The following is a 72,089-nucleotide window of genomic DNA, read 5'->3' on the forward strand; positions in this document are numbered from 1 at the left end:
AGGTCAAGATAGGCTGCGTGAACCACCTTACCCTCGACTACAGCTTTGGTGACTGCCTCAAATAGGTCAGTCAGGTTCAGAAGGCATGATATGCCTTTCACAAACCCGAAATGGGTGGGGTCATGAGTTTGGAGGTTACCAATGTCTTTGTTTATGAGTTCCGTGATGATAAGTTCCATGGCCTTACAGATCAGGCTCATCAGGCTAATAGTGTGATAATTCCCAGGATCAGTGGTGGCTCCCCCTTTGTGTACTGGGATAACTGTTGCTGTGCACCATTCAGTGGGCACAAAGCCTAATGTGAGGCTATGATTGAACATGGTGCTTAGGTGGGGAGCCAGTTCATTCTGAAGTTTGTGTAAAACGCAGCCTGGGTTGTTAACCAGTCCCATGGATGCTTGTTTTTGGCTTTAGATAGTGCAGCTTTTACCTGCATAGTTGTGATTACAGCTACTCTGCATTCTTCTTGTATAGATATGGGCCCTTTAGGGGGTGAGAGGGGGGATAAAGTTACCACAGAACCTATCTGCCAGGATGTTGGCAATATTAGTTGGTTCTGTAATTTTCATGCCATTGTGCTGTAACTCAGAGCAGATCTGGCTGTTCATAGGTTCATAGTTTCATAGGTAGGTACTAGGCTATCTGCCCGAGGGCATTTATAAGCCTAGCCAGAGTGTGTCGGCTTTCGCCGCCCCATTGATTAATTAACTGATCCTCTGTCAAGCAGAGCCAATGAAGTGACCCCAGGGGTGTATTTTCTGTTACCCATCCACTTGTCAAGGTTTCTCTTGAAGAGTGTTAGTGAGCAGCTCTGCCTGATGTAATTTGGAATTTTGTTCCAAAGCATGGAGAGTCTCTGTGACAGGAATCTATCCCTCCAGCATGTTCTATTTATTGTTGTGGCGAGGTTTAGCTCACTAGACCGCGTGGCTCGCAGTGACTTGGATTTCTTTAGGTGGAGCATGTCCATCAATTCTGAGTTGGACATGGCTTTGTAAGTCAGGCAGAGATCATCTCTGTGTAAGCGATATGCCAGTGAGTACAGCCAGAGTTTTTTCAGTTGGGCTACATAGGACATATGTTTGAGACCAGTAATCCTCTTGGTGAGGTACTTTTGTGGTCTTTCCAGCTGTTGGAAGTGTCTTGTGAGGTACATCCCAAATGGGGCATTGTACTCTATGATGGGTCTAATGAGTAATGAGTAGAGGGGCACTATAACCTCTTTATTTCTAGATGCAAACCCTTTAGTAATTAGATGGGCCACATAGAAGGATTTCCTAACTACTTTGGCAATATGATTGTCAAAGGAGAGATTACTATCTACCTGGGTCCTCAGATCTCTTATTACCTCTTCTGTATTAAGGGGGCTGCCACCTATGTGGTAATTTGTGGGTGCTTTGTTTTTCCCAAATGGGATGACTATGCATTTTTTGGCATTTAGCTTGATGCCATGACTTTGACACCAGGTGTCCATCTCAGTAAGGCCCTTTTGGAGGATGTCCGTGTCAGCCGGAGAGTCAATTATGGCTCCCAGTTTGCAGTCATCGGTGAACTTGGTTAGCCATAGTCCTCCTGTGTTTGCCTGTACTTCTGAGAAGTATATGCCGAACAGTAGGGGTCCCAGGACTGAGTCTTAGGGACACCACTTGTGACTGGTTTAGAGTCGGACCTGGAGCCCGCTATTCATACCGTGTGAGTTCTGTCTGTAAGCCAGTTGGCAACCCATCTCATGACGTAGGGGTTTATGTTCAGGCTGGTGAGTTTTTCTGTAATACCTGAGTGGGAAATGGTGTCAAAAGCCTTGGCGAGGTCAATAGGCTGTGTGAACCACTTTTCCCTCGTCTATGGCCTTGGTGACTGTCTCAAAGAAGTCCACCAGGTTTAGTAGACATAATCTGCCCTTAAAAAAGCTGAACTGGGTTGGGTTAAGTGTTTGGAGGTTCCCAATGTATTTGTTAATGAGGTCCATGATGATGCGCTTCATAGCCTTGCAGACCAGGCTAGTCAGGCTTATGGGGCGATAGTTACCAGGGTCAGTTGTGGCCCCTCCTTTGTGGAGAGGAATAACCGTTGCTGTGTACCAGTCTATGGCCACGTAGCCTGTGGAGAGGCTGATGTTGAACAGCGTGTGTAGGAGGGGGGGTTAGCTCGTTCTGTAGTTCATGCAAGACTCAGCCTGGGACACCATCTGGTCCCATTGACGCTGTGTTTTTGGATTTTGAAAGGGCTGTTTTCACCTGTGCATCTGTGATTTTTGGGACACTGCACTTTTCTGGTATTGTTGTGGACCTTTTTGGAGGTGAGAGGGGGGCGAAGTTTGTACTGAATCTATCTACCAGGATATTGGCAATATCGGTAGGTTCAGTATATTTTGTGCTATTTTGCAATAGTTCAGTGCATATCTGCAAGTTACCACTTAGATTCTTAACATAGCTAAAGAAGGCTTTGTGGTTATCTTTTGAATCCTTGGCTATTTTTCTTTCGAAGTTAGCCTTGGATGATTTTATGAGGGACCTCAGTTTCTTACTAATACTGATCAGGGATGTCTTTCCTTCTTGAGATTTGCTTTTTTTCTGAACTAGTTTCCTCCTTCTATAGTATAGCTTGTTTATTGCAGGGGTCCACCAAACTGGTTTCCTTCTCTTAGAGGAGTGAGCCTTGGTTTTGCTAGGGATGGCATGATCCATGCATCCTTGTAGGTGCTCACAGAGTGCTTTTGTAAAGGTTTCTGCATCTTGGGCAGCATTATCCTTTAGCGCGGGGGCTGTGAAACTTACCACCTCTGTCTTAAGTAAGGTGAAGTTTACTTTGGAAAAGTTTTTTACTGTGGTTTCCTTAGTTGGGGGTGGTGGTGGGGTGTGGACATCCAGAGTGATTAATTTATGGGCTGATCTAACCAGTGATGGGTTGACCTCCGGTGCGGAACACCTGTCGCCCATGTTGGTGATGACCAGGTCCAATATGTTTCACCTCTGGTAGGGGAGTTTACCAGCTGATCCAGGGCATTTGAGTTGATGAATTCCAGGAAGTGCTGGGCCTGGGAGTTTGTACTCGAGAAGTTTTCCCAGTGAATGGTAGGGTAATTGAAATCACCCAATATCAGGGTGTTTGGTAGGACCTTCATGTTTTCCAGTGTCTCCAGAAAGGTGGAGTGGTGGTCCTGGGTCATGGAGGGTGATCTGTAGCAGGCCACAATTTGCATTTCAGATTTACCCGATGTTAGTTGCACATGGATGATCTCAGAGATATCATGCTGCGCCACTAATCTGGAGGTGTAGGTATCCTCGATGAATATGGATACACCCCCTCCTTTTGTGTTTCGGTCCGTGTTCTGTGGCTGAAACGTGTGGAATGAGTTGTAGCCCGGTAGTGCTGGGGTGCTCTCTGGAGCCTGGAACCAGGTTTCTATTACTGCACAGATGTTGACATTCTCCATACTGAGGAGTGCTTCGAGCGTGTGCATTTTGAGATTTAATCTCCTGGCTTTGAGTAGCATAACCCTCAGTTTTTTGTTAATTGTGCTGTTTACGGAGGTGGGTTTAACTTTTGAGCCTTGCCTAAAAAAGGCACTATGGGGGCAGCAAGAGCCTTGGCCAGTATTCAAAAGCCTAGGGGTGACAGGTGCAAGCCATCTCTTGTGAAGCAACGCGGCTTGTTGAGCATGTCATCCCAGGCTGACAAGACACTGGATCCCCTTTGAATGACACCAGAAGCTTAGCCAATTGTTGAAATTGATAATTTTTTCTTTATACTGAGGTATCATTCTTGGTGAGGGCAGGATGCTACTCAGGGTCAGGGTCATACCAGCCTGGGCTACATGATCAGAGTCCTCTTCCATGTCTCTTTTCATGTAGTTCAGGGAGGTACATCTCAGGTCATTCACACCAACATGAACAATGACAGAGTCATATTTGTACTTGTTCTGGAGTGACCTGAGTGCTTGTGTTATGTGGCGGATTCTAGCTCCCGACAGGCAGCTAACAATAACCTTCTGCTTGTCCAGCCTAGTGAGTGGGACGTCAGTGTGTCTGACTATAGAGTCACCTATTACTAGTGTGTTAGGTATGTTATTTCGCCTTAAGGACTGTGATTGTGTGGCACACTGATTTTGTGTTTTATGTGTTGTCTGGTTTGTGACAGGAAGTGCAGGTTGTTTGGGTGTCTGCTTTGGAGGTCTCTGATGCTTTTGCAGGTTTTTATTTAGAGCCTCTGATTATGATTTTGTGTATTTATGTGTATTTTTTGTCAGTGCTGTTTTAGTAGGTCTGTGTGTGGCTGGAGTTGTGGTGCAAGTGTTAACCTTCTCATCTTGACTGTCTGTTCCAGTCTTGGGTGGAGACAGCTTAGCTTCCAGTTTGGCTGTATAATTGCATCTCTCGCATATGTTAGTGTTTTGTGGTAGGAGGAGAAGGTTGTCTGTGTACATGAGGCAGTTGTAACATTGCCTCAGGATACTCAGATTCACCAGCTAGACTGGAGAGTGCACCTGAAGTTGCCCTTTGGTCTTGCCTGAATAGTAGGGTGAGCTGCTTAGTCACTTGGTTGGTGAGGGGTGAATAAAGAGCCTTGCCCTGCTGGGCAATCAGTGTCAGGGTATATGTGTGCTTCCTATTAGGTCTGAGCAAGTGCTGGGCTGTAAGATGCTTTTTGAGTGCTTAGGCTGAGAGTTAGACTAGTTTCAAGGGAAACACTGAAGAGGAGACTTAGTGAAGCCGGGAATAATTTAACTGTAGCTAACCGGCACTGCCCGGTGCGCAAAACTGTGCAAAAATTGGCGTTGCCATTGAGATTCTTGACATACTATAGAATGGATTGTGGTTGTCCCTAGAATTAGTGGTGATTTTGTTTTCATAGCTAGCTTTAGAGGATCTTATAAGGGATCTCAGATTTTTACTGCGGCTGACCAGGGAACTCCTCCACTCATGGGATTTTACTCTCTTTTGCAACAGTTTCTTCCTTCTGTTGTAGAGTTTGGTTATGGTAGGGGACCACCATTTTGGCTTCCTTTTTTTGGAGGACAGCATCTAGGTTCTGTTTGGGATAGCACGATCCATGCACTCGTGTAAGTTCTTATAGAGTGCATTATGTAGGATTCAGCAGTCGTAACTGTATTGTCCATCTGCATGGGTGTCATGAAGTTCGACACTTTTGTCTTAAGAAGCATGAAGTTGGCGTTGGAGAATTTTTTTACTGTGGTTTCCTTAATGGGGAAGTGGATATCTGGGATGATTAGCTTATGGTTGGATCTGACCAACGAGGAGTTGACTTCAGGTGTGGGACACCGGTCACTCATGTTGGTAATGAGTAGGTCTAGGATATTGTTGCCTCTGGTGGGGGTGTGGATAAGTTGATCCAGGGCATTGGAACTTATGAATTCCAGAAAGCGTTGAGCAAAGGAGTTGGTACATGAGTAGGTTTCCAAGTTAATGGTGGGGTAGTTGAAATCGCCCATTATTAGGGTGTTTGCTTGAACCCTAACATTTTCCAGTATATCAAGAAAAGAGGAGTTGGAATCCAGGGGCATGGTGGGGGATCTGTAGTAAGATACAATTTGGATTGCAGTTTTGCCCAGAGTTAGTTGCACTTGGATAACCTCGGATGCATTATGCTGAACTACTAGCCTGGAGGTGTGGATATCCTTAATGAACATGGACACACCTCTGCCTGTGGTGTTCCAGTCCAGGTTAAGTGGCCAAAAAGTGTGGTATGAGTTATAGCCTGATAATGCAGGGTTGCTTTCTGGAGCCTTGAGCCAGGTCTCAGTCACTGCACAGATATCAATGTTCTCCATTTTAAGGAGTGCCTCGAGGGAGCGCATTTTGAGATTTAGACTTCTCGCATTGAGTAGCTTTACCCTCAGTTTTTGCTTGCCTGTTCCTGTTACTGTGGGGAATTTGTCATTTGAACCTTGCCTAAAAAAGGCACTATAGGGACAGCAAGAGTCTTAGCCATTATCCAGAATCCCAGGGGTGACAGGTGCAGGCCATCTCTGGCAAAGCATCATGGTCTGTTGACTATGTCATTCTAGGCAGACAGATACTTGATCCCCTTAGAATGACGCCAGAAACTTAGCCAATTGTTGAAGTCAATCATTTTGTCCTTGTACTGTGGTATCATTCTGGGCGATGGCAGGTTGATACTCAGGGCTGGGGTCATAAATGCCTGGGCTACAAGATTAGAGAGCTCAGCTATGTCTCTTTTCATATAGTCCAGGGAGGTACGTCTCAGGTCATTCACATCAACATGGACAATGACAGAGTCATATCTGTACTTGTTTGGAGTGACCTGAGTGCATGGGTTATGTGGTGCATCCCGGCACTCAACAGGCAGTTGACAGTAACTTTCTCCTTGTTTAGCCTGGTGAGTGGGACATCAGTGTGCCTGACTATAGAGTCACCTGTGACTAGTGTGTTGGGTATGTTGTTTTGCCTTATGGGCTATGGTTGAGTGGCACACTGAGTCTGTCGGCTATGTGTCATTTGGGTTGTGTTCGGGGGTGGAGGCTGCTTGCATTTCTGCTTTGGAGGTCTCTGTTGCTTGAGCAGATTATTATTGAGAGCCTCCGCAAATGTTTTTGTGTTTCTATGTCTGGATTTCTGTGGTGTAGGTTTAGTGGGACTATATGATGAGTGTGGTGTGGTGCAAGTGTCTACCATCTTCTCTTGACTGCCAAGTTCAGTCTTGGCTGTAGAGAGCTTTACCTCCAGTTTGGCTAGATAAGTGCATCTCTCACAGGTTGTAGTGTTGGGTGGTAGGAGGAGAGGGTTGTCTGTGTACATGAGGCAATTGCTACATTGCCCCAAGATGCCCAGATTTGTCAGATAGACAGAAGAGAATACTGGGAGCTGACCCTTGGACATGCCTGAATAAAAAAATATTTTCCTCTAGACAAGTGAGGAAAGTGAGTACAAGAGCTGTTTTTCCTCTAAGCAAGTGAGGAAAGTAAGTACAAAAACTGTTTTCTTCTAGGTAATGAGGAAGGTTGAGTGCTGTAGTAATTTGTAGCTTATTTAGTGCTTACAACAAGTTCTGAACAAGTGCTGAACATGAATAAGCAAATCCAAGTGCTAAAACTAAGAATCTGTATCTGAACTAGACTAGTTACAGGAAAGAAACAAGTACAAAAATGCAGGCTTTTAAATCAGAAAGTTGAAAGACATGGAAAAATTGCTCAAATGGCCAATAACTACAATTTCTGGGCCAGAAATCACTCCTTAAGTGGTAGATAGGTTACCTAGTGCTTACCACTCCCACTGATAAGCTAACAGGCTTCCCTCCAACACAGAAAGGCTTGGGGGCCTCAGGAGCTTACAAACAGTCCTGGATACAGCAAATCTGTATCTGGACTAGACTAGTTACAGGAAAGGGGGGAAACAAATGTAAATGCGGGCTTTTAAATCAGAAAGTTGAGTGAGATGGAAAAACTGCCCAAATGGCCAATAACTATAATTTCTTGACCAGAACCATTACTTATGTGGTAGATAGGTAACCTAGTGCACCACTCCCACTGATTAGCTAGAAGGCTTCCCTCCAACACATGTAGGTTTGGGGGGGCTCAAGAGCTTACAAACAGTCTGGATACAGCAAATCTGTATCTGGACTAGACTAGTTACAGGAAAGCATGAAACAAGTGTATTTTTTGTTGTTACAGTTAAGCAGAACACAGGGAGATTCTAGAAAAGTTTTTTTTGTAAAGGAAAGGGAGAGAGGAGAAGCAGAAGATAACTCAAGGTTAGGAAACTAAGTGGGTTGGCCTTCTCAAATGTGCTTTGTATTAGGTAGAATGAGCTAATGACACTAGACTGAGAGGAACCAGGAGACTCTACAGAATGCTTTTAACTGCAACCAATCAGTTATATGATACACTCCTTGGCAGGGAATCACAACAAACAAATATATGCTTAACAAGTACAGAAAATTTCCTGTTAATACCTTTCACACAGTGAAACTAGCTAAAAACTTTACAAACTATGTGACAGTAAAAACCTTATTTGTCAGGCGCTGTAAGGCAGACAATTTTAGTTTAATTATGCAGATTAGTTAATAGTAATACAATACAGTAAAAAGTATGCAGCAGGCAATAAAATGTGCTATATATAAATTGCTAGAAGCAATAACTAGTAAACCTAAGCAAAAAACAGGATACTTATTGTTATATATCTCAGATCAGAGATGTAGTCAATTCCCCTCCTCCACTTGGCTCAGTTTGTATAGACAGAAATCCTCTCAAAGTTAGGGCTTAAATACCAGTTCAAATTTCTGTAAAAGTTTTTTGACATGGCAAACTTTTGCCGTCTGAAAGTATATGTTTGAATATATCATAACTACAGAGTGAAGCAGTACAGCTGATTATATGTCATCCGCAGGTACTTTACCTGGCTTTTAGTATACTGTTCCTCAGGAGGTGCAATCTAGTGTGGTCAGAATGTATGTGCTTGTGTGTGTGTGTGTGTGTGTGGGGGGGTATGTTGGGTATACACACAAATAAATGTTTTTATGCATGTAAACAAATAGATAGCTAGACAAATAGACAAACATACAGACATACATATAGTCAGACAGTGTATAAATATGTGGACACTGACTGTAATCAAATGAATACACATTTAAGTACTTTTGCAGTAGTGCTTCTGAACCATATATAATTTTACTGTTGTTGTTATTGCTCTAAATTCATGATATACGATAGAATATATAACTCTCTAAACATATCTATGATATTTTTCCACTAAACCCTCTTTTGTATTTGAATAGCTGACTTTCAATGAAGGAGAGATTAGATACAATGCTGTACTTTATTTAAATAGGCTGCATGCATTGTTGCTGCTTTTACCGCAATGTAAGTGGTTTCTGCTGTACCTCCCTGCTGTTTAGGAAGTTTTTATATCTGCTGTGACTTCCTTATCCATGCATACTTTGCAGCCATTTTACTAATGAACCTGTGTGACACCATTTTATCTCCATTACATGTTTTGTGGCTACTATGTTCCATTTACCACATGTAATGCATTCATATATGTTTGTTATTGATTTGTGTATGCCTTATGTTAGTAATTGTGCTACTGTATTTATTAGGGTGAGAAATTAAAAACCGCTGTAATACAAAGTTAAAACAAAAGGCATATGGCTAACAGCTTCTATCAGTTTCCAAATGCTATAGATCAAAAATAAGTAATCATTAGGTATGAGAGATTGTATTTGAGTGATACACCAGCATCTGAAAAAACAATAGATTAAAGCAGCAACTGAATAACAGCCTAAAATAACATTTATGTGATGCACAGATTGAAAAGTTTTCAGAAACTTCTGGTTTATGCAAGACACTGCATCCTTCATGCCCTAGATCCCACATTCCTTATTTGTGTATTATAGAGTTGCAGTATTACAAAAACATAAATGTTAAGAGGAAAACCTGAATATGATAAGAAACGAAACACTAAGAGGAAAACTTAAATATTATAAGAAAACATCATCTCCTTACTGTAGCATGACTCTGGCAGCACTCGGAAATTCTTGGGCACAAATGTGTGATTATCAGTGGAATGGCTAAGCTAGTTAGTTACTTCCGTGAGTGTTTGTGTTTAAATCCATGTTAGCATGTGTGACACACACATGGAAATCCATGTTTTGGGTCCTCCTTAAAGAAAAACTAAATGTTTCATTAATTAATACCACACTTCACAACCAGACAAAGCTGTTATTTCTTCAATCATATTTTCATTGAATTGAAACCTCTATATCAGTGGCACAAATGGCCTGCTGCAAACTGTAATCTGTATAATTGGAACATACATAAGAGCAATATATGCATAGTTCAAGGATTACTTGCTGCAGTCTTTTGTATAACTGAGCATCTGTTAGGAGGTGTATACTTAAATGTAAAAGTTAAGATAATAGAGTTAAATACTTGTATTAATGCATTCTAGGTCACATATGAAGGTACTATTTTTATTTCTTTTTTTCCTCTCACCCCAATCCTTATCTATCTTTTTTTATTTTATTTTATGTTGTGTATTAAAATATTTTTTGTTTATTTTTTCTTTTGTTTTCTTTTATGAATACTTTTTTATGTTATGTCATCATAAAAAATAATTTTTACTTTATTTTATTTATTTTTTATTTTCGTGTTTAATTTTTATTATGTATCATCAAAATGTCTTCATCTCATCCATATGTACGCATCACTAAATAGTCCACAGCAGAGCAGGTTAGGCCAGTCCCAATGGATTCACCCTGTTGCCCTACACCAGCTCCAGCACCGATTTCCAGCATGTCTGGGAGCCAGCCTGGCTGCACTGCCTTTGCTGCCTTGCACTGCCTGCACCCACAGGTAGTCCTGCCCTAGAGGCTGATCCAGTAGTACCTTCCAGGAGCAGTGGCAAAGGTAGTGATTTCATCACCTGCAGCAAGTTGCCAGAGATGGTGCATAGGATTGTTTGCCTCACCGTTGTTGCACCCCTATGCTAGTTGGAGTGACTGCTTTCCCTCATTTTGCATAGTACTAGGAGGAGGAGAAGATGCCAAGCACTCCAGCCACCAGAAGAGTGAGGTGACAGTGATGACAGTTCAGGGGGTGAGGGCTCAATTCTCACCATCTCCCAGCTTGAAGACAATGGTCATTGGATGTCCCCACTCTCACTCCAATCATGGTGTCCCCCCAAAGTTTTGGGTCCATCACTGTCCCTGTCTCTTGTCTTGTCTGTATGCAACTGCTTCCTCACCTACCTAACTTATGTGACCCAGACATACCTACACCCTTTCACCAACATTCCTCTCTCTCTAATAAAAAAATAAATAAATGGGCACCTGTCCCACAAAAAAAAATTGTCCCATACATAGCTCTCCATTTCTCACACTTGTCTTCTTGAAACATTTGATTCAGTCCAATTAGCTATACAGCATGATTGTGTTGTGGTCAACCCTCTCTCTGGTGGTGAAAGGCCAAATTCAGTTAATATTTTACATATATGTTCAATTGACAGTGTTAAAGGAATGGATAGCTATGGCTCTTCCCTACCAACCCCTGCACATTCCTCTCCTGCTTTCCTTTTGTCCATCCCCCTGCTTGCTCCCCATTGTACCACTTTCCTACCTATCCTATTTCACCACTTTGATCTGATCAAAAAGTAGAATCACACTCAACACACACACATAAGTTGCTGCAAAAGCAATGGATCCCTTCACTTTGTGGGCTGCATGTTTGTGTAGAGGTGTGCATCACACCCCAACAGTGAGCGGTGTTAACTCATTACAGCCAAGTGACGTCCCCAGGTGTTTCTGCAGTTACCTCCTACTGTGCATCTAGGCATCAAATATTGCCTGTTCATATTTGCATTAATAATTCCAAAACCATGCTACATATTAGGTATCAGAATATTTTATATTGAAGCATACACTGTATTGATATATGACCTCTGTCAGTTAGTATTGGTTAGAACTGTATGGTGGTAACTTCATTTTTTAAAGGCTAAAGCCACACCCACTAGGAGTTAAAGGTGCACACTCAAAAGAGCTCTACTGGAGGGGATGAGTTAAAATGCTATGGTTACCTCCAAGCAATGCCATTTAACACCTCTCCACTATGTCAACACACAGCAACCCATATACTATAAACAATTCATGTCATTGCAATATCACTCTCTAATTAAAAGTATTTAAAAGTATTAGATACACCTCAGTTCGAACCAGTACCATCTGGACTCAATAAGGAATGCTTCAATGCATTAACATATGCTGCCATAGAGTCAGTTAAGCATCAGGTGTGTTTCATAGACTCAGTGATAACTGTCAGGCTTTAATACTATGACTCATGTTTGTGCACTGCTTAGCTATGTGCAAATGTGTATCTTGCATGCATATACACTTTGCTCATGCAAACCTGATACCCACTGTGCTATGGAAAACTAAATATTATTATGTATTACTGCTAACTGTCCATTTCTTGTCTATGGCATTGTATTTCATGTGGAAATATTACATACTGAAGGATCTATCATACACTATGTCACATATTTACAATACAGCAATGTGTTTCCATCCCCTCAAGCACTGCAACCCTGTTGTCTCAGTACTTTTGCCACAGATATACCAACCACACTACAAAACGTAATATCAAATATGTGATATGCAATGCACATCAATCTGGTAGCATTCAGGACTACAACTATTGACCCATATGCCTAAAAAGCCTTATCTGCAAGACTAGGGAAGGAATCAGCATGGACCATATCCACATTGACATAAGTGACCTTCAACACGCTTGACCCAATCTATTTTGTTATTGTCAAGGGTAGATCTTGCTTATTGAACCTTGTGGACTTCTTTGACACTGACTCCAAAGACCTTGATGAGGGATAACAGGGCATACCACATATGTTGAGTTATCCAAGTCCTTTGACACTATTCCCCCATTCATGTCTCATAGTGAAGATCTCCCATGTGGGAATTAAGGCATACATTAGTAGCTGGATAGCCAACTGGCTCACCAACAGAATACACACTCTCAGAATTGAGGTCTGTCCCTCCACCACTTGCCACTTACCATTAGAATACCACAAGGATTTCTGTGGGGTCCTCAATTGTTTGTAAACTACTTCTCTGAAGTGCAGGCAACAGTAGATGATCTGTGGTTTACCAAGATTGCTAATGACTGGTAACTGGACACACATACAGAATATCTCAATGATGGTAACATATTACAGAAGGGTCTGATACACTCAATTGATTGGTGCCAAACTGACAGACTGACACTTAAAGCATACAATACCTCACTGTCCCCTTTGGCCAATGAAGTACCCCTGCAAATTATGCAAATAATGATATACATAGCACCCCTCTAAGCTCAAACAGTGTTATGACTTGGGATCACATGCTAATAGCAATCTACACTTTCATCACTGTGCCTATAGTGGGGACATGCACATTCTGCATTGCACACAGAATACATATGGACTTCACATGCAAGAACAGGGTGATCATACATCTGCTGTATTCTACTCTTATCAGACCACTAATAGAGTACAATGCACTCTTCTAGCTGTACCTCACAAGACACCTGCAGCAATTGAAGAAAACACAGATTTGTGCTGGGGAGAATCTAGGGCCATCCTACAGAAAATAGCCACTTAAATTTGATGATGTGATGCTTGTGTAAAGTACTAGGTTCTGTAGTATGTGTACTTAGGTAGGGGTTCTATTGTCACTGCATCAACTGTGTGTTTGCATGTGAATGTGCATGTGTGTGTGTGTGTGTGTGTGTGTGTGTGTGTGTGTGTGTGTGTGTGTGTGTGTGTGTGTGTGTGTGTGTGTGTGTGTGTGTGTGTGTGTGTGTGTGTGTGTGTGTGTGTGTGTGAGCTGTTGCTTTATATTACAGAGAGCATTTTGCACTATCATGTGTGACACTGTTATATTCTCTGCAACAGGCACTGCTGATGTTATCATCTATAAAGTGTTGTCTGACACTCTTCAAGAAGTCAGTCTTGAACTGTGGTGCTTGCATAAAGTACTTTGTTCTGTAGTATGTGTACTTAGATGGGTAGGGGTTTTATTCTCACTACAGTCAACTGCATGTGTGTGAGTTGCTGCTTGACATTACAGAGAGCATTTTGTACCACCATGTGTGACAATGTTATAGTCTCTTCAACAGACACTGCTGATGTCATCAGCTATAAAGTGTTGTTTGAGACACTCCAAGTCAGACTCGAGCTCATGCACTTGCTTTAAATATTGAGGTTTGTAGTCTGTGTAGTTAGATAGGTAAGGAGTCTGTTCTCACTGCATTCAACAGGGAGTATGTGTATATGAGCTCTTGACCTTACAGAGACCCTCTTACACCAGCATGTTGGACAGTTATTAACATATTCTCCTCAAAAGACATTGCTGATGTCATCAGCTATATCAAAGTTTTGAATATGCAGTACTCCCACCACAGCAGGGTTAGATACTGGCCTGGAGGCCAGGCACACGTCACCTAATCCTATACCAGACAGATTATAGTGATGTGACTTTAACTCTATCCACAAACATCATGGCATGGTTTGTAGACTCTGTGTTATCCTGCTGAGAAAACCCTGTGGTTTGTCCAACTGCTGCATGTGTCTGGTGAGGTACACGCAAAAATAAACATTATATTCTATTACTGTTCTGATGAGGTTTGAGTACAGTGCTGTCATATAATCCTAAGATCTGCATATAATGGTGTCACATATGATGTGCACAACATAGGCTTTCAATACCAGTGTGGACACTTTGAAGTTGAACTGCTATCTGCATGTATTCCCAATCCTGGTATCGCCAGGTGTCAGCATTGCAGGTCTGTTGTCAATGCTGTGATTAACAAGAAATTCCACTTTTAAGATGGACAACATAAAAAAGACACATTTATGCAATTAGTAGTAGATTGTGTGCCTTTGACCATTCATTTCTCTGTGATAGCTCTCCTGTTCTATGTTACCATCATTGGTGCACTCATTGATTGCAACAATATGCAAGAATCAGCAAACCTGGTAAGCCAAAGGCCATATACTTTAGCCTAAACTGTTAAGAAATAGAGTCCAAACATTGAAAGGCCAAGCACAGATCCCTGGGATTTGCCAGTGGTGACAGATCTACTAGTACAGGTTGATGCACCAACTTTCACAGTATGTGTTCTGTCGGTGAGCAAATTGGTCATCCATCTACTGACAAAAGGGCTGATCCCCAGCTGGGAGGGTTTCTTAATGATACCTGCATGGGGAATTGTGTCTAAACCCTAAGCAAGATCATGATAGGCAGTATGCACCATCTTAACATCATCCGGGCCTATTATATGGAAGCAATGGCTGTGACAACATTACAGATCACCTATGGCATGACCCAGCACATACACCTTCCTGATATGGTTGACTATACACTTCAACACACCCTCCATATGGGCTCTATTCCCAAACAAGGGTGTATATCAACATATATCCATTTGAGTAGAGGGACAGCAACTGATGCATGCATGTACAGAAATATTTTGGCTCTTCTCAACTATGAGGTAGACCAATATGTGATCATGAAACTCTTCTACATGTACACTAGTCATATTCCATCTATGTGCAATAGACCTGTGTGAGATGTTAATGGTACATCATGTCTGTTACATCTGATAGATGTCCTCAAAGAGGTCATCAAGAGCATGCATGATCACAATAGTACCATCTTGTGGAACATGACCAAGTCAAGGCATTTGACACAAATCCACACTGAGGTATTAAATCAACACTGTCATATGTGGCCATAAAGAGCTCTATCACCAAATGAGTAGACCAGTGTATCGCATGCATGGCATCTCACTATGTTGAAATATATGACTTTACCTATATCTCAGGTCTAGCGATCAGGTCCAAACATCAGGGCTGTCTGCTAGGCCCTTTACTGTCCATTAGTTTAGTGATGGACATCACAGATAACATACACATTATGTATCTGCACAGCTACCTAAGGACTACAGAATGAGGGCAATCATTGACTCCAACTGTGATAGTAGTATAAAACAGACAGTAGCAAGACATAAACACTGCTGCCACAGACATGACAACTCCTGGATTGACAAGACACAAGGGAGAATTTGTTAATTCAGGCAACAAACACACCACCCAAGTATAATGTGGACATCACACCCTATAATCACACCAGTAGGTATGTGACCCATGTACTGGGTTACATGGTAAGTGGTACATCCACCAGTATGTGGTCACAGTGCTGAATACTACCTTTAACATAACACAAGTACTGGGTACGTGATGGACATCCAGATCAGAGGCCATAGTACCTTCATTGTTCCCAGCCTTCATCACACCGGTAACTGTGTACAATACACCCTTCTCCATGTACCTACTGACACATCTTCCAGTGATGTGTAATGGAAGTATACCACCTTTGTCACAGTGCTCTGTCACACAGCTTATTGGCCATACCTAGGTGGTCTTTCTGTGGAATATACTGTACATGACTTTCTGATGGTACATAACACTAATCAAGTTATTATACCAGATATATGTTATATGTGTGCTACCTTTTCTGCTTATGCAAACTCTACATAGATAGGTATTTAACAACATTAATGGCATGTATATCATTCATGATTGTACTCTCATCCTCTCTCACTATATATATATATATATATATATATATATATATATATATATATATATATATATATATATATATATATATATATATATATATATATATATATATATATATATCTATATATATATATATATAGATATATATATATATATATATATATATATTTATATAGATATAGTTATATATGTATATATATGGATCTAGGACATTTGATCGAAAGATCAAAAGTCCGAATCCGTTATTACCGAACATACTTTACCAAAAGCGCTTTACCGAAAAAGCACTTGCGGTAAAGTATGTTTAAAAAAAAAACACAACATTAAACCTACTTCTATGCAGGGGGGCAAGCCCCATTGCACTCCCCATGTGGGGGGCTGTACCCCCACACCTCCCTACTTTAATATTCTCATTCCGAGGTTGCACTACAGGGGGGAAAATGGAATTTTCCCATATCCGCACCGTAGTACGACCGGCACAACGAGCATACTTATCCGAAAGTGCTGCTTCGGTGAACACCACTTTCAGTTAAGTATGCTCGGTGATTTCTGCTTCGGTGGAAAGTGCATTCAGGGCTCTGTATGGATCCTATATATATATATATATATATATATATATATATATATATATATATATATATATGGATCTACTTCCGTAGATCGAACTTTTACAAATTCGAAGCACAAATGGCTGAGACCATATGTTTGAACCTGTAAATTTTTAAACACTGAAGAAGAAAGTAAAACAACAGAAATCAAAACTAAGCATTTGTAGCTTCGACCCCAATCCCCCCACACCCCCCTTACTTAAATATACCAACTCCGAGATCGCACTACATTGCGGAAAAGGGAAATCTTCCCATTCTGCACTGTATGGAGATCTCCATTCAGTCCGATCAAACTTTTACAAGTTCAAACATATGGTGTCGGCCATATCTGGTTCGAACTTGTAAAAGTTCAATCTACCGAAGGGGACCCATATATATATATATGTGTGTGTGCGTGTGTGTGTGTGTGTGTGTGTGTGTGTGTGTGTGTGTGTATGTGTGCATGTGTGTATTGTTAATAAGGAGAAATTAATCGTAGGCACTAAACAGTCTAAAATTGCAAAGTACCTAGTAAAGGTAAGGGAAAACAGTTCATGTACTTTACAAAAAAGCACCTAAACAGGCATGTCCAAGGGTCAGCTTCCGGTGATTTCTCCTGTCCACCTGGTAAGTCTGGGCATACTGGGACAATGCAGCAGCTGCCTCATGTACACAGACAAGCCTGTCCTCCTACCACCCTACCCTACAACCTGCGAGAGATGCACTTACATAGCCAAAGTGAAAGCAATGCTCTCTCCAGCCAAGATTGAGCTAGACAGTCAAGAGTAGAAGGTTAATACCTGCACTACACCTCAAGCAACACATAGCTCTTCAAAACCCACAACATTAACACCCACACATAGCAACACTAAACCCACATATGTGGAGGCCCTTAACATTAACCTGCCCAAGCAACAAGGACCTCTGAAGCTGAAACGCAAACAAACGCGTCACAACCAAAGTGACACATAGCTCACAACACCAGTGTGCCACCCAGCAACAGCCCCTAAGGTAAGACAACATATCCAACACTTTAGTCATAGGTGACTCTATAGTCAGGCACACTGATGTCCCACTCACCAGGCTGAACAAGGAGAAAATTACAGTCAGCTGCCTGTCAGGTGCAAGGATCCGCCACAAAATGCATGCGCTCAAGTCACTCCACAACAAGTATAAATACGACTTTGTCATTGTCCATGCTGGAGTGAATGACTTGAGACGTACCTCCTTGGACTACATGAAAAGAGACATGGAAGAGCTCTCAGATCATGTGGCCCAGGCAGGTATGACCCTAGCCCTGAGTAGCATCCTACCTTAGCCCAGAATGATACCACAGTATAAGGACAAAATGACTGACTTCAACAATTGGCTAAGCTTCTGGTGTCATTCAAAGGGGATCCAGTACCTGTCTGCCTGGGACGACATGATCAACAAACCACGATGCTTTGCCAGAGATGGCCTGCACCTGTCACCCCTGGGATTCAGGTTACTATCTAAAGCTCTTGCCACCCTTATAGTGCCTTTTGTAGGCAAGGTTCAAAGGACAAAACCACCACCATAACAGATACAAGTATGCAAAATCTGAAGGTAATGCTACTCAATGCTAGATGTCTAAACCTCAAAATGCACTCTCTCAAGGCACTCCTAAAAATGGAAAACATTGATATCTGTGCAGTAACTGAGACCTAGTTCAAGGCACCAGAGAGCACGCCTGCAATACCAGGCTACAACTCTTACCACACTTTTCGGCCACGAAACCAAGACCAAAACACTAATAGTGGAGGAGTATCCATATTTGCCAAGGATATTCACACCTCCAGGCTAGTTGCCCAACAAAATGGGTCTGAAATTCTCCAGGTGCAACTAACACTAGGTAAGACTGCAATCCAAATTGTAGCTTGCTACAGATCCCCCACCATGCCCCAAGATTCTCACTACACCTTTCTAAACATACTGGAAAATATTAAGATACAACCAAGCACCCTAATACTGGGTGATTTCAACAACCCTGCCATTAACTGGGAAAACTACTCAGGTACCAACAACATTTCCCAACGGTTCTTGGAATTCATAAATTCCAGTGCCCTGGATCAACTAATCCATTGTCCCACCAGGGGCACCAATATCCTAGACCTGGTCATTACTAACATGGGAGATAGATGCGCCACACCAGTGGTCACCCCCTCATTGACCATAAGCAAATCACCCTTGACATCCACATCCCACCTCCACCCCCCAGGAAGGAAACCTCTGTAAAAAACTTCTCCAAAGCCAACTTTATGCTACTCAAGTCTTAAGTGACAAACTTCATGACACCCATGCAGATGGGAGCTGAATGTTCAACTGCTGAATCCTACACTAAGGCACTGTACAAGCACATACACTCATGCATGAATTGTGCCATCCCAAATAGAACCAAGATGCTCTCCTCTAAAAAAAGGAAGCCAATCTGGTGCTCCCCTGTCATAAACAAACTATACAACAGAAGAAAGAAACTCTTGCAGAAAAGAGGAAAATCCCAGGATGCAAAAAACTTCTAACCAGCCTCAGTAAGAAGCTGAGATCCCTCATAAAATCCTCCAAATCTAGTTACGAAAATAAAATTGCCAAAGATTCCAAAGACAACCACAAGGCATTCTATAGTTATGTCAAGAATATAAATAGCAATGCTCAGATATGCTCTGAGCTACAACAGAATGGCATTAAATATACTGATCCCAAGAATATTGCCAATTTCCTGGCAGATTGATTTAGTGACAACTTCACCCGCCTTTCACCCCCTAAAGGGCCCATCTCAATACCAAAAGATTTCCAAATTCCGGTAATCATGGCCACACAGGTAGAAACCACACTCTCCAAAGCTAAGAACACAGCATCCATGGGACCAGATGACTTCCTGGGCTGTGTACTACATGAACTACAAAATGAACTGGCACCTCACCTAAGTGTCATGTTTAATCATAGCCTCAACTCAGGCTTCGTGCCCACTGAGTGGTGCACAACTACAATTATCCCACTCCACAAGGTGGGATCCACCTTGGATCTTGGGAACTACTGTCCCATCATTTTGATGAGCCTGATCTGCAAGGGCATGGAACGCATTATCATGGAACTTATAAACAAAGACATTGGCTGTCAACCTTCAAACACTGGACCCCACCCTGTTTAGGTTCGTGAAGGGCCAATCTTGTCTCCTGAACCTGATAGACTTCTTCAAATTAGTCTCCAGAGCTGTGGACGAGGGGAAGACAGTCCATACAGCTTATATGGACCTCGCCAAGGCCTTTGACACCATCCCCCACTCTGGAATCATAGATAAACTTACTAAGCTGGGCATAAATCCCTACGTCACTCGATGGGTTGCCAACTGGCTTACTGACAGAACCCAGACTGTAAAAGAAGCAGACTCCAAATCCAGCTCCATACAAGTGACAAGTGGAGTACCTCAGGGTTCAGCCCTGAGACTGCTCTTGTTTGGCATCTACTTCTCTGAAGTACAGGCCAACACTAAGGGACTCTGGCTAACAAAGTTCGCAGATGACTGCAAACTGGGAGCCATAATTGAATCCCCAAATGATGTGACTATTCTATAAAAGGGCCTTACAGAAACAGATGCTTGGTGCAAGAGCCATGTCCTCAAGCTTAATACAAAGAAATGTATAGTTATCCCCTTTGGGAAAAAACATGTACCCATGAATTACCACATAGGTGGCAGTACACTAAACACCGAAAGTGTGATGAGAGACTTAGGGACACAGGTGGACAGTGGTCTCACCTTCAATAACCACATCACTACAGCAGTCAGTAAATCCTTCTATATGGCACACCTCATCACTAAGGACTAAAAAAGGAGGTCATTGTCCCACTGTACTCATCCCTCATTAAACCCATTATAGAGTACTACGCCCAATTTGGTATGTACCTTATAAGACATTTGCAATAACTGGAACAGCTGCAGAAGTACCTCACTAAAAGAATCACAGGCGTAAAGCAGATGTATGCTGACTGTCTAAAAAACTCCAGATATACTCTGTGGCATATCATCTACTCAGAGGCGATCCCTGCTTAACATACAAGGCCATGTCAAACCCTGAGCTGTTGGACATGCTCCATTTAAAGAAATCCCAATCCCTCAGAGCCACACGCTCCAGGGATCTAAACTTTGTCATCACAATGAACAAAATATGCTGGAGGGATAGGTTCCTGAGCAAGAGACTCCCCATACTCTGGAATAGACTGCCCATACATGTCAAGCCGAGTGCCTCCTTTGCCCTCTTCAAAAGGAACCTTGACGATTAGATGGGAGATAGGAATTTCACCCCGGGGATCACGTCAGTCACCCTGCTAGACAGGGGTCCAGGGAAGTAAATATTGTGGGAAGAAATAGCCAGGGAATTGTTATGGCTAGGCTTGTATAGACCCTAGGGCCGATAGCCTAGTATCAACCTATGAATCTGTGAACCTTTATATATGTATGTATGTATATATATATATATATATATATATATATATATATATATATATATATATATATATATATATATATATATATATATATATGTATATGTATATATCTATATATATATATATATATATAAATATATATGCCATGCACACAAGGCAACTAGCCTGTATTGCCCATATTGTCGCAAACAGTTATAACAGTGTCACCCCCCAGTAGATGTTACAGTGGTGCCAGGACAGTGTCAAGTCTCCTGTTTTGTGCAGAATGTCCATTTTTTGTCTCGTATTTTTGTAAACACCTTTATTGAATTATCAGTTATGACATAGGCACATTTACGTTGATATAAAAGTAATAAAACTGTAGTAACAAGTTAAAATTAACAAACGTTATGCTTCACATATATTGCTATATATCATATAACCTAAGCAACATTACATAAATTATTCAATTCCTGCCCCTTTGTTAAAACAAGAAACATCTTTTTTAAACTATCACTTACGACTTAAGCAGTCATATATTTATATAAATGAAAACAACCCACACTGACACAGTCCTAGTTGCAAGCATTTTACATCACAAAGCATACAAACACACTCCCAGTGGCAAACATTATACATCACTTATAAGTTACCCAATCATTTTCAGTCAAGCATTACATAGCTCATTTAAGTTCTACCTTCTTTTAAGCCTCATTCCTCTCCTGTATATATTGTTCCCTTATTCCCATTGTTTTCTATGTAGTTTGCTTCTACCTTTTTGTAAAGATCTCATTTCCAGTTGTTTTATCTCTGTTACTATGTTCACTACTTCTAATATAGTTGGTTTAGATTTTGATTTCCATTTTCTAGTAATTGCTTTTTTTTTTTGGTAGCCACCATAATCAGAGACAGCAAGGCCTTACTATGTCTGGGCAATTCTGATTCTGTATCATACCTCAGAAAAATCATATCCATCATCACACCAATTTGACCACCCAGCATCTTCTACAGTGCATCCTTAAAGTCCACCCACTCACTGCACTCCCAGAAAATATATTCCCAATTATCTCTTTCTTCCCCATCTTTTCCTCATAACATTTTGTTTTTCTGGCAAATCTTTGGCATGTCATTGCAGACTGAAGTCACTAACTGATGACAGATATTTGAGTTTCAAACTTCATGCTCATCAAGAATTTCATGGTACTGTACAACCTATTATTCCTCCAACCTTCTAAGTTTGGAAGACCAGTATTAAGACTCTGTCTCTAGTTTTGGGCTTTTACCCTCCCCCCCATTATTTATGGCTTTGACCAGATTTCTTGCTTTAAGAGGTTGAGAAAATTTCATCCTAACACATTTCTGTGTGGCATCTATGTCAAATTTGTCCATACTTTTGTTTATTTTTCCCCTCATGATGCTGGCTTCTTTGCAGATGTGTTGCACTAACAAACTGACAGCTATCTGTGAAGCCATGGTGATCACTGTGGTATATAGTACCTTCTTAAATAGACTCAACAAACTTCCTGATTATCAGAACTAGTAGCTTCCATAAATATTTAGAGAAACCATCAAGGACAGCACCCTGCTTAAATTTAAGCTGACTTAATATATGATTATATGTATCCATTGTCATAGTTTTGATCAGATCTTGTTGTTGGATCTCTATGAATTTAGGAAGCTTATTTAATATCATTTCATTTAATAATTTAATTTAATTTAATGTTCTTTGTGTAAACCTTTTAATTTTAATTGAAGAAAAATGAATAAAAAATTAGATTTGCATACTAGTAGATTTATCATATACCACATCCCCGGCAAATATAATTCTTGCTATATATATATATATATATATATATATATATATATATATATATATATATATATTTATATATATATATATAGGACAAATCTGTTGTTTATGCCTGTTTGCCTCAACTGTTTTTTATTATTGATATTATTATTTTTTAACCAGGTTGGTGGACTTGTTTAAGGACAAAGGAAAATAACCTTAACCTCACTAACTGTATTTAATGTAGTGACAGGGGATATGTTCCTCTAAAGTGTCATAGAAAGTTTGCTCCAAATTTTGCATTACTATTTTATTTCTGAGTTTTGCAGCAAGATGGTTTCAGTTAGTAGAGAAATCTTTGGATTTTTTTTCTCATGACCAATAAGAATTGTGGTCTTTTAGGGTTATAGATGCCATCAGAGTTTGAGCATGGGCTACAAGATAGTCTTGGTTGATAGTTTATGGGCTAGGGGATTGACAACAGTTGCTAAATAGTATCTTAAAAGAAATAGATCTTAAGAGAAATGAAGCACACTGAGGGAAAGTTGGCCAGTTAGCCTTGGGTAGAGATTGACAATTATTTTTATCATGCGGTGTAAGGAATGTGCATGTACAAATGTTATCAACTGTTATTTGGATCACTTATGCACTATGATGTGAATTTATGGCTATTTGGGAGAATTTGCATTTATACTGGAAAATAAGGAAGTTAGCAATGATCTTTTTGATGGTTTGAAACAGAATAGAATGCTGTTTAAGTTTTGCAGTTATTCTTTCCATTATGTTTATTACAATTAAATAAGGACACATCTTGCATCCTATGTACTGTACCTCTGTTTGTGGACTTTTTCATTATGGTATTGTTGTGGTCAGTACTGGCAATCATATCTAAGTAACTCAGTTTTGGAAGTTCAAAATGGCCGCTGCTCTGTGAGCACTGCTATCACCTAGGTCTCGATATACCCTGGATTAAAACAAACCCAGAAGGCAACGCAGAATTAATAATACAGAAATAACTGTAGATATTTACTGCTAATATAATCCAGCAAACAAAAGAGGAAGAAAAAGTGACAGATTCAGCTCAGAAACAGCAGGATTAACTAAGATTTCTGAATAACAGCTTAAGCAATGTGCTACTAAGGCCCTGCATCTGACTGCAAGATTGGTAAAAGACTATACAGCAAGATGTCAAAAGAGGAAAATAACATGGAAACAACAACAACTAAGACCAAATTCTCAGTACTAGCCTCACCTAAAAAAGACACAACTTCAAAAAGACAAAAGACAACTAAACAAACTGATGACTCTAAAAATACAAATAAATCCAAGACAGACCATCCAGCTAATCTGGAAGACATAAAATCTGCCTTATTACCTATCCAGCAAGCATTAAAGGACTTATCATTACAATTTCAAACCTTTGGTGACTCATTCAGCCAAATAATATCCAGAATGGAAAAATCTGAGTCCAAAATAATAGAAAATGAAATAAAAATAGAATCTATTTCTCAAAAAACTGATGCCCATGACAAAGAAATACAAAACTTACAAGCAAAATTAACAGACCTGGAAGCAAGATCTCGAAGGAACAATATCATCATCAGAGGAATACCTGAAACTGTAATTCATAACATTCTAATACCAACAATCAAGCAAATAATAAATTCCCTCCTAGAGGAATCTGAAGAAATGCAGCAAATAACAATAGAGAGAGCCCACAGAGCCCTGAGGGAAATGCAAACATCACTGAAACCAAGACCTGTCTATATTAAAATATTAAACTACCAAGATGTAAATAAAATCATACTGGCAGCAAAGAAAAAAGGCACACTCACCTGGAATAATAATAAAATCTCCTTTGCTCAAGACCTCCTAATACAAATAAGACAAGCAAGACAACTACTATCTCCATACTGCAGGTTCCTATTAGAAAAAAAATCAAATTCCAGATGAAATATCCAAATCAGTTAATCTTTTACATCAAAGAGGTTAAATACATGGTTGCTAACCCCAAAGAGGCAAAAGAGACATTCCTGGCTGTTTTCAAGAAAATTCCACCTTCAGAAGTGAAATAAATCCACAAAAAAAGATAAAGGACCCTTGGATGAAAAAACTACCCCATTCATGAGCACTCTAGCTGGGATCCAACTCTGAAATCTTCCCCTTGCTGTCTAGGCCCTTAAATCATTGATGTGAGCCATGAGGAACACAGGAAAAGGAAGTACAGCCTGGGTAGGAACCAAAAATGAACTGCTGTTTCCGATGCACGAATATAGGAAGGAAGTTCCCATCTCGGATATTGGCTTGCAAATTCAGTTCCCCTAGGCTTTTGAGCGATTCATTAAGAACAGTCAGACAAAATGGATTTCAGCAAGCTCCAAAGGATTTTACTGCTTGAAAAATGAAAATTGATCTGCACGAGCTAAAAGAAGAAAGCTGCGCCATAGATGTCAACCAACCTGCAAGCAAAACCTTGAAGAAATAAGGTACTGTTGAACTGAACCATTCACTAAAACAGTACACCCAGTACTGTGTAGGTGAATGAAACTCCAGCCTTAAATAATAGGCAAGAAATAAACTGTCAGAATTATGCTAGCTCATAGATTAATATTGGGAAAAAAAGGGAAAAAATTGTTAAATGTTTTATGTAAATACTAGAAATGTGTTAAAAGATCCTGGAGAGAAGTAATCTCAGGAAATTAATAAAATAACCTAACAATCCTGGGATAATGTAAATATAGCCTTAATATGTCAACTATAGCAGAAGGACTGTTTGGCTAAGCTGTTTTTTTTTTTTTTTTTTTTTTTTTTTTTGTCTCTCTGTACTTCCTACTTCTGTTAAATAGGTGCCAAGTATATATTTTCTAACCCACAGAGATTGATGTGGAAAAACATCACTATAGGCACCAAAGAAGGCCGAAACCTGAATAAGTAAAGGGGAGGAAAAATAAGTCAAATGAGAGAAAAATGTAAAAATGACAAGATTGATTGTTTAACAATATTACTATGGTACACAGATTGCTATAATTTACTGAGGAATGTATATTAATATGCTGTTTTAAAAATACTATTAGAAAGAATTAGTCACAAGACAAAAACAATACATGCTGTACCTTAAATGCAATACCGTCACTGTATAAACATATATGTTGGAAGAGGCTAGGGATATTAAGTAGCAGTGTTTGTTGAGGGAACTAGTTTGTTCAGCTTTGTCCACATTGTTTATAGTAACACAGAGGGGATACTATGGAGTAAATCTATATCTAAAAAGAAAACACATTCCAAGATTAGACGTAAAGGTAAACCATATAATGAACCTTCATCCTCCCCCCCTGATTATTCCTGGTCGAGGGATATTGTGGTTAGGCACAGTAAAGGGACGGGGATAAATAGATGCTTTCCTAAACCATCAGACAGTAACACATACAAAACTAACAAAACAAAACTAATATACATGGCATATCTAAGGAATACACCTAATAAATAAATGTGGGAAATAGAATCATGGAATGTTAAAGGGCTCCAAAACAAGAAGAAAAGAAAACTTTTCTTACACCTTACATTAAAAACCACAGCCAACCTCATACTAATACAAGAATCGCACTTGACTGCAGATCAATGGGCAGAAATTAGCAGAAAGAAATGGATAAGTCAAATCATAGCTTCAGAGGGGAAAACAAACAGTCCTGGGGCTGCCATAATAATTAAAAACCAATTTAAGGAAAAAATACTTAAAACCAAGGAGGGAAGATGGTGCTATGTAACATTTAATAGTCCTACAATACCAAAACCTATAATGGTACTTAATGTTTACACACCCTGTAATAACCAACAACACTTTTTTTATGTCATTATACCCAACCTTAAACCAATTTAAAGATCACTACCTCGTGATTGGAGGTGACTGGAATACATATCAAAACCCAGAAAAGGATAAATCTAATCTGACCAAATCACATAATAAACAAGCCACATTAGCCCTTAATGAACTCAAACAAGATTTCAAACTATATGACCCTTTTAAACATGGGAACAGTGCAGATAAAACAGGGAAATTCACATTCTATTCGCAATGCCACAAAATGTGGTCAAGGATAGACTTCTTCTTAATCTCTGACATATTCATTAACATGGACCCAACAATAACTATACATACCAGGTTCTTTTCAGATCACTCCAAAATCACACTGAACATTAATTGGGACAAAAAGATACATTTATAGAATAGGGGTCATAATTGGTCATTAAACCCTAATTTACTTTCCAAAATGGATGTAATAAAAGAAACAGAAGCAATACTAAAAATAGCTCTTACAAATATCACTAACTCCCAAGTACCAACTGACATAGTTTGGCTGCAACCAAAGCACAAATCAGAGGATTGTTTATCAAAAAAGCAGCATACTATAAAAAAATACAACTGAAAGAGGAGCATATACTGAAAGAGAAAATAGAGCATCTTGAAAAAGGACTAATAAATAACCCTAAGAACCAAACAGAAGCAGAACTTTTAAAACTGCAAAGGGATCTATATATGTTAGAAACCAGGAACCTATCTTTCTATGAAGCCAGAATGTTAGCCACTTATGCAGAAGAAGCTCAAATGCCATCTAGAGCTCTGGCCAGAATTATCTGCCAGCACAAAAATGCCTCCAATATATCAGAAATAAACTACAGAGGCAAAAACTACACAAAAAATGAAGACATTATTAAAACATTTGAACAAATATACTCTCAAATATATGGAGCACAAATACTACAAACCTCAAAGGAAGATAGAACTCTTTTTCTTCAAAAACTGAAATTCCCTAAACTCAGTTTAGACCAACAAAAAAAACTAACTATCCATCAGTGAAATTATTGCAACAATCAAACACTTAAAAGTGCATAAGCCTCCGGGTCCGGATGTACTCACATCAGAATTTTATAAAGCATTTTCCCCCTTGATAGCCAAATTACTATACCATACACTGAATTACATAATAAACTATAAAATAAATGATATCCACTTTAATGCCTCTAAAACTATATTTACATTAAAAGAACACACAGACCCCAAAAACCCCGACAGCTACAGACCCATCTCCCTCTTAAATATATATACTAAAATATTTACCTCTATACTTGCAAACAGAATGAAAAATCTGATAGAAAAAATCCTCTCCCCAGAACAATCCGGTTTTACACCACATAGACAGACTAGTGACAATACATTAACATTAGATGCACTAATATCCTATGCTAACCGATACAATATCAACATCTACACAATGGTCGTGGATGCCCACAAGGCATTTGATAGGGTTAATCTAGAATTCTTACTCCAAACACTACCCTACTTTAATATACCCAATAACTTCATTCAGATCATCCAAACTCTCTATAGCAGCCCATACACATCTCTGTATATAAATAAAACTTGGTCAAATAGGATCCTAATAAAAAAATGGAACAAGACAAGAATGCCCACTATCACCCTTCCTGTTTAACCTATACCTAGAACCACTCTTTCTATACACTAAACAAAATACATATCACAATCCTCCATCAATACACAACTTCAAAATATACCTCACTGCATTTGTAGATGATCTGAACATATACTGCATTACACCAAATTCATATATGAACAAAATAATAGCTGCAATTGAACATTTCTTGACTATGTCTAACTACAAACTAAACCTTAATAAAACTAATATTTTCCCCCTAAAAACACCCAAACTCATCTCACTAATACCATTGTTAAACACAATAAAAATAAAAAAAGAAACTAAATACCTGGGAATCACCTTTTTCCAGAGTAACAAAGACTTCTACCAACACAATGTAAACCTTAAATGGCAAAATATAATGCAAGACTGCAAAAGATGGAACAACCTAAAACTGCCATTCTTGGCCAAAGTATCAATAATCAAAATGAACATTTTACCTAGACTAATGTATATATTCATGACATCACAGACAACAATACATAATAAATTCTTCAAACAAATTCATACCTTCCTAGCAAAATTTATATGGGAACCCAAAAAAAAAGAATCTCCTATCCAAAATTAATACTCCCCAAAAGCAAAGGAGGACTAAATCTCCCGGATTTTAAAATGTACTACATTAACACTAACAGAATATTGAGAATAGCTGAACATAACCCATCAATGGAAAATTGGTCTCCTCTCTGGGTGACAATATATTATAGATATATTAAAGCTCTAGGTTTCAATCCCAAAGCACTTCCATTCCTGAAGCAGAAAGAAATACAAACTTATAACATTATAGAGCCCTTAAAACATTCTATCAACCTAGCACAAAAACTCTTTCAATTCTTGAACCTTAGACATGCCATGACAATACTGCAACCCCTTCATAAAAACCCAAATTTAAAAATAAACAATAAGATGCTGGACTTAGTCCCTTTTCCCAGACTGAAAGATAAAACAATCAAATATATCTATCCCTACCTTAACTGTTCAATACAAGAAATGAGGACCAACTTAAACCTCCCTAATCACACATAATAATCCTAAGACAAATCAAAGAATTGTGTTCCAGTTATCTCCAAAATATTACTATGACCAGTAGTGACATAGAAACTTGTAGCAGGCTTTGGAAAACTATTATCACAACAAAGAAAACTATTACCAATTCATATAAAATGATAAATGAAATCAAATACCAGAAGGACCTCCTCTTCTCTAACTACTGGAGAAAAATTAAACCATCCATAGATGATCAGCAAATAAGCCAGGCAATCAATCTAACACTGAAGATTCTACCCCTCAAAAAGTTAGCATACACTCAGCTCATGATCAACAATAATGCTTATTTTACACCTGCAATCCTACACAAATTTAACACATCAAAATCACCTTTCTGCCCATACTGTAAGGACCAGATAGCTGACTTAATCCATGTATTTTGGAGCTGTAAATGTGTCTATAAACTCTGGAACTCTCTCAAGGTACAATTACAAAAAACGGGTTATTAAACATCAACATTAACTTGGGAATTCACTCTGTTACACATTCTCCCACCAAACATCCCAAGAAAACAAGCAAATACACTTTTAACAATTTTCCTACTAATGAAACTGTATATAGCTTTTAAATGGCTAGATACGATAAATATCTCTTGGGAGGGTTTTAAACAAGTAGCTATACAACACCTTTTAGCTCATAAAATAGTAATAGATAAAAGAAACAAAAGCATGAAATCCAGAGAAATTTGGGAACAAACCTTTAATATCATATTAGCATAATTCATCACACAGCAACTTAGAAATACACTATAATGGAACCAAAGAACACATACAAGTTCAGATATTAAATAATAACTTGGATATTATGAATGTATATACTGTCTATATAACTGTGGAATTAACAATGAAAGCATCTATGTACATAGTGTAAATAGATATGTTTTACGACCTATATCCTGTGGTATTTGACATCAATGTATAACATATGTATATGTGTGTATGTGTATGTATGTATATATGTGTATGTATATGTATATATATATATATATATATATATATATATATATATATATATGTATGTGTATGTATGTATGTGTATATGTATGTATATATGCACACAGTCATGTTGTAAGATGGTTTTTATTTGTGACATTTATTAATGTAAAAATAAAAATAAAAATTATTGAAAAAAAAAAAAAGAAACTCAGTTTTGTTTTATTAGTTCTAAACAGCATATAGGATGTTTTAAGGAGCTGTTTGAGATACCATTTGCACGTCTACTATCAGTGATTTGAAATCTGCTACTGTTTGTTTTTGTGGTTTGTTTGATAATATAATATGAGTAGCAGGTTGCCAGTTGTATATAGGATTAAAGCAGAAGCTGGGGTTCTTATTATAACATTATTAATAAGCACTGAGAACAGTTTTGTAATCAGAACTGATTCTGAGGTACTCCTAATGTACCAGTATGTAAGACTATAGCTTTTCCAAGTTGTATCTTGAAATTTGTTTTTGTTTACTAATTTTCAGTTAAGTACAATAGGTTTTCCTTGAATAATAAGATACTTAGTTTTTGAATCAACAGGGTGTAGTCAGCATACTCAGATGTCCTTTTGAGTTCCAGAATGCTGCTTTCTGAAAACCATCCCTTTTATATTGCTCTACAGACTCCGTCTATAGCAGAGAATGTAGCAGTAATTCTTATGTTGTTAATTAGACTTGTCATAGTTCATGACTGATTTGTAACTGTTCCACTAATCCCTAGAGGGCATGCACAAGTACTGTCCAAGTCAATGCATTTCTGTTCAAAAATTTTAAGGTTGCACTTTGGGTTAATCTGTTGATTGTACAATGGATTATCCATATAAATACACCTTCCATAGGTTCAAAGGTTCATACTAGGCTATCTGCCCTAGGGCATTTATAAGCCTAGCCAGAGTATGTTTGGCTTTCGCCACCCATTTTAAATTAATTTTGCTATGCCCTTTTTCGAGCTTAGTATACTGTGCCTCTGTCTAACAGTGACACAGAAGTGATACCCGGGGTAAACCTACGATCTCCCATCCACTCATCAAGATTCCTCTTGAAGAAAGTCAATGAGGGACTCTGCCTAACCTGGACTGGGATTTTATTCCAGAGTGAAGGGAGCCTCTGGGTTATGAATCTGTCCCTCCAGCATGTCCTATTTATTTCAGTGCTGAGGTTCAAGTCTCGAGCGTGTAGCTCGATGGGATTTGGATTTTTTGAGGTGCAGCATGCCCCTTAATTCCAGGTTGGACATGGCTTTATACATCAGGCACAGGTCGCCTCTAAGCAGGCGGTATGCCACTGAGTAGAGCTGGAGTTTCTTTAACCGGGCAGCATATGGCATCTGTTTGAGCCCTTTGATCCTCTTTGTGAGGTACTTTTGGGGTCTTTCCAGTTGCTGCAGGTGTTTGGTAAGGTACATCCCAAAAGGGGCATTGTACTCGATTATGGGCCTGATGAGGGATGAGTAAAGAGGCACGATGACCTCCCCTAATCTAGATGTGAAATGACTGGGTGGGCTATATAAAATGTTTTTCTAACCACTTTGGCCACGTGGTTGTCAAATGAGAGATTGCTATCAACTTGGGTCCCCAGGTCTCTAATTACTTCTTCTGTACTTAATGGATTACCACCTATGTGGTAATTTGTGGGCACTTTGTTTTTGCCAAAGGGGATGACTATACACTTTTTGGCGTTTAGCTTGAGGCCATGGCTCTGGCACCAGTTGTCTGTTTCTATGAGGCCCTTTTGGAGGATGCTTGTGTTGGCTGGAGAGTTGATTATGGTGCCCAGTTTGCAGTCATCTGCAAACTTGGTCAGCCACAGTCCTTCTGTGTTGGCCTGTACCTCTGGGAAATATATACCGAACAAGAGAGGTCCCAGGACTGAGCCTTGTGGGACGCCACTTGTAACTGGTTTGGAGTCTGACATGGCTCCAGCAATTCTAACCATGTGGGTTCTGTCCTTGAGCCTGTTTGCAACCCATCTAGTGACATAGGGGGTTATATTTAAGCTGGTGAGCTTATCTATAATGCCCAAGTGGGGTATTGTATCGAAGGCTTTTGCGAGGTCCAGGTAGGCTGTGTGGACCACCTTCCCTTCGTCAATGGCCTTGGTGACTGTTTCAAAGAAGTTGACCAAGTTTAAGAAGGAGGATCTGCCCTTAACAAAGCCGAACTGGGTAGGATCCAGTGTCTGTAGGTCCCCAATATCTTTATTTATGAGGTCCATGATGATCCTTTCCATAGCTTTGCAGAACAAGCTAGTCAGGCTTATGGGGCAATAGTTTCCAGGGTCCGTTGAGGCACCACCTTTGTGGAGAGGGACCACTGTTGCTGTATGCCACTCTTTGGGTACATATCCTGTAGTAAGGCTGAGATTGAACAGTAGTTTTATGTTTGGGTTTAGCTCTTCTTGGAGTTCATGTAGGACACAGCCCGGGACACCGTCTGGTCCCATTGATGCTGTGTTTTTTGCTTTGGAGAGGGCGGCTCTTTCTTGAGCATCTGAGATGTCAGGGGGGTAGCACTCTGCTGGGATAGATATTTGCCCTTTTGGTGGGGGGGGGGTTGCGCTGAACCTGTCAGCTAGGATGTTGGCAATGTCTGTGGGTTCGGCGTATTTTTTGTCATTTTGGACTAATTCTGAGCATATCTGGGAGTTCCCACCCAGGTTCCTAACATAACTAAAGAAAGCCTTGTGATTTTCCTTAGTGTCCTGTGCAATTTTTCTCTCGAATCTGGCCTTAGACGATTTTATGAGTGCCTTTAGTTATTTGCTAATACTGATCAGAGATGCCTTCCGTTTTTGGGATTTTGCTCTATCATGTAGTAGCTTCCTCCTTCTATTGTATAATTTGTTTATGGCTGGGGTCCACCAGACAGGACGTCTGCCTTTGGAGGATTGGGTCTTGGTTTTATTTGGGATTGCATGATCCATGCATTCCTGAAGGTGTTCATAGAATGCATTTATAAAGGATTCTGCGGTCTGGGCCATATTTTCCACAGGCCCGGGGGCTTTGAAGGATTTCACCTCGGTTTTGAGGAGTGTGAAATTTGCTTTAGAGAAGTTTTTCACTGTGGTTTTCTGGGCAGGGGGTGGGGTCAGGATGTGAATATCCAGTGAGATCATAATATATTATCTCAGGTGTTTTTATGACTGAGTTGGCCAATCAGCACATTTGTATATTTACCATTAACGTTTCAATAATGTATTCTCTTATGTGCACTTTATTGTTAAATCTATGATTATTCACTATGTTTGTTTTCCTTTCATATTCTGCTATAAGGCTAGAAATCAGTCTATGATAAGACTTAGAAAAGTGATGAATAAAAAGAATTATGGCCATCTGAAAAGTAATTAACCATGGTAGGCAGTATTGGGTTTTCAACAAACCAAAGTACCAAGTAAAGGCACATTTGCAAAGAGGTGAAAGCGAGATTATTGACTGGATGATTCATTTTCAGGAAATAAGCAAACACTTATTTTAACTAATTGGTTGCTGTTAAAAACTGGCATAATCAGTACAATAGTTTGTTAACTTTCTATAAAACAAATGCAATGATACTTGCTTGCATAATGAGATGGTTGGCTTGTAAAGAAACTTATTTTTAAGGGAAAATCTAGAGTTGTACCTATGCGTTGTTTAAAGTCCAAAATGCAATTGCAGATTTTTTCTTCTTTTTAACAATGCTGTGACACTGAAAATTGATAGTAAGATGTTTGCTGCACCTTTGTTGTATTATGATTAACAGTGAATTCCAAATTAGTTAGCAGAACATTGAACTCATGACTAGGAAATGTAAAACGAGATCAACAGCAGATTACATAGAAAGCCTTTTATGAACTGACATCAATGTAGCTGTTGTGATTACATTTTTCACTTTTTATATTAATGAAGTTCAATAGCTGGTGTTTTAATTAAATGTGGACTAATTATCATAATTATCTGCTTAATTAAACTAGAATCAGAGTGTTTCGACTTTCTGTACTATGATGGAGAATATGTACGAGTATTTCTAATGGCCTACTGTATGTCTTAAAATACTATAGCAATAACCCAAGGCTGGGTGTGGGTAATGCTGGATTTACCCTCAGATGGCATGGTTTGTTCACGAGGGCGAAGCCCGAGTGACTAGACAAAGCCAACCGTGGGTAAATCCAGCATTACCCACACCCAGCCGTGGGTTATTGCTATTATACAATGGTGTTAGTTTTCTGTTGTCTTATGTTTGTGCTGTTGTTATTTAGGTTTTTGTTTGCTTTACTTTGTATTCTTCCACTTTTAGTGAGATAAAATAGTCCACAGTTTCACTTCATGTTTATTGTTTATTTGTCTTTTAATTTAGATACACATTATTAATTTTTCAAGAGATGTTAGGAAATAATTATATAAGTAAATATAGTTTGAAAGCTTTTGGTATGTCTTTGTGTTGTACTTTCTTTAATACTTTTATATTGCTTCTCACTTGATGGTTGTCTATGTTCAGATGTTGGCTTGAGTTCTTGCTAGTGTAGTACCTGTAATGAGAGATTGTGTTTATAGTTAGTTTTATGTTTGCATGTTTTCTGTTTGTTACTAAGGTGTTTTTATATGGTTTGCTTGATTTGAAGTTGCTGGTGCATGATACTTTAGGGGCTGTAGTCGTTGTTTATGTTACCTTGCATTTACAGGGCACTCTGCTTGGATTGGGAATCAGCGTGCACGGTTATGAGTTTGTATTGTATACATTTCTAGTCCTCATCTCTTCCTGAAATCCAAAACATGCTGTCTTCAGTTCAGCACTTGAATTGTGTCTTTCTTGAGATGTCATTGTATAATATGTTATATTCATAGGTTCATAGGTAGATACTAGGCTATCTGCCCTAGGGCATTTATAAGCCTAGCAAGAGTGTATTTGGCTCCTGCCTCCCTATTAGATTAGCCTACTGTGCCTCTGTAAAGTAGGTCACAGAAGGTACCCTTTTAAGATTGGTTTACTGCGCCTCTGTCTAGCAGGGACACAGAAGAGATCCCAGGGGTGAATTTGCGATTTCCCATCCACGGGTCCAGATTTCGCTTGAAGAGGGTCAGCGAGGGGCTATGTCTAACATGAATTGGGATTCTATTCCAGACTGAGGGGAGCCTCTGGGAAATGAATCTGTCCCTCCAGCATGTCCTATTTATTTTTGTGCTGAGGTTTAGGTCCCTGGAGCGTGTAGCTCTAAGGGACTTAGATTTTTTGAGGTGGAGCATGTCCATTAATTCTGGGTTTGACATGGCTTTGTATGTCAGGCATAGATTGCCTCTGAGTAGGCGGTAAGCAACTGAGTAGAGCTGGAATTTCTTTAGTCGAGCTGCATAGGACATCTGTTTGTAGCCCATGATCCTCTTGGTGAGGTACTTTTGTTGTCTCTCCAGTTGCTGCAGGTGTCGGGTAAGGTACATCCCAAAAGGGGCATTGTATTCAATTATGGGCCTGATGAGTGATGAGTAGAGGGGCACAATGACCTCTCTTGATCTAGATGCGAACCTTTTCATGATAAGGTGGGCTATATAGAAGGTCTTTCTAACCATTTTGGCAACGTGATTATCAAAGGAGAGATTACTATCTACGTTGGTCCCCAAATCTCTAATTACTTCTTCTGTACTTAATGGATTACCACCTATGTGGTAATTTGTAGGCACCTTGTTTTTCCCAAAGGGGATGACTATGCACTTTTTAGCATTTAGCTTGAGGCCGTGGCTCTGGCATCAAGCATCCATCTCTGTGAGACCCTTTTGGAGGATGCTTGTGTCAGCTGGAGATTCAATTATGGCCCCCAGTTTGCAGTCATCTGCGAACTTTGTCAGCCATAATCCCCCTGTGTTAGCCTGAACCTCAGAGAAGTATATACTGAACAAGAGAGGTCCCAGAACTGAGCCCTGTGGGATGCCACTTGTAACTGGTTTGGATACGGACATGGCACCTGCGATTCTGACCATATGGGTTCTATCTCTGAGCCAGTTTGCAACCCATCTTGTGATATAGGGGTTGATATTTAAGCTGGCAAGCTTATTTATGATGCCCAAGTGGGGTATTGTGTTGAAGGCTTTTGCGAGGTCCAGGTAGGCTGTGTGGACTACGTTGCCCTCATCTATGGCTTTGGTAACTGTTTCAAAGAAATCAACTAGGTTTAAGAGGCAAGATCTGCCCTTAACAAAGCTGAATTGGGTAAGGTCCAGTGTCTGGAGGCTCCCAATGTCTTTGTTTATGAGTTCCATGGTAATGCGCTCCATAGCTTTACAGACCAGACTAGTCAGGCTTATGGGGCGATAGTTCCCAGGGTCCGTTGTGGCACCACCTTTGTGGAGTGGGACCACTGTAGCTGTACGCCATTCTTTGGGTACATATCCTGTAGTAAGGCTAAGTTTGAACAGCGACTTAATGTGAGGGTTCAGTTCTTCTTGGAGCTCATGTAAGACACAGCCTGGGACACTGTCCGGTTCCATAGATGCTGTGTTTTTTGCTTTGGAGAAGGCAGCTTTCACCTATGCATCTGTGATGTCAGGGAGGTTACATTCAGTTGGGATAGGAATTTGCTCCTTTAGTGGGGAAGGGGGGGAGAAGTTTGTGCTGAATCTGTCTGCCAGGATGTTGGCTATGTCTGTAGGTTCGGTATATATTGTACCATTATGCAACAATTCAGAGCATATCTGGGAGTTTCCACCCATGTTCCTGACATAACTAAAGAAGGCCTTGTTATTATCTTTAGTGTGTAGTGCAATTTTTCTTTCGAAACTGGCCTTTGATGATTTTATGATGGATCGAAGTTTCTTGCTAATACTGATCAGAGATGCCTTCCCTTTTAGGGATTTTGCTCTGTCATATAGTAGCTTCCTCCTTCTGTTGTATAGCTTATTTATGGCTGGGGTCCACCAGACTGGTCTCCTGTTTTTGGAGGAGTGAGTCTTGGTTTTATTTGGGATAGCATGATCCATGCATTCCTGCAGGTGCTCATAGAATGCATTTGTAAAGGATTCTGCAGATTGGGCTGTATTATCCTCTGGCCTGGGGGCTTTGAAGGATTCCACCTCAGTCTTGAGAAGTGCAAAGTTGGCTTTTGAGAAATTCTTTACAGTGATTTCCTTGGCTGGGGGTGGGGACGGGATATGGATATCCAGGGAAATTTGTTTATGGTCTGATCTTACCAATGAGGGGTTTACCTCTGGTGTGGAACATAGAGTCCCCATGTTGGTGATGACCAGGTCCAATATGTTGTTTCCTCTTGTGGGAGTGGTGACCAGTTGTTCCATTGCATTAGAGTTTATAAATTCAAGGAACCGTTGGGTGAGGGTGTTTGGGCTTGAGTAGTTTTCCCAGTCAGTGTTTGGGTAGTTGAAGTCATCCAATAACATAATGTTTGGAGAGACCTTCATATTCTCCAGTGTTCTCAGGAATGCCAAGTGGGGTTCCTGTAATAGGGAGGGTGTTCTGTAGCAGGCTACAAACTGAAAGGCAGTTTTGCCCGCTGTTAGTTGCACATGGATGGTTTCCGATGCTTCGTGCAGTGCCACCAACCTGGAGGTGTAGGTATCTTTGATGAATATAGATACTCCCCCTCCTTTTGTGCTTCGGTCCGAGTTTTGGGGCGAAGCGTATGGTATGAGTTATAACCTGGTAGTGCTGGGGTGCTCTCAGGAGCCTTGAACCAGGTTTTTGTTACTGCACAGACATCGATTTTCTCCATACTGAGGAGAGCCTCGAGTGCGTGCATCTTGAGGTTTAGACTTCTGGCACTGAGTAGCATTACCTTTAGTTTTTTTATCCTTGGGTTGTCTATGGAGGTGGGTTTGTCCTTTGAGCCTTGCCTAAAAAGGCACTATGGGGGGTGGCAAGAGCCTTGGCCAGTATACGAAAGCCTAAGGGTGACAGGTGCAAGCCGTCCCTAGCGAAGCAACGTGGCTTGTCGAGCATGTCATCCCAGGCTGACAGACATTGGATCCCCTTTGAATGACACCAATACTTTAGCCAATTGTTGAAACTGATCATTTTGTCTTTATACTGTGGCATCATTCTTGGTGAGGGCAAGATGCTACTCAAGGTCAGGGTTATACCAGCCTGGGCTACATGGTCAGAGAGCTCCTCTATGTCTCTTTTCATGTAGTCCAGGGAGGTACATCTCATGTCATTCACACCAGCATGGACAATGACGGAGTCATACTTGTACTTGCTTTGGAGTGACCTGAGTGCTTGCGTTATGTAGTGGATCCTGGCACCCGACAGGCAGCTTACAGTGACCTTCGCCTTGTTCAGTCTGGTGAGTGGGACATCAGTGTGCCGGACAATAGAGTCCCTTATAACAAGTGTATTTGGTGTATTGTTTGGCCTTAAGGGCTGTGACTGTGAGGCACACTGATTTTGTGAGATATGTGATTCATGGGTATTGTTGAGGGGTGGCTGTTGCTTGGATATCTGCTTAGGAGGTCTTTGCTGTTTAGGCAGATTTTTATTTAGACCATCCGAGTATGTTTTTGTATGTTTATGTGTTGGGTATGCAGATGCAATAGGTCTATGTGAGACTGGAATTGTGGTGTGGGTGGTTACCTTTTCCTCCTGACTGACTGTGCCAGTCTTGGGTTGAGAGAGCTCTGCCTCCAGTTTGGCTGTGTAACTGCATCTCTCACATGTATTAGAGTTTGTTGGAAAGAGGAGAGGGTTGTCTGTGTACATAAGGCAATTGTAACATTGCCTCAAAATTCCCAGATTCACCAGCTGGACTGGAGAGTAACCTTGAAACTGACCCTTGCACATACCAGATTAGTATAGGGAACTGTTTTTTTACTGATCAGATTAGGGAAGGGAACTGATTTTTTACTTGATCAGGAAGGACCAATCGGGAGCCTAATACTTATGAGAAGTCAAGGAGGGTGTAGTGCTTTAGTTAGTTAGTGTTTCCTTATAAGAGCTGAGCAAGTGCAGGGCTTTAGAAAGAGAATAGATTGATTACTTTGAGAGTTGCTTATATTGAACATAGACCATGAATCAGCTTCAGTTGTAAAAACCTTAAGACCCTAATGAATATTATCTGCTGTTATACAGTCAGGCATGTGTATATTCATGTTTACATTAAGTTTCATACTTCATGCTTTACTGAAATAAGCTGACATCTGTGTCACTGTCTGTTTCTATGCTCTAACACAGTATAATTTGGTGTCTCAGAATTGCTTCTTGGGTTAAATACAATTACCATAGCAAGCAGGCCAAAACTGAATACAAAACCCTACTGTTACAATGGCACAGTATGGGAGGTCCTATCTCTTCTCTGCCATGGCATGGAGACTGAAGAGGGACATCAGGACATGGCAGATGGAGTTTAGCAAAGCACCCACAACAGAAGTGATGGGGGAGAACAATGGAATAAAAATAAAGCTTTAAGTAATATAAAAGAAGTATTATTTGATACATAAGTAGTTGCTAAATGTTATTTCTCTGTCCTCGTGTGTGTGTGTGTGTGTATGTGTGTGTGTGTGTGTGTGTGTGTGTGTGTGTGTGTGTGTGTGTGTGTGTGTGTGTGTGTGTGTGTGTGTGTGTGTGTGTGTGAGTGCATGCATGCGTGTGTGTGTGTGTGTGTGTGTGTCAGTGTGCGCCCGTGCGTGGGTGCGTTTGTCTTTGCTTACATTTTGCTCATAGAGAACACATATGCATACGATACCCAAAAGTAGGCTAAAGTCTTTTGCATTATAGAAGGAAATGCATGTTTTCTATTTCATCAGTACAGTAGTACTTTGAAGAGCAATTCCCTAACATCTATTGTTGTGAATACTACAATACCTAGCAGTGTTTCATCAGAAGGCTTTCAACTTTACAGAGTCCCTCCTTTGTTATGTGTGAACTGAAATGTTTTTACTGAAACATAATATTTCATAGGATAAACTGCACGTGTAGCCATTAACAATGATATGGTTTCACTTTATTATTAAACAAAGAATCACTGTTTTGAAATTTTTGTTTCTATTATTTTATGTCATATCTACATATTAGTTTTAAAAGTTTCTGAATGTTTTTTTTTTTATTTGTTTTAAGAAACATGCAAACATGTTTTCATAATAAAATACCTAAACAGTTGATTTATTTTCATATTTTCTTTGCCATTGAACATTACCTAAGTCAGGATTGTGTGCTGACAACAGGAAAATATGGCACCATACCAAATAGTGTTTGTTGAAAAGCATAATTTACACGTCATGTCACACCTATGCATTTTAATTAACTGCGATCCTATTGTTTTCCAGACTTGTCTTTCATTGAGATGCAGCAGTCTTAAAGATGGTTATAATAGGTTGGTGTGTGCATGTTTTCATAAAGCACTGTATTTTTTTTCTGTTTCTAATGAAATGGCTTCTTGCTAAAAAAACTGCTGGTACAAATAATTCGTACAAATAGCTATTTCAAGAAACTGACTCAAGATCATTCCTTTCTTGTTATATGACACTTCAAGTTTGTCACTGATTGTTACGTAATCTTAAACTGTCAATCATAAAACAGAATTTTGCAATGGAAGGGAATTCCTGCAATTAAAATGTATCTTTTTCACTTAATTTACACTTCCTGAGAAGCACTTGAAAGACTGCATGCTTTGAGGATTATGCCTACAGAGGTATTAATATGCATTTCTGCTTTTTTTCAATGTATCTTTGAATTATAACTGATGTTATATCAAGATTATGATATCAATGTTGCAAGTGATTTTAAAAAAAGTGAAAACTATAGTGTGCTAGTTGATGTTTTAGTTTTACTGCCTGAAGGTAATGCTACTCAATGCTAGAAGTCTAAACCTCAAAATGCGCTCTCTTGAGGCACTCCTAAAAATGGAGAACATCGATATCTGTGCAGTTGAACTGAGACCTGGTTCAAGGCTCCAGAGAGCATCCCTACAATACCAGGCTACAACTCTTACCACACTTTTCGGCCACCAAACCAGGACCGAAACACTAAAGGTGGAAGAGTGTCCATATTCATTAGGGATATTCACACCTCCAGGCTAGTTGCCCAACACAATGCATCAGAAATTCTCCAGGTGCAACTAACACTAGGTAAGACTGCAATCCAAATTGTAGCTTGCTACACATCCCCCACCATGCCCCAAAATTCTCAGTACACCTTTCTAAACATACTGGAAAATATTAAGATACAACCAGACACCCTAATAAGGGGTTGATTTCAACTACCCTGCCATTAACTCGGAAAACTACTCATGTACCAACACCTTTGACCAACGGTTCTTGGAATTCATAAATTCCAATGCCCTGGATCAACTAATCCAAAGTCCCACCAGGGGCTCCAATATTCTGGACCTGGTCATTACCAACATGGGAAAATGATGCTCCACAGCAGTGGTCAACCCCTCGTTGGTTTCGTCTGACCATAAGCTAATCACCCTTGACATCCACCCCCCACCCCCAACCCAGTAAGGAAACATCCGTAAAAAACTTGCTACTCAAGTCAGAAGTGACAAACTTCATGACACTCATGCAGACGGGAACTGAAGGTTCGACTGCCAAATCCTACACTAAAGCACTGTGCGAGCAAATCCACTCGTGCATGAATCATGCCATCCCAAATAAAATTAAGACTCTCTCCTCCAAAAGAAGGAAGCCAATCTGGTGGTCCCCTGTCATAAACAAATTATACAACAGAAGGAAGAAACTGTTGCAGAAAAGAAGAAAATCCCAGGATGCAAAAAACTCCCTTACAAGCCTAAGTAAGAAGCTGAGATCCCTCATAAAATCCTCCAAAGCTAGTTACGAAATTAAAATTGCCAAAGATTCCAAAGACAACCACAAGGCATTCTATAGCTATGCAAGAATCTAAATGGCAATGCTCAGATCTGCTCTGAGCTACAACAGACTGGCATTAAATATACTGACCCCAAGGACATTGCCAATATCCTGGCAGATCGATTCAGTGCCAGCTGCACCCCACTCTCACCCCCTAAAGGGCCCATCTCAATACCGAAAGATTGCCAAATTCCAGTAATCACGGCCACACAGGTAAAAACTGCACTCTCCAAAGCTAAGAATACAGCATCTATGGGACCAGATGACATCCTGGGCTGTGTACTACATGAACTACAAAATGAACTGGCACATCACCTAAGTGTCATGTTTAATCATAGCCTCACCTCAGGCTTCATGTCCACTGAGTGGCATACAGCTACAGTTATCCCACCCTACAAGAGGGGATCCACCTTGGATCCTGGGAACTACAGTCACATCATTCTGATGAGCCTGATCTGCAAGGCCATGGAACATAATATCATGGAACTTGTAAACCAAGACATTGGCAACCTTTAAACACTGGACTCCACCCAGTTTGGGTTTGTGTAGGGGCCGATCAAATCTTCTGAACCTGATTGACTTCTTTGAATCAGTCTCCAGAGCTGTGGATGAGGGTAAGGCAGTCCACACAACCTACCTGGACCTTGCCAAGGCCTTTGACACCACCCCCCACCCTGGAATCAAAGATAAACTTAATAAGCTGGGCATAAATCTGCACGTCACTTGATGGGTTGCCAGCTGGCTTACTGACAGAACCAACACTGTAAAAGTAGCCGACTCCAAATCCAGCTCCCGACAAGTGACAAGTGGAGTACCTCAGGGTTCAGTCCTGGGACCGCTCTTATTTGGCATCTACTTCTCTGAAGTACAGGCCAAAACTAAGGGACTCTGGCTAACAAAGTTCACAGATGACTGCAAACTGGGAGCCATTACTGAATCCCCAAATGATGTGGATATTCTACAAAAGGGTCTTACAGAAACAGATGCTTGGTGCCAGAGCCATGGGTTCAAGCTCAATGCCAGGAAGTGTATAGTTGTCCCCTTTGGGAAAAACCACATACCCATGAATTATCACATAGGTGGCAGTACATTAAACACCAAAAGTGTGATAAGAGACTTAGGAACACAGGTGGTCAGTGGTCTCACCTTCAATAACCACATCACCACAACAGTCAGGAAATCCTTCTATGTGGCACACCTCATCACTAAGGGCTTTTCATCCAGAAAAAAAAGAGGTCATTGTCCCACTGTACTCATCCTTCATTAGACCCATCATAGAGTATAACGCCCTGTTTAGTATGTACCTCACAAGACATCTGCAACAACTGGAAAGGCCACAGAAACACCTCACTAAAAGAATCACAGGCCTAAAGCAGATGCCCTGTGTTGACTGAATAAAAAAAATCCAGCTATACTCTGTCGCATATTGTCTACTCAGAGGCAATCTCTGCTTACCATACAAGGCCATGTCAAACCCAGAGCTGTTGGACATGCTACACTTAAAGAAATCCCAATCTATCAGAGCTACACACTCCAGGGACGTAAGCCTTGTCATCACAATGAACAAAACATGCTGGAGGGATAGGTTCCTGACCCAAAGACTCCCCATACTCTGGAATAGACTGCCCATACATGTCAAGCAGAGTGCCTCCTTGGCCCTCTTCAAAAGAAACCTTGACAACTGGATGGGAGATAGGAAATTTAGCCCAAATATCACATCTGTCTCCCTGCTAGACAGGGGTCCAGGGAAGTAAATATTGTGGGAAGAAATAGCCAGGGAATCGTTATGGCTAGGATTGTGTAGGCCCTAGGGCTGATAGCCTAGTACCAACCTATGACCCTATGAACCTATATGGCCGTACCCACAAAATGATATCATGATTAAGTATAAAGTATTGAGTTAAATATAGCAAATCTTTAGCTCTTATTTATTGATTGATTGATTTATGTGTTTAATTCTTTTAATCGCAGTAGAACAGTAATTGCCATGAACTGTTTACAGGTTTAGCTCAGGACCTTAAAAAAATACACAATTCAAGAAGAATAAAATAGAAAGTACATATAATACAAAATACACACAGAGAGGCCATGTGAGAGCTAGTCAAACTGTGTCACCCACAAGCAGAATTAAGGTAGATGCACTGAATGTTCATCCTACTGGACACAGAGACATGTGTTGCATTAACCCTCTATGCTTTACCAACAAGGGATGTGGTATGCATATTGAAGGTTTCAGCCTTTGTATTCTATATAAGTTCCTTAACATCATTCTGCAATGTGAGAACATATTTAGTCCCCCAGAACTGCAGAGTTGGGAAAACCATTGCATGGGTATTTTACAGCATAATCTCTTTCTCTGAGACAATGGAAACCATAAGTTGCACACACATTGCCATCATGGTCCTAACTTTATCCACAGGGATGGAGATACATAAATAGGAAGAGTTTTTACTCCATCAGTTACCAGCTGGTGTGTAATTTTATATATATATATATATATATATATATATATATATATATATATATATATATATATATATATATATATATATATATATATATATATATATATATATATATATATATATATATATATATATATATATATATATATATATATAGTGTGCCCTTGCACTACCCTGGCAAGCTCCTATGATTCACACACATGGCACTTATCTGATGCATATCACTGGACTGTGTGTGTGTTTGTGTGTGTGTGTGTGTGTGTGTGTGTGTGTGTGTGTGTGTGTGTGTGTGTGTGTGTGTGTGTGTGTGTGTGTGTGTGTGTGTGTGCGCGTGTAGTTAATATGTGAACAGATTGATTGGTAACCAAAGCAGTATCTACACAAATCATAGAAGTAGGGAGCAGGGACCAGGCCATATATAAAATGTGTGACTATTGCATGTTGCAGGTAATGCTGAATATCCTTTAGGGCTGTGGATGATGACCTCAGTACCAGACCATGGCAGAGATGGTGTATAACACTGCCATTACAGAGTAATGTTGCTAAGTATGTGTTTGGACCACTAAAGGGATGCTTTCAGTGCTTGGCCGCATTGGGTATGGTGATGCAATATATACCATATACTCATAGCCAGTTTTTTTTTGTGGTATGTCCTGTGTTGCAAAATATAGCACTCAATAAACAGCTACAACAGCATGTACTCATTCCAGCACCCATGACCTGGCCAATGACCAAAAATAAACATGGCAGTCCATGTGCTTCAATAAGTATAGAAAAATTAGAACTATGGGAGTATTTCTGAGAAGCCTGATAAAGGTCATAGGTGTTCAGCACATGTGGTTTTGGGACTGCTGATGACACTGGGGTCAGGCTGTCTGACCATGGCTGATGGTGAAGCTGTCTCAGGAGTGATTTCTGTAGTCTGAGTAGCATTGGTACAAGCCTAGCTATCTTGCACCTAGAATGCACAATCTGCAGAGACAGACAAGTGGGCACTTACCATATGTCTCATTGAAGCTCCCCTGTAGACGACATCTGCACAATGGTGCTGTTAGCAGCTATGTCTGCCTGGATCACTGAGCTGTGAATCTATTGATTTATTTTGAGTATATTGTATCCAGATCAGAGATTTAGCTTCAGTCATGACAGCACAGTAAACTCAGCACCATAGCTGACTCATCTAGTACCAGATGCCAGTCCCTGAAGTGGTGTCCTACACTCTCAGGACTTCAAGTTAAAAGAAAAAATAGGATTGTGGGTTTTGTTCCAATCAGCTTCCTAAAAATCCACCCCACCCCCACTAATTATCTCTCTGTGAGTCATTTGTATGGTGGCAGCCCACCATCTATGGTGGATATGTCCCTGGCAATGTCCCATGCTTTGTCCTTTGGCCAGAGTATCATATCAGTTACCCTACACCTTCTCTGTAGCACAGAACTATTAAGGCTGCCCGTGACATTCACATCCTGCACTACTCCCAATGTCACTTGGTCCTGACAAATCTTGTCTACAGTACCTTTGCCCATGATGTACATGCCATGCATATGGAAGGCCTGCAGTGACACCTCATTCTTGATGAATTTCAAGCCCATAGCAAGCTATGTACATCTATGGACAGTGAATGGTAGTGTTGGGCAGTTTATGTAAATCATCCATATATGTCACTGGCTTCCTTCCGATTCTTCAGCAGTGCATCAAGGCCCTATACTGCTGTGCTCAACCTCTTCCCCACCATGGACACTGCTACTGTGTGCATGGGTTACCCACACCCCATTCTACATATGTTTATTTCCCCCCATAGTCGTGTATGTACTCGGTTACCTCCCTCCTCTTTGCTATGCCTACCCCCAAGTTGATGGTTTTCATATCCTGTGTGTCTTTTTTTAAACAAGAAGCATCCTTATTAAATTTTCACTTTTGACACAGGCAATCATACATTTATATAAATAAAAACAAACCATCAAACCATTACTGACATATTTTTAGTTGCAAATATTATACATCACTTATAATCTGTCTAGTCATTATCAGTCAGACATTACATAGCTCATTCAAATCATGCCTTCTTTTAAACTTCTTTCTTCCTCCAAAACATTATTCAGCCTGTATTGTTCCCACAATTCCCATTTCTTGGGCGCCACCATAATTAGACTCAGCAAGGCCTTACTGTATTTAGGCAATTTGCATTCTGTATCATAGCTTGAAAAATCAGTTGCTTAGTTATACCAATTCCCCAAAAATATGTTCCCAATTACCTCTATCTTCCCCATCACACCTCCAAGATTTGCTATCTACCTGAGGAAAAAAAATCTTTGGAGTCTACTTGGGGTATAAAAATACCTATGTAAACATTTCTAAGCAAAGATTCTAAATCTTCTAGAATTCATTGCATGTTTCGGAGTCATACATACATATTTCTCCCATTGTTTCTTTGTGAATTTCTTATCCAACCTCTCTTCCCAATCATTCCTAACCACTTCTGATTGATTCTTTTAGTTATCATGCAATATTTTATATGCTCTACTAATTGTACCTTTTTAACCATGGCTTCTTTTCTAGATTCTATTAAAAACTTTACCAGTGCTGGTCTTTCAGTTGGGATCCCCTCATTTCTTTCTCTTTGCCTGTAGTCTGATATCAATCCAATCTCTGGGCTGCAGTCCAAATAAATTATTGGCCTCTTCACATTCTATTACCATTTGCTCTCTATTCGCTTCCAATACCTTGGATCCTTTGCCAGTTTTCTCCAGTAAATTCTAACCTCCTATTGCCTATTGTCTGTAAGCCTAATTGCAGTCATCCTTATAGGCAGAATCTCCTTTTCCATTCCCATGTTGGCTTAGGTCTTTAGGATACTTTCTGCTACTTTATGGATATAATATTCTGTACAATTATTGTTATTCTCCTTAAATGCCTGCATCCACAATCCCAGGCTCTCCTTGTTTTTTGAGCTTCCCCCTGCTTCATCATCATCCCTTTCCACTTTGATTTATAGGTTTCTCTTGTGCTATGTATAGGAGCCTTACCTGTGTAGCTCTAAAATACTCCTTCAAATCAGGCAATCCTAAACCACCTTGTTCTATTGGAAGGATCAGCTTATGTCACTTAACTCTTGCCATCTTCCCCTCCCAGACAAAATCCTTCAACTCTTTATTAATTGCTATCCACAACTTCTCTAGTTGAAAATATGCCTGACCTGTGTATAAAACTAAAGGGACTAAAACATTTTGACTGCTTGTATTCTGCTATCCATATCCATAAAATAGAGCTTCCAACTTCTCAGTTTTTGTATTATCTAGTTTTACTCCCTTCCCACGTATCCTTAGCTGCCATCACAGAATTCTTTTTAATCCATACTCTTAAGTACTTCATTTTATGACATCCCCATAAATATGGGTATTGCTGAACCAATTCGTGTGTGGGTACACAGTTTACAGCTATTGTTTTGTTTTATCGTCATTAATTTTGTATCCCAAAACAATACAAACTGTCTCGAAATGTTCCACAGCACTGACATGTCCTTTCCTGGTTTTATCAGGTATAAAATAATATCATTTGCAAATAAAGCCAGCTATTCCTGGCTACCATACCAATTATATCCTTGAATTTCTGAATCCCTTATTTATTTTCTTACTAATGGTTCTAAGTATAACACAAATAACAAAGGGGAAAGTGGGCACTACTGTTGGTTCCTTTGCTTAAACAGAACTTATCAGAGAGGAAACCACCCACTTTAATTTTCACCTTCAATCCCTAATATATCCTCCTAATCAACCTAATAATTTTATCAGGGAATGCAAATGTTTCCATTGCCCTGCTCATAAAATCCCAGCTTCCTCTGCTGAATGCTTTCTCTGCATCAAGACCCACCAATAACAGTAATATTTTTTACATTCTGCTTCCCCCTGGATCATCACTGTTCTGTTAATGTTGTGAAATGTTTGGCTCCCCTCCACAAAACCACATTGATCCGTATCTATCAATTGAGGCACCACCTTTGAAATTCTTTTCTCTTTTTAAGCCATTATACAAATAAACATTTTATAGTCATGCTTTAGAATTGCAATGGGCCTATATGAATCTGGATCTGCTGGGTCTTTACTAACCTTAAGTGTTACCACCTCTTTCTTCCAGGATGTTGATGCTTCTCCTTTTGAAATACTGTTGAATAAAACCTCCCAGATCTTTATCAGTTTCTTTCCTCCTAGCTTCCAAACTTCCACATGAATACCAGCTATTCCTGGGGACGTTCCTGTAGATTGGTTATACATCACCATTTTATATTATCTCCTCCTACTCTATTAGTAAACTGTGGTAACTGTTACATTAATAAGGTAAGTCTTCAACCTGGAGTGTCTTGTGTAATAATATGAATGAGTGGCATATTCTTGTATTTCATTAGTTGGCACTGTAAGTAAGTTAAAGGTGGTTGATTTGTACAGAGATTACCTTAACATGTAACAGCAGAGACTTATTTGACTTTTATGTGTCCATTATTAAGTCGGAGGCCTCAGGGATCAAAGATACACACAGTCATATCTCTCAAAAGTACTGATGATCAATGCATGCCTTCAGTTTAGCACCATATATTTGTACTGGAAAACCATTAAAGAGAGAAGTTAGAAATCAATGATACACATTGCATTTACTAACTTCAAAACCCTCACACGATCATTCACAATAAAGTTTGTAAATTTTGATGCTATCAACTGACTAACTTTCCAAGTATAAGTCAAAGGTACAATTACCAGTTCAACACCACAAATGCAGAGCTACTAAGCACTAAGTCAGCTATGCAACCTGAACATCAGACACAAAGCTCATGTATCCCTGCATGCAAAAGATAGAAAACAGGGATATGGCACAGTTATCATCATGTGCACAGTGTGTTGTGTGGGGGACAGAAAGCTTAGGCTGACACAAAAAGTTGATGACTGTGTATGAGTAAGAAAGAGAAGCAGACAAAACATCTGGATAAACTAACAAATGGCCAGTGAGACAAAATAAGTTTTAAGCTGCACATCTGAACCATGTAACTGGTGTGCAAGTGTGTGTGTGTGTGTGTGTGTGTGTGTGTGTGTGTGTGTGTGTGTGTGTGTGTGTGTGTGTGTGTGTGTTTAGGGGTCCCCCAGGTGAAATTGGAGTATGAGTGTCTGCCTGAACACAGCCAAGCTCTGTGCTACCTCTCCATCTTGCTACCTTTACATCTTAGTGTATTGCACAGGTCTGAGCCATGCATGGTAGTTCATCGCTGTCAGCCCCGACCACAAGAACTGGATCTATCAGTTGTTGCACTGGCACATCCCTGCCCACATTTAGATAAACTGTTGCTATCTGAATGTGACTGATGTATGCTGGATGAACTGTCTTCACAGGGATGCCCAGGAACATGACCCCCATGGCCTGCCATGACTGGGTGTGGACAGCTTACCCACTGATGGAGCAGTGGAAGTACTGCCACTATGGGAGCATGATCGGGAATGGACATGTTGGCTAACAGTAGATGATGTTGCTGACCTACTCCCATGAGGATGCCATTCCCCTCCCAGTAGATGTTCCATCACAGACAATGCTCATTCCATGACAGACACCCCTCGCTCCATTACAGACACCCCTTTTTCCAACTTGTCATTCGTTTGATCCATTGAATCAACAACACAATGGAGGCAGTCATGCAAGTTAGCCTGTACTACACCTACAAACCCGAGCATTTGTCTGGAGCACCTATGGGAACGTGCCTGTGTCTGCATGATGGCCCCAAACATACTTTGAGTGGTACAGGAAGAGACACCTGGATCAAGTGGAGGAAGGACATCAGGCCTCTGAGCACCCCTAACAACCCTCCTGCATGTCAAATCACCCACACTGTGGCTACGGCCAGAGTCAAAAGGCACTGAAACCAGACAGAAGGATTAGAATATTTGAGGGAATACCTGACTTCATATTCTGATGTTGAGAAACACAAGGTTAGCAACATTTGTGATCTAATGGAGTTAGTCCTAGAGAATAATTTCTTCAGATTTGGTAAACATATTTATCAACAGATTTCAGGAGTAGCAATGGGAGCGAGGGTGGCACCAGCTTTTGCCAATTTGGTTATGGCAAATTGGGAGCTTAAATTTTTGGTTAAACATCATCTTTTCAATACGGCACTTGCATATTTTAGATTTATTGATGATTTACTTTTTTTGTGGGATGGCACTTTTGAAGAATTTTCTGACTTCGTGACAGATTTGAATCATAGTACTGACTTCCTGGTCTTCAAATTGAGTGGTTTTGGGGATAACATTCCCTTTCTTGATGTCCTTCTTAGTATAGATACAGTTAATAACACATTGAAAAGTCAAATATACAGGAAAGATGTTTTTGTGAACCAGTATTTACACAAGGACAGTTTACATCCTACACATATGAAAAAAGGAGTAGTGAAGGGCCAAATAATTCGTTTGAGTAGGTTCACCACTGATGATGATGTATTTCAAAGTGAAGTAGGATTTTTAAGGTCTCTGTTCATGTATAGAGGTTACGCATTAGACTGGATTCAAAAAATAGAGAAAGAGGTCATTTCTTTAAGGAAGGGGGTTGCTAAACCAAATCTTCTTTCTAGTCAGATAGGTTTAAGTTCTGGTTCCAAAGTTTTAGAGAATACCAGTAGTTACCACCTAGTGTTCCCTTTACCGATTGTTGACGAAATGTGGTTCATCAGGGACATCATCGTTAACAATTGGAAAATGATATTAGGAAATAAAGATTTGATTGGTACTTTAGGGATGAAACCCACTTTCACTTACAAAAGAGTTAAAAATTTAAAATCTATGCTGGAGATAGATCATTATAGGTATCAGAACATGACAAGAGCAGCCAGTATTAAGAGGGGTACTTATGCATGCAATAACTGTAGGCAGTGTAGATTTATCAGTAACAGTACTAGTGTATTCATAAAATCTCTTAATTACACCATTTGGTCTAAGATTTATTACAATTGTAATTCCGATTATGTTGTTTACATCACCAATTGTATTTCATGTGAACATTATTACATAGGAAAAACTAAAAGGCTTCTAAAAAGAAGAATCTATGAGCACAATTTGGCTATAAAAAACAAAGATCAGTTTAATTCTTTGGCCAGACATTCTTTAACATGTAGAGATTTTAAGAAATTTCAGTTTTCAGTTTTGGAAAAAATCAACACTAGTGAATTTGGAGGAGATTTAAACAATGTCTTAGAATGCAAGGAGACATTGTGGCAACTTTTGTTGGGGGCTGATAGGTTGCCTGGCCTCAATGATTATATTAATTTAAAATGTTTTGTGAAATATAGATAGGTGTTTGAGACCATATGCATGTGATCCATGTGTGTTTTGTGTGAGTTGTACATGTGTGCACACATACATGTTCATATCACTCTGATTCCCTTCAGAGACATGATATGATTTACATTATTCATATATATACATATTTTTTTGTTTCATACATATATTACATTTTATATATATTATATTATACACATTTCGGTGTGTGTACTTGTGTGTACATATCATTATTATTTTTATATTGTCATATATTTTTTATGATATTTACATATACATATATTTTTTACATGTGTATTTTATATTTTCATAGTGACTGTTTAGTTCTATGTTTGTGTGTGTGTGTGTGTGTGTGTGTGTATGTGTGTGTGTGTGTGCGTGTGCGCGTGTGTGTGTGGGGGGGTACATGTCTATATGTCCATATGTGTGTGTATTGATGTGTGTGTGTGTGTGTGTGTGTGTGTGTATTGGTGTGTGTGTGTGTATTGGTGTGTGCATGCATGTGATTGTTGTGTCTCCGTGGGAGAGGTCTTTGGATATGCATTGCATATGTTCAAGTTGATTATTATGCTATTCACACAGCATGAATTTACATTGCATTTTATGACTGTATTTTTGCATTTATACATATGTATGTGTTTATACATTCATTTGTATGTATATATATATATATATATATATATATATATATATATATATATATATATATATATATATATATATATATATATATATATATATATATATATATATATATATATATATATATATATATATATATATATATATATATATTTATTTGTTATCATTATGATAATACTTTATTTTTGTAGAAAATCACATTTGTTATTTTTTCAGTTTGATGGTCATGATGTCATTTCCTGTTTAGTAAGTTATTTAAGGAACTGGAAATCACTTGAAAATGTTTCTGAGGAAGTTCACGTATTAAACAGTGGATGAAAGCGCTAAATTTTTGGCTTCTGGTTTACTTGATTTTTTTTTGCCAGCAGTTCTGCAGTTCATTTTTTCAAAGGTACAATTACCAGTTCAACACCACAAATGCAGAGATACTAAGCACTAAGTCAGCTATGCAACCTGAACATCAGACTCAAAGCTCATGTATCCCTGCATGCAAAAGATAGAAAACAGGGATATGGCACAGTTATCATCATGTGCACAGTGTGTTGTGTGGGGGACAGAAAGCTTAGGCTGACACAAAAAGTTGATGAGTGTGTATGAGTAAGAAAGAGAAGCAGACAAAACATCTGGATAAACTAACAAATGGCCAGTGAGACAAAATAAGTTTTAAGCTGCACATCTGAACCATGTAACTGGTGTGTGTGTGTGTGTGTGTGTGTGTGTGTGTGTGTGTGTGTGTGTGTGTGTGTGTGTGTGTGTGTGTGTGTGTGTGTGTGTGTGTGTGTGTGTGTGTGTTTGTGTATGTGTTTAGGGGTCCCCCAGGTGAAATTGGAGTGTGAGTGTCTGCATGAACACAGCCAAGCTCTGTGCTACCTCTCCATCTTGCTACCTTTACATCTTAGTGTATTGCACAGGTCTGAGCCATGCGTGGTAGTTCATCGCTGTCAGCCCCGACCACAAGAACTGAATCTATCAGTTGTTGCACTAGCACATCCCTGCCCACATTTAAATAAACTGTTGCTATCTGAATGTGACTGATGCATGCTGGATGAACTCTCTTCACAGGGATGCCCGGGAACATGACCCCCATGGCCTGCCATGACTGGGTGTGGACAGCTTACCCACTGAAGGAGCAGTGGAAGTACTGCCACTATGGGAGCATGATCGGGAATGGACACGTTGGCTAACAGTAGATGATGTTGCTGACCTACTCCCATGAGGATGCCATTCCCCTCCCAGTAGATGTTCCATCACAGACAATGCTCATTCCATGACAGACACCCCTCGCTCCATTACAGACACCCCTTTTTCCAACTTGTCATTCGTTCGATCCATTGAATCAACAACACAATGGAGGCAGTCATGCAAGTTAGCCTGTACTACACCTACAAACCCGAGCATTTGTCTGGAGCACCTATGGGAACATGCCTGTGTCTGCATGATGGCCCCAAACATACTTTGAGTGGTACAGGAAGAGACACCTGGATTAAGTGGGGGAAGGACATCAGGCTTCTGAGCACCCCTAACAAACCTCCTGCATGTCAAATCACCCACACTGTGGCTAAGGCCAGAGTCAAAAGGCACTGAAACCAGTGTAGCCACACTTCCATAATCAATGGCCTCACTCTCCAGCTGTCCAATATTTGTTTGCTCACTAGAATGGCTAGGCGTAGACATACTGGCTCTGTCTGACTGAACTGAAGAGGATAGCTGTATGTCAATCTCAATGTCAGATTCAACCTCAGCACCCCCCCCCCGACTGTCACTCTGTTTGGCCACCATCCTCATCAGAGTCTGCTGTTACACTGACATTAGGTGGCAGGGGTCCCACACTTCTACTGTCGTGATCACCTCTGATGAGAAGCAAGAAACACAGGAAAAAATTAATACCTACATTACTATAGTCTAATACATGCTAGCAAACTAACAGTAGTGCCACTATTACAGACAGCACAGCAATATGCACAAGCTTGACATCAACATCACACAATAAAATATTTAAATTGCTCAGCAGTACTGACATAAAATGATTGGCTTACCATCTGCCAATGATAGTCTACTCTGCAAGTCAGATGGCCCTTTAAGATGTTAAGCAAAAAGTAAGGGCAACATCAACACATTTAACAGTAACACAGGGGGTTAATACTTTTACCCCTTTATATGTCCATTAACTAGACTTCAACAAGAACTTATCTGACAACTCCAACCCTAGGCTGAACAATCAGAATGTGTTGTTAGCTGTAGCAACCTTCAGTCCCTCCACCAAAAAATATCTGACACAGAAGTAGCACATTGATTTCAATTGTTTTGCTATACAACAGTATTCAACTGCTGAGATACCAAAGCCTACCTGGAAGCTCCTCCTGGGATATGCTTGCAGTCCCTGACACTGTTGCACCGACATCCATTACATGCTGTCTGGATCCCCGATGGTGGCAAGGAACTCTTCATTTGGTGTTAGCGGTAGTTCCATAACAGGCCCGCTGCTGCTAAATATCTGGTCATGGCTCACTGCAACTGCTCTCACCTGCTCATATGTTTTGCTGTGGCCACCCATAGCTTTCAAATCATCCACAATTTCGCACCATATTTGCATTCTGCATGCCATATCTCACTGTCCCCTTTCAAGAAGGAAAGCTCCATGTTGCCTAAAGGCATCCATTATCACCTGATTTTCAGCATCAGTAAAGGGTGGTCTCAAAGGATTGATATGCCTGAGTGGCATACTCCTATGTGTTCTAAAAGACAATAAAAGGTTAATACACATAAGTATCATATAACTACAAAATAACTGTTCCCAGATAAAACACAAAAGGTAGCCTCTCAGTATTACCCACTAGAGAACCACAAAACAGTCTAGAGATGTGAAACACAAACAACAGGCTGGAAGTAAAAAAAGGAGAATAAAATAGCAACATATCCTGAGTTTGTAACTCAGCTGTCCTCCCCCACCACTATCTTTGAAATGCTAAAAGTGCTATCAAAGAAACTGTTCCTAAAACATTTGTACATATTTATCACAGAGCATTCCATTTTAAGGTATTGGCAGTTGTGTATATCTGTGAAATCCCTCAACAAACATGCCCATGGCATCAAAACACTTTTACTAATAATACAGACAAAAGTGTAAAAGCCTTTGCTTCAGATTTCTCTTAATTGCATTCCAGCATGTGCAGTATGTAGCTGACAAAATGCAAGCATAACTTCTGAAGTTCATTAATCCTCTGTGTAAATATATCCCAAAGAAATAGTGTATTGTCAGTCTTCTCCACATAAACAAATCTCCTCACTAGAAGTTTGCCTAGCTATATAGTTGCCTTTTTATATGGTGTAGATTCAGGGCTGTTATCATGGTGAAGATGCAAATGATGTGTGAACTGATTAGAATTGCTGAATCACAAATACTTGAATTCATGTGGGAGATGTGAACATGTTGCAGGCACTCCCTCTGTGTTTGTTTTTAATGCATTGCAACTGTGAATGATTAGTGGTTAGGAGAAGGAAAATGCAACAGCACTACAGACTGCCTCACATACAGTGGCTGTGCCAAGTTAGATCTACAGTGTTAGATATAAGGTTGAAATGCAAGTAAGCAGCACACGATTCACAGGTTGTGTTCATTAACATCCAATCTGCCCTTTATTTGTTGACAACTGCATATGATATCATTTACAGTTAATATCTTCACACATTTTAAGGCCGGTGATATAGAATGGCTTATAAACTGCATGTCTCAGATTGCAGGTCAGATAACTGAAATATGAACACGAGACACAGAGAGATAAGACAGAGATGTACATTGCAAGCAATTATCATAACAGGTTGTGTGATCACTAAGTGTACTACATCCAAAAATAATAAATGTACAAATAACAGTCATACAGTTTCATATTAGTGTTGATGAAGTTGTAGTTGGTAGTGTGCAGAATGATTACAGTTCTTTGCTGCAAAGTCATTTGTGTGGCAAAGAGGGATAAGGCAACTACCCTGTGTTCTGATGGTTCATTACAGTGAGAGTTAAAATCCTGATCTACACAGACATATCTTATTTAACCCATAATTTTCTAGTGTGTATGTTATAGACTGATTTTCCTCATTTAAACTACTTGTTCCTTTTTTATTTTCTGTCTCCTTTTTAATTATTTTGGTGGGGCAGTGTTTGCGTGATGAGGTCCTTAGCACAATAACGGCAACAGAGGAAATGAATGATGGGTTTGGTTGTACTTTTCTCGTTTGTGCGAAGTGCAGCAGTGTGTAAACTGGACTCCTGGACCACCCTGGAAGTAGACAGGACCCAGACAGCCAAAAATAGAAACTGGACACATTCAATTAATTATACTGGGCACTGTGCAAACCCGCTAAATGATATTGTGCAGTGGGTAATGCAGACATTAAGAAAGACTAGTAAATTAGGGAATGTCATGTATCTAGTCCTGTGGCAGTAAGTATAAGTGTAGGGATGGAGTACAGATGGTCCTAGGTTCTAGTAAAGGGTGTGCAACCTTTTTTTTTTACTGTTGTGACATTGCAGTTTATAGCAATGAACAGAAACATAGACAAGTGTTATTTTAACTTTTCTTTGGCAACAGGTGTAAGTGTAGGACTGCCATACACATGGTCTTGGGTTCTACTACAGATGCCCCAAACATTTTTACTGTTCTTCCACTTCCCATTATATTCATTCTCACTTATAACACTTTAGATAGTGGAGCTGATATTAAATATATGTATGATGGATAAGACATTATTACTGTGTTATCAGATATATGATTGAGGGTGTACTATGTACTATATTTCTGTTAATATAATTCTGCTATCTGGACTTGCATGGCCTTCACATTTGCCTAAGACACATACACAACTGCCTCTATATCCAATAACCTTGTCAGATCACACACATGCATGTGTAACAGCTCTTACTGTTGTCTGTATCTATGTATGTTTCCTAACTATGTCTGAGCAGCACTTCTTCTGTGGCAAAGATATAAAATGAACACTGTGGAAGAAAATGTTTTGTCCCTAGGTCTAGGTTTGATTCCCACAATGTAAAACTCAATTATATCAGCATATAAATGAAAAACAAATGTGTGAGGTCATTTATGCCTCCAGTGCATGTCTGCAAACATAACTCACCTAACAGTTACCTTCCACTTTCCAATATATATTTCCAGGCTACATCAGTAGACACCCCTCAAACTAAGGGCAGGTGTCAGATAAAGCTTTCAATTGCAATTAATTCATTCCTTACTGCTTGACACTGCTACTTTCTGTTTACCGTCACACAAATGCATTGATTGAGTGTGAACACTCCAGTAAACACAATAACTGGAATTGGTGGGAAAGTATCAGTCTCCCTTGCTCTAGGTCTGCTAGCAGACATGGCTGGAATTAGTGGAAAAGTGTCAAGTTTAGGGCAGAGAGGTGGCGTGTCCGGGAGTCCAGGATATTTAAGGACTCCTAGTAAAGCACCACAACCAAAGGCTTTTGCAAGGGGACTATTCAGGCTCCCAGTACAACTATAAGGCATGGAGGTTTCACCCAGGCTGTATCCAGTGCCACTTGTATGCTGCTCATTGGAGAGCAATGTAGGCATCATTTTAATGACTTGCTAAAGTAACAGGGATAATCTTGACCATTGGTTGGAGAATATAAGACTGTAGAATCCCACAGCTGTGTAAGTATCAACTAAAGAAAATACCTGTAAGACTTACAAAGCTGAATATAGGCAAGACTGGTATGCATAATGGTCTTCTGTTCTTTTCTGTTTTTTCCCCAGCTGCCAGAGACTGGGAATTCAATGTCCAGGCCCACAAGGCTAGATTAGAGAGACTGAGGGAAGCAAGTTGTATATATGTGTTATTGTAGCATTAAGAGTTAAAAATAGCTTTTTTTGGTATTTTCTAGAGTTGTATCAAATTGAGCAAGCATATCCCAACTTTAAAAGCAAGTATGCATGCATTAGTTTGTAGCACAAACCAATTGTGAGAGTCCGATATTAGACTTTAGTCAGAGGTTGTGGGCTCAAATACCACAATTCACAACTGTACCATACTGTTATTTCTCAGTAATATTTACAATAAATTAAAGCCTCTATACCAGCGGCACAAATGCCCAGCTGTAAACTGTAATCATTATAATTGAAACATGCGTATGTGCAATATATGCACACTTCAAGGAGTACATGCAGCAATCTGTAGTATAGTGTGTATCTGTTAGAAGGTATAGTTAAATGTAAAACTTAAGATAATATGGTTGTATAATTGTATTAATGCAATGTAAGTCACATATGATGGTATGAATCTTATCTCTTTTTTTTCCTCTCAACACAATCCTTATGTCTTTTTTTTCTTTTTTTTTAATTTTATTTTCATTTTATTTTATTTTTTATATTTTTTAAATTTTATTTTTAAAACACTTTTTATTGTATTTTTATATTATTTTGTTTTTCATTTTCTTTTTTACATTTATAAAGTGTCATTGTGTCCATGTCATCCATGTGTACCACATCACTAAATGCTCCACAGCACAGTGAGGTAGGCCAGCCCCATTGGATCAGCCTGCCTCACCTTCACTGGCTCCATCATTAGTGCCTAGCACATTTGGGAGCCAACCTACAATACCTGCACACTCAGATAGCACTGCCCCAGATGTCAGTCCAGTGGTATGCTCTAGGAGCAGTGGCAGAGAGTTGCCAAGGATGTTGTGTTGGGTAATGCACTGGACCATTAATGCATTCCTACACTGGATGGAGAGGCTGCTCTCCCTCATGTTCCATTGGAGGAGGATGGGGAGACATCAAACACTCCAGCCACCAGCAGCGTGAGGTGACAGTGATGACAGTCAAGTAGGTGAAGACTGAATTCTCACTGTCTCTAAGCTTGATGACCATGGGTCCAGGTTGTCCCCACCCTCACTCGAATCATGGTGTCCCCCAACTTTTTGTGTCCATCAAAATCTTTGTCTTGTCTGTCTGGAATCACTTCCTTACCTATCCAACTTACCTGATCCAGACACACCTATATCCCTTCCCCAACATTCCCCTCTCTCTCAAATAAAAAATAAATGGGCACCTGTCCCACAAAAAAAAAAGTCCCAGACATAGCTCTTCATTTTGCACAACTCATCTTGACACACTTGATTTGGTCCAAGTGGCTATACAGCAGGATTGTGTTGTGGACATCCCTCTCTCTGGAGGTGACAGTCCAAATTCACTTAATATTCTGCACATATTTTCAGTTTACATTGTTAAAGGAATAGGTAGCTCTGGTTCTTTCCTACCTTCCTCCTGCATATTCCTGTACTGCTTTCCTTTTGTTTTTCCTCCTGCTTGCTCCCCATTTCACCACTTTCTTATCTACCCCATTTTCACCACTTTAATCTGGTTAACAAATAGAATCACACGCAACACTCATAAGTAGCAGAAAAAGCAAGGGATCCCTTCACTTTTTGGGCTCCGTGTTTGCACGGAGGTGCGCATCAACAGTGATTGGCAGCAAACTGCTGCTGTTACCTCCACTCAATGCTGCTTAACCCTGCTGCTCTATGCCAACACACATCCACACCACACACATACTATAAAGAATTCATGTCATTGTATTATTAATCTTTATTGAAATGTATTTAAAAGTCTTAGATACATCTAGATTCAAACCCAGTATCATCTGGGCTCAAAAAGACATGTATCAATGCATTGACATGTGCTGCCCCAGAGTCAGTTAAGTTGCAGGTGCATTTCATAGAGTCAGTACTAACTCTCAGACTTTAGCAATGCGGCTCGTGTTTGTGCACTGTTTAACTATGCTCAAACATGCATGGTATTGGAAATGTGCATTTCACATGCGCAAACATTTTGCCAACCGTACAGTAAATCCACTGCTCACCTTACTGTGGAAAAGTAAATATTATTATGTATTATTGCTGTTTACTGTCCATTTCTTGTCTATGATATGAAATTACATGTGGAAACATAACAAACCGAAGGCCCTATCAAACAACATTTCGCATATTTACAGTACAGCCATGTGTTGTCTCCCCCAGCACTGCAAACCTGGTGTCTTAGTATGTTTTCTGCACATATTTCACATACACTACAGAAGGTAATATGCAGTGTTGTGTGATATGCAATGCACATCAATCTGATAACATGCAAAACTGCAACTATTGACCCATAAGCCTAAAAAGTCTTATCTGCAAGACTAGGGAAGGAATCAGCATGGACTGTATCCACAGGGACCGTCAACACACATGACCCTACCCATTTTGTTTTTGTCAAGTGTAGATTTTGCTTATTAAGTCTAGTGGACTTCTTTGATACTGACCTGAAAGACCTGGATGAGGGATAACAGGACATACCATACCATCTATGTTGTGTTATCCAAGCCCTTAGACACTATCTCCCATTCCTGTCTCATAGTGAAAATCACCCATCTGGGAATTAAGCCATATACTACTAGATGAATAGCTAACTGGATTATTGACCGAACACACACTGACAAGGTTGGGGACTGCACCCCCACCACTATCCCACTTACCATTGGAGTACCACAAGGATCTGTGCTGGGTCCTCAACTGTTTGAAAACTATTTCTTTAAAGCCCAGGCCATGGTAGATGGCCTGTGCATTACTAAGTTTGGAGTTGACTGTTAAATGGACACACTCATATAGAGTCCCCCAATGATGGTAACATATTGCAGAAGGGGCTGACCAGGGAAATGATTGATGCCAAGCTCACAGACTGAACCTTAAAAAAAGCAATTCCTCATTGTCCCCTTTGGCAATGAACTACCCCTGATAATTATGATATACATGACACCCCTCTAAGCTGAAACACAGTGATGTGAGACTTGCAAACACATGTTGATAGCAATCGACACTTCAATCGCTATGTGTCCATAGTGGTTTGACACACATTCTGCACTGTGCACCTCAAACAAATGGACATCCCATCCAGGACCAGGGAGATCATAGCTATGCTGTACTCTACACTTATCAGATCACTAATTGAGTACAATGCTCCCTTCTGTTTGTACCTCTCCAGACACCTGCAGTATTTGAAGAAAACACAACAGGTTTGTGACTGGGAGAATCCAGGTCCTCCAAAATATGACTTGCATGGAAAGACTGATAGATCTGTCACTATACTCAGTATCATGCATGCTGCTGAGAAGTGACCTATGCCTGGCTACAGAGCAGTCTCAGACCCTGCCCTACTGGAAATGATGGACATCTGCAAATCAAATTGGACAAGAATAACTTGCTCCAGAGTTTGCAACATAGTCTGTGACATAAACAGAACATGTTGGAGAGACAGATATATACCACAGCGATCAACATTATTCTGTAATAGGCTCCCACTGCATGTGAAGCAGTGCTCCTCAAGACCTTGTTTAAGCGCAACCTTGCCAACTGGATGAGTGATTGTAAAGTCACCTCTGTAATGGCATCTTTGTCCCTCATGGACAGGGCCAGTTAGTGCTGCTCACAAAATCACTCCAATAACAATGACCATCTTACTATGCTCAGTAAGGATATTTATGTTTTTACACAGCTAGGCTTGTAAATACCTTAGGGCCATTAGGCTAGTAATCTCCTATGAACCTATGAGCCTATGCAGGCCTCCCAACAGCTTCTCTCCCACATGGTCTGTTGATGTCATCTACTATAAGTTGACCTGCACTTTTCTAAAATATAGACTTCTGCTGTGGTGCTTGTATAAAGTATTGAGTCCTGTAGTCTGTGTACTTAGTTAGATAGGGGTTCTTTTCTCACTGCAATCAGTTTGTGTGTGTGTGTGTGTGTGTGTGTGTGTGTATATTTAGGGGTCACCCAGGTGAAATTGGAGTGTGAGTGTCTGCATGAACACAGCCAAGCTCTGTGCTACCTCTCCATCTTGCCACCTTTACATCTTAGTGTATTGCACAGGTCTGAGCAGTGCATGGTAGTTCATCGCTGTCATCCACCATCACATGAACTTGCTCTGTCAGTTGTTGCACTGGCACATCCCTGCCTCAGTTAGATAAACTGCTGCTATTTGAATGTGACTGATGTCTGCTGAATGAACTCTCTTCACAGGGATGCCCAGGAAAATGACCCCCATGGCCTGCCATGACTGGGTTTGGACAGCTTACCCACTGATGGAGCAGTCGAAGTACTGCCACTATGGGAGCATGATCAGGCACGGACACGTTGGGTAACAGTAGATGATGCGGCTGACCTACTCCCATGAGGATGCCATTCCCCTCCAAGCAGATGTTCCATCACAGACAATGCTCGTTCCATGACAGACACCCCTCACTCCATTACAGACACCCTTTTTTCCAACTTATCATTCATTTGATCCATTGAATAAGCAACACAATGGAGGCAGTCACACATGTCAACCTGTGCTACATTTACAACCCCGAGCATTTGTCTGAATCACCTATGGGAACGTGCCTTTGTCTGCATGATGGCCCCAAACATACATTGAATGGTACAGGAAGAGACACCTGGATCAAATGGAGGAGGGACAGCAGGCCTCTGAGCACCCCTGACAACCCTCCTGCATGTCACCTTACCCACACTGTGCCTACGGCCAGAGTCAACAGGCACTGAAGCCACAGTAGCCACACTTCCCTAATCAATGGCCTCACTCTCCACCTGTCCAATATCTGTTTGCTCACTAGAATGGCTAGGCATAGACCTACTGGCTATGTCTGATGGAATTGAAGGGGATGGCTGTATGTCAATCTCAAAGTCAGATTCAACCTCTGCACCATCCCCCCGACTGTGCCTTTGTTTGGCCACCATCATCATCAGAGTCTGCTTTTACACTGACATTAGGTGGCAGAGGTCCCACACTTCAACTGTCATGATCACCTCTGAGGAAAAACAAGAAACACAGGAAAAATAATACCTACACTACTATTGTCCAATATATGCTAACAAACTAACATTAGTGCCACTATTAAAGACAGTACAGCAATACGCACAAGCCTGACATCAACATCACACACTAAAATATTTAAATAGCACAGCGGTACTGACATAAAATGATTAGCTTATCATCTGCAGATGATATTCTACTCTGGAAGCCCAATGGCCCTGTAAGATGTTAAGCAAAAAGTAAGGGCAACATCAACACAGGAGGTAATACTTTTACCCCTTTATATGTCCATTAACTAGACTTCAGCAAGAACTTATCTGACAACTCCAACCCTAAGCTAAACAATCAGAATGTGTTGTTAGCTGTAGCAACCTTCAGTCCCTCCACCAAAAAAATTCTGACACAGAAGTAACATATTGATTTAAATTGTTTTGCTATACAACAGTATACAACTGCTGAGATACCAAAGCCTACCTGGAAGCTCCTCCTGGGATATGCTTGTAGTCCCTGACACTGTTCCACCGACATCCATTACATGTTGTCCAGATCCCAGACAGTGGCAAGGAATTCTTCATTTGGTGTTAGCAGTAGCTCCATAGCAGGCCCTCTGCTGGTAAATATCTGGTCATGGCTCACTACAGCTGCTCTTACCTGCTCATATGTTTTGCTGTGGCCACTCATGGCATTCACATCATCCACCATTTCACACCATATTTGCATTCTGAATGCCATATCTCCCTGTCCCCTTTCAAGAAAGAAAGCACCATGTTGCCTAAAGGCATCCATTATCATCTTATTTTCAGCATCAGTGAAGGGTGGTTTCAGAGGACTGACATGCCTGGGTGGCATACTCCTAGGTGTCCTAAAAGACAACATAAGGATAATTTATTTATTTATTTATTCCAGTTTGATTACCGGGGAAGTCCACTGGGCCCAAGGGACCCGTTTTCAGTGGACCCGGGGAGAAAAACTCCAAATACAGTATACAGTACAGATATAGTAATACAGAAATGTAAAGATACATTATCTAGAACAAATTGCAACAAAGGTACATACAGTGTTGCACAATAGTCAGAAAAACATCATTGTAGATGATCTTAAGGGTTATACAGGTTCATTTATGAGAGTACTCATTGCATAGTATGTGGGGAAAACACTTTACATACACACTTTTAAAGTAGAAATATAAAACATTTACAAACACACATTTAAAGTATGAAACTATTTACAATATTTACACAATTGTGATGAGGGTTAGGTAGGTCTAGGAATTGAAGATAGCTTGGATACAGTCATAGAAAAACAAGCTATAGGAGATTTAGAGAGCTTAGGAACCTGGGAGAGAAGAAACAAAAACATTTTTTGGGCAAGTAGTTGGAAGAATTTAGGTAGGGTGAAGGCAGGTACATTTCCATTTAGTGGACAGGTGTTTGAAAAGCTGTGTTTTGAAGTTTTCTAAGTTTGGTATAGTTCTTAGAGTGGAGGGGAGAGAATTCCATTTTTTACCTAGTGAGAAAGAGAGGAGGAGTTGGCCAGCAGGAAGTTTGGGCTTATGGATAGCTATCAAGGTTTGATGTTTAGATCTGAGAGTTCTATTAGGGGTATAAGGGGGAACGATATTAGCTAGAGCTGGACATTTAGAAGGGTGAAATATGAGTCTACGAGCAGTGGTGAGTTGGAGGTAGTTTGGGAGTTCTAGCCAATTCAGAGATTGCAGGTTGTGGCAATGATGGGTGGAATGTTTGGATTTGGTGGCAAATTTAGAGATTTTATTATAGCAGTTTTTTAGTTTGGAGGTGACAGAGGAGGACAGGCTGGTAAGGAGAGGAGCTCTGTATAGTAAGGAGGGCAGAAGATAGGTAGTGGCCAGAGTGTGCCTAGTAGAGTGTGAGATACAGTGATTATTCCTGTATAGCATACCAAGTTTTTGGTGGGCTCTCTTAATATTTTGCAGAATGTGGATGTTGAACTTAAGTTATTCATCTATAGTAATGCTGAGTAGTTTGGCAGATAGAACCACTTCTATAGGTGAATTGGTTTGACTCAGGACTCTGAAAGTATCTTTGTTATAGGAATGAGTCTTTGTTGGGGAAACAGTAAAATTTTAGATTTATTGGCATTGAGAGAGAGGTGGTTTTTGGCGCTTCCAGTTTTTGGTGGTTGAAAAAGCAATATGACTTTTAGTGAGCAATTCAGAGAGGTTAGAGGCAGAGCAGACCAAGGTAGAATCATCTGCATATTGAATGATTTTGGCATCAGGAATTACAGAGTGAAAGTTATTAATAAAGATGTTAAAAAGCATTGGCCCTAGGATTGATCCCTGAGGTACACCAGTAGGAGTAGCTAAGAAGGGGGAGGTGGAGTTTTTCCATTTGACTGACTGTGATCTGTCTGATAGGTAGCTGGAGAACCAGGATAAAGTGCTTGGTGAAAGATGAAGATTTGAGTGATGAGAGAGGAGGTGTTTGTGGGAAACAGTATCAAAAGCTTTGGAAAAATCTAGCAATACAGTAGATACCAGGTGTCCAGAATCTCGGGCTTGATTGACAGTTTCTAGGAAAGACAGTAGGGCAGTTATGGTGCTGTGGCCTGGGCGGATGCCATGTTGGGTAGGTGTAAGAAGATTGTTTTGGGTTAGAAAAGGCATAAGTTGGAGGTGAATGCACTTTTCCAGGATTTTAGAGATTGGTGAGAGTAGTGCAATAGGGCGGAAACTTGAAATATTGGTGTTTTTGCCTCCTTTGTGGAGAGGAAGAATATAAGCTGAGTGCCAGAGTTTGGGGATGTATGATTCCTTTAAAGATCTGTTAATAATGATGCTGATTGGGAGAGCTATACCATCAGCAGCACATTTTAGGAAAGAGGAGGGAATATTGTCAGGAGCATCAGAGCAAGGTTTAAGTTTGCATAGAAGTTTTTTTATAAAGTTAGTAGAGACAGGTTTGAGGTTGAACATAAAGGAGTGATTATTAGGGGAATTAGATGGGGAAGAGTGAGAGACTGGAAGGATGTTGTTGGGGAATGTCTTGGTTAGGTCTGATATTGTTTCTATGAAAAATTAATTAAAATCTGAGCTGATTTCAAGGTCTGATTTAGTAGGGTCAGGACAGGGATTAATCTTGGAGCCAGGATTGAGAAGTGAATTAATAGATTTCCAGAACTGCTTAGGGTTTTTGTTGTTATTAGACTGGAACCTAATATAGTAGGATTTTTATCCTTGGTGATTAGCTGTTTCACATGGTTACGAAGTTGTTTATATTGAAGGAAGGTATTTGGCAGGTTATTTTTTTGGTAAAGCTTCCACAATTTGTCTCTTTGAAGCATAATTTGTTTAGTATGCTTGGATAACCAAGGAGCTGTATTAGATTTTATTCTTTTGTTTCTTAGTGGGGCTACAGAATTTAGGGTGTCTAGGAAGACAGAGTTGAAGTAGTCTGTAGCACTGTCAAGTGGGAGGGTTTTTAGAATTTGCCAGTCCATTTGTTTAAGCATATTAGAGAAGGTTGTGGGGTTAAAGTTACTAAGGTTTGAGTAAGAATGTATTGGTGATGGTGAGGAGAAGAGTTAGTTGCACGTTGAATGAAAGCTGGGAAGTGGTCACTAATGGAATCAGGAATTGTGCCAGAGTTGGTTATTTTATTTGGATCAGAGACTAAGATCCAGTCAATAGTAGATCCAGGGGGTTAGTTTTGTTAGATCGAGTGACAGGGTAGATATTTTGAGTGAAGTTATAGAGGTTAATGGATATGGATGGAGAGGGACTATTGACCTTGTTCCAGTCAATATTTACATCACTTAGAATGTAGGTTTTGTATTTAATGTTAGTAGATGCCCAGTGGAGGATATCTTCGAGGATAGAGATGTTGTTACCAGGAGATATATATAGAGCAATAAAGCAGATGTTTTTTATGTTTGTTCAGTTTTAGTAGTCCAGCTGTACATTCAGTGTTATTGAATTGAGGAATTGGAATTTGGAGGGGAATTAAGGTGAGTAGGTCAGAGTAGACTAAGGCAGTGCCACCACCTTTTTTATTTAATTGGTCATTTCTAAGGATGTGAAATCCTGGGGGCAGGATCTCTGAATCGGACATATGGGGTTTAAGCCAAGTTTCAGAGCTGGCTAGGATGTCTGGCTTGTTATGGCTTAGCCAAGCTTGAAACTGGTGGACTTTGTTGTTGAGACTCTGGGCGTTAATTGTGAAGATTTTTATGAAGTTGTAGGGGGTGGGAGGTATGGGGGGGAGGCATTAATAATGGTATTGGGACCGGTGTTGGGGTGGATATCACTGGCTAAGACTAGGTTAAGTTAATCTTGAGCCATTTGTATTTGAAAACTAAGAATTTAGGAAGATCTAAGATTAGTTTATGTGTCTGTTTTGTAGCAAAGGTGGAGAAGATTTTAGTGTGAAATAGGTGTAGAGGCTTAGGCTGGAAGAGGGAAGGGGAGATAGAGTGGAAGTGAGAGTAAGATTAAGGGTAAAGGTTGGAGTGTATGGAGGTTATTTTTTAGGTAGAATTGGGCAGGCACTGCTGGACAATGTAGTGGTATAGCATAAGGGAATTAGTAAAAGAAGGAGGAGGCAGGGGGCCAGGTGGGTGTGGAGGATTATTAATGGCATGTTTGTGCAAGGGGAGAAAGATTATATGTAGTTGTGGAGCAGAGAAAAAGGCTATGCAAGAGTGAGGGTTTAGTAAGAGGAACAGATTTTCTTATAATTGTAAGAAGGGATGGGGAATGTAATTGATTAGGGAAGTGGATAGAGTGAATGTAAGTACGTGGGCTGGCTATAAGTGGGTGGAGCAAGGAGGAAAAGTATTGACTGGTTATTTAGGGAGGATGGGAGGGGGATGGGAAGAATAAATGTAGGAGTGGTGGGGGCATGTGGAAATTGGGGGCAGGTTAGGGGAGCGGAGTGAGCCCGCAGGGCGAACGGAGTGGAATACAACTAAAGGAAGAAGGGTCTGAGAGAACAATCTGCGAGCTGCTGATAGCTGGGTTGCTACTGGGAGGGAAAGGGTAAGTATAGAGCTGGAAATTCTGTGTTACTGATAATTGGGGGAATAGCTGGGTGCAGTTATTAAGCAAATTGTTGGATCGACTAGGGAATGTAAGAGCAGTCTTAAACAGCAGATATATGTATTGTGAGATTCTAAGAGGGAGAGAAGAGCTAGGAGTGTGAGAAACAAGCCTAGTAGAGGGAGCAACCTGGACAGAGAAATAGTGTTACAACTGAGCTAGAGACAGGAGATAGCTATTATAGACTTAGGGAAGGCTGAGATAACAGCTGCAGGAGGCAGCACAGGGACAGGAAATTGTGTTTATTAAGGAGTAGAGAGGGGTATGGCTGCTGGGTATCCTAGCTAAGTCAATAGTTTTAATACTTTAAAATTACTGGTATATTATGTATTTAATAGTTAGTATATATGTTTAATATAACGCACACAGAAGTTATGTTAGTAAAACTACAACGTTACTGCTAGGTTTGGGGAACACATACTTTCTTGCTTCCCTTGGTAGCAGGGTTTTTAACTTTAAGATGGCAAGTTTCAGTAGTTTTAAGGATGAGTGGCTGGTAATATTTGTGGGGTCCTTATTTTCCAGGCAGGTAGACCTTTAATCTTAGAGCAGGATAGGAGAATGGGAAGCTGGCTATGTTAAAGAGAGAGAGAGAGAGAAAAAAACAAAATATAGTGAATGAGAAAACATCTATTGATAATTAAGGTAAAAGTACAGGCATTTCAGTCAGAGAAAAACACTAACAAAAACATATCATTCACTTGGTAGGAACAAGCATTAACATAGTGTTCTCTCAGTAAATACAGGCTGGTTCCTATACTAATAGGCACTGGCAGAAACAAGTTTAGGAAGAGTGAGGCAACAGTCCTTAGTATCTTTACACAAACAGGCTAGGAATGCATTACAGTGTTTACAGTCATGTTCTGCTAAGTAATATATAATATAACCAAATAGTTCAAGGAAACTTAAGCAGTTTGTTAAGTAAACCAGACAGAAGCAGACATTTTGGGAATATAGTTCTAATTAGGTCATAACAAGTGCACACAACAGTACAGGAAAAGGCAGAATCACTTTAGTTCAGGTAAGCCAATTATACATAGCATAGGAGTCAATAGTACAATTTTGCAGGCATAAAAATCCTACATTTATCACTGAGAACTAGGAATGGCTACATGTGCAACTGCCCACTCACAGAAAACAATTCTGCAAGCTCTTCACTAATTCTGAGGATGCCACACTGCTAGTGCGCTTATAAAAAGAAAAAAAGGAGGCTGTGCGTTGTTTCAGCTCTAGCACAGCATTTAGAATATATATATATATATATATATATATATATATATATATATATATATATCTATAGCACAGCTCTGGCCCAGAAGGATTTACCCCGATGTTGAAAAAAACGCCACCCTGATACTTGAGGTGTAGGTATGGAGGCACAGAGTTATCCAGCCCGCTCACAGTTTATAATTTAAATGAAATGAAACTGCACAGACCCAGTTAAAGCCTCAGAGTGTCTACTATTAAAGATACACTATGCAGTGTCTCAGAGTATCTACTATTAAAAGCTACAATATGCAAGCGTACATGAGGAACACCTAGAAGCGCTAGGAGTGAATTGATTCAACTTCATGTAGATACAAATAAGTATCACATAACTACAAAATAACTGTTCCCAGATAAAACACAAAAGGTAGCTTCTCAGTATTACCCACTAGAGAAACACAAAACAGTCTAGAGTTGTGAAATACAAACAACAGGCTGGAAGTAAAAAAAGGAGAGTAAAATAGCAACATATCCTGAGTTTGTAACTCAGCTTTCCTCCCCCACCACTATCTTTGAAATGCTAAAAGTACTATTAAAAGAACTGTTCTTAAAACATTTGTATAAATTTATCACAGAGCATTCCATTTTTAAGGTATTGGCAATTGTGTATACATGTGAAATCCCTCTACAAACATGCTCATGGCATCTGTACACTTCTTACTAATGATACAGACAAAAGTGTAAAAGCCTTTGCTTCAGATTTTTCTTAATTACATTCCAGCATATGCAGTATGTAGCTGACAAAATGCAAGCATAACTTCTGAAGTTCAGTAATCCTCTGTAAAGATATATCCCAAAGAAATAGTGTATGTTCAGTCTTCTCCACATAAACAAGTCTCCTAACTAGAAGTTTGCCTATCTATATGGTTGCCTTTTTATATGGTGTAGATTCAGGGTTGTTAGCATGGTGAAGATGCAAATGAGGTGTGAACTGATTAGAATTGCCGAATCCCAAATACTTGAATTAATGTGGGAAATGTGAACATGTTGCAGGCACTCCCTCAGTGTTTGTTTTAAATGCATTGCAACTGTGAATGATTAGTGGTTAGGAGAAGGAAAATGCAACAGCACTGCAGACTGCCTTACATCCAGTGGGTGTGCCAGGTTAGATATACAGTGTTAGATATAAGGTTGAAATGCAAGTAAGCAGCACACTATTCACAGGTTGTGTTCATTAAAATCCAACCTGTCCTTCATTTGTTGACAACTGCATATGATGTGATTTACAGTTAATATCTTCACACATTTTTGGGCCAATGATATAGAATGGCTTTTAGACTGCATGTCTCAGATTACAGGTCAGATAACTGAAAAATGACCAAGAGACACAGAGAGATAAGCCAGAGATGTATATTTGCAAGCAATAATCATAACAGGTTGAGTGATCATTAAGTGTACTACATCCAAATTTAACAAATGTACAAATAACAGTCATACAGTTTCATATTAGTGTTGATGAAGTTGTAGTTGGTTGTGTGCAGAATGATTACAGTTCTTTGCTGCAAAGCCATTTGTGTGGCAAAGAGGGATAAGGCACCCACCCTGTGTTCTGATGGTTCATTGCAGTGAGAGTTAAAGTTCTGATCTACATAGACATATCTTATTTAACCCATAATTTTCTAGTGTGTATGTTATAGGCTGATTTTCCTCATTTAAACTACTTGTCCCTTTTTCCTTTTCTGTCTAGGTTTTTTAATTGTTTTGGGGGGACAGTGTTTGCATGATGAGGTGCTTAGCACAATAATAGCAATAGAGGAAATGAATGATGGGTTTGGTTGTGCTTTTCTCATTTGCGGGAAGTGCAGCAGTGTGTAAACTGGACACCTAGACCACCCTGGAAGAAGACAGGACCCAGACAGCTAAAAATAGAAACTGGACACATTCAATTAATTCGATCGGGCACTGTGCAAACCCGCTAAGTAATATTGTGCAGTGGGTAATGCAGAGACCTTAAGAAAGATAAGTAAATTAGGGAATGTCATGTATCTAGTCCTGTGGCAGCAAGTGTAAGTATAGGGATGGAGTACAGATTGTCCTAGGTTCTATTAGAGGATGTGCAACCTTTTTTTTTACTGTTGTGACATTGCAGTTTATAGCAATGAACTGAAACATAGACAAGTGTTATTTTAACATTTCTTTGGCAACAGGTGTAAGTGTAGGACTGCCATACACATGGTCTTGGGTTCTACTACAGATGCTCCATTCATTTTTACTGTTGCTCCATTTCCCATTA

The sequence above is a fragment of the Protopterus annectens genome, chromosome 4.part1 (genome assembly GCF_019279795.1).
Source record: "Protopterus annectens isolate FY-2018-M chromosome 4.part1, PAN1.0, whole genome shotgun sequence".
Lineage (NCBI taxonomy): Eukaryota > Metazoa > Chordata > Ceratodontiformes > Protopteridae > Protopterus > Protopterus annectens.